The sequence below is a fragment of the Pinus tabuliformis genome, chromosome X (assembly GCF_031772625.1).
Source record: "Pinus tabuliformis cultivar Carrire ecotype Pingquan chromosome X, CPIR1, whole genome shotgun sequence".
Taxonomy (NCBI): Eukaryota; Viridiplantae; Streptophyta; class Pinopsida; order Pinales; family Pinaceae; genus Pinus; species Pinus tabuliformis.
In genome coordinates, this window is record NC_142308.1 from 1,291,978,421 (window position 1) to 1,292,044,524 (window position 66,104).

The 66,104-nt window shown below is 36.6% G+C and overlaps 1 protein-coding gene and 1 pseudogene across 2 annotated transcripts; both read left to right on the forward strand.

The window, feature by feature from the left end:
• Positions 1-38,303: 38,303 nt before the first annotated feature.
• LOC149144771 (uncharacterized) lies at positions 38,304-46,385 on the forward strand (annotated as a pseudogene). Its single transcript, XR_016265132.1, has 12 exons — positions 38,304-38,386; positions 38,468-38,539; positions 40,301-40,364; positions 40,567-40,661; positions 40,926-40,956; positions 41,268-41,532; positions 41,632-41,794; positions 43,451-43,643; positions 43,726-43,855; positions 44,040-44,125; positions 45,652-45,767; positions 45,900-46,385. The product of XR_016265132.1 is annotated as an uncharacterized LOC149144771 (transcript).
• A 525-nt stretch (positions 46,386-46,910) lies between these two features.
• On the forward strand, positions 46,911-47,914 carry LOC149144772 (protein IQ-DOMAIN 6-like). The gene has a single exon (XM_089448251.1). The coding sequence runs from the start codon at positions 46,918-46,920 to the stop codon at positions 47,479-47,481; it is 564 nt and encodes a 187-aa protein (XP_089304377.1). The 5' UTR covers positions 46,911-46,917; the 3' UTR covers positions 47,482-47,914.
• The last annotated feature ends 18,190 nt before the right edge of the window (positions 47,915-66,104 follow it).

The following is a 66,104-nucleotide window of genomic DNA, read 5'->3' on the forward strand; positions in this document are numbered from 1 at the left end:
CCATTTCCTAGATATCCATGGTGCTATGGGTTCATTTCTTTGTTTTCTAGTTGGTTCTCATGTTTCCTTTATGTTGGGTTGAGTTACTAGTTCCTGGAAACCCTGGTTGGACAAACGCTCTGGAAGCCTTGTAACAACTTGGGTTGAGTTACTAGTCCTAAAATCCTTGGTTAGAAAACACTCGAGAATCCATTGGTGGGTTGATTTACTAGTCCTAGAAGCCTTGGTTGGAAAATAATGGAAATTAGGGGAAAATGAAGGTGAAAGGTCACAAGTTGGATTTGAGGAGGAAATTGAAGGAAAATAATAGAAAATGAATAAATAGAGGGCACATTGATAAAAAGGCTTATGAGGATCAATTGGAAAGATTTTTGATAGGTTTTGGTGAAGCTCTCTTCTATTCTCTCTCTCTCTCTCATACTCTTAGACACTTATAGTTTTCTTGGAGCACTCTTGGAGGAGTGTGAGATACTTGGAATTTGGAGCAAGAAGGAAAGGTAAAAGTAGGAAAGCACAAGAGGACATTGGGATCCACATCTACAATGGGTTATTCTTTTAGGTACTGAGTTGCATGTATGGTTTCCTTGCTAGTTTTGGTATGCATGGCACATGCATGTGTTTTCTTGGTTATGATTTGTCATTAGCATGGATGATTTCTTGGATTGGTGGTCGATTCTCCTAGCCTTTCCATTTCCTAGATATCCATGGCGTTGTGGGTTCATTTCTTTATTTTCTAGTTGGTTCTCATGTTTCCTTTATCTTGGGTTGAGTTACTAGTTCCTGGAAACACTTGTTGGACAAACGCTCTCGAAGCCCTGTAACAACTTGGGTTGAGTAAGGTTAGACAAATGCTATAGAATGAACTTGTGGGTTGAGTTACTATTCCTAGATGCCTTGGTTGGAAAAACTATTTAGAATCTCGACGGCAAGTGTAGGTTGATTTACTAGTCTTGGAAGCCTTGGTGGGAACAAACAATCTAAAGCCCTTGAAGGCTTGAGTAGAGACCAATATGGTGATGGTTTGTGATTTCTGATCATGAGGTAGAGCATCTGGCCCCCTTGAACCTGTTTCCTAATGATCTGGCTCTCCTTCAATTGTATGGGTCTAGCCAATCCCAAGAAAAAATTGGCTCTCAAGCGTCTCTTAATCTGTACTCCCTGTGACATTATTTACCTTCAGGAAACCCTTGGGCCCTCTAGGCAGATCACTAAAATCCTACTTTCTTTACTACCCGGTTGGCACTTTCAAGGCCTAGATGCAGTGGGCAGATTTGGGGGACTTGCTTTGGGGATTAACCCTAAATTGATCAAGGTGCTATCCTCTTGGGGTGGTTTGGGTTTCTTAGGCATGGATATTTTTGCCATGTACATTGGAAAACATATTCGAATTATCAATGTCTATGCCCCCAACCATAACAGAGTTTCCTTTTGGCATTCCTTACAGGGATCCTCTTTGATCAACAACTGAACCATCATTGGAGGAGACCTTAATTTCTCCTTAGGAAATGAGGAATCTTGGGGTCATCATACTCAAATTGACACTCTCTCAGATCAGCTGAGCTCCCTCGTGGACCAACATGGGCTTATTGATGTCCCCATGTACAGCAAGATGCCTACTTGGCATAACAGGCGTATTGGTGTTGTTGCCCTTGGAAGAAGGCTTGATAGATATCCTATACATGAAGACCTGCTCTAATCCCTAGCCTTATACAGACAATGGGTTGGCTTGGGAGGCATCTCGAACCATTCCCCAATTTATTTGGAGCTGATTGGCACTTTCAGGAAACCTAAGGCCTCTTAACGGGAAAAGTGTCTATTCAGAACGACCCTATCCCACTAAGGTGTGACAGTGACCTTAGAAAGAAATAGAGAAAACTACTTTTGTATTCTTCTTTATGAACCATAAACGAAGAGGAATAGGATGAACCAACCTGTGTCTTGCGCTACTCCTTTGATCCAATCTCTCTCCTCTTTGACAACTTCCAGCTACCTGCTCCCTTACTTGCCCAGCTTCACCAAGTACCTGCAAGATCACAAAAGAAGGAAACTATACAAAGACATGTGTTTATATTCATAAAAATCTTAGGATCAGATTTAAGCTAAACATACAATTGTAAGAAACATCAATGGTACACAAGCATGTATGAGAAACTCAAATAGTTTTATTGATATAACAAGAAGATCCAGGAGGAGTTACAACCGATGATTCATGATCCAGCATCAACCTCCCAGCATAGAAGCCCCTCTTCACCTTCAACAAAGCATAAATCACCCAATACTCTGATATCTATCTCAAAACCAACAACAATTCTTTGCAATGTATAAAATTCCAGCCTTTGGATCTCTGGGATGAGGGATCCATATATAGATGTATGCAAGGAGGATGAGTCAGCTTATGATTTGACTAGTGGCTTCTCTCTGTCAGTTCTTGCTTCCACTTGGAGACTGAGAGCCTCTTACTCATCCTTGGTCGAACTCAGTGAGGCAAGTGTCATTGGAGAAGATTTTGGAAGCTTCCATTGTCTTTCCACCTCGCGGAATGGCACTGCCATTTGTCATTTCCCGCTCAACTCACTGTGATAGTGCATTTAGGTGCATTGAAACACACCTAGCTAGTGTATTTGGGTCCTATGCAACGCAGCTAGCCAGTGGAGTAGCTGAAATGATCCTGATTTGACTGATTTTGAGCAGTTTCTGGTGGAGAACCTCTGGGAGAAGCTGTAATTTGTTGACCTTGTTCCTTTAGGGGTCGGAACAACACTTTTAGGGACTTAGGATCCCTTGGTTTATGGACATTTCATACTTGGAGCTGTAAGGCACAAAAATGTCTATAACAGTTTCCCCCTAAAGTATGAGGTTGTTTATCGGGTGAAATGCTTTATTAGGAGGATCCGAAGTTCTTTCAATGATGGGAGGAGACCTGTAATAAGATACAATACAATACATTATCTTCATACTATTTTCATGATCTAGCTAAGGTAGGCATTCCAATGCTCAGCTTTATAAATTCATTTTCCTGTACATAGGACAGACAATCGTCTGATGGTAGACTGATGATTCTAATAGAGCCATCATCCTTTTGGTAGGATGATTATCTGTGCTGCAATGCTATACATTTCAATGTCTTTATTTTCCTGAATATATATTGCAGCCCGGATGGATGAAACTAGATCCGGGGTCTTCAATCTCATATGATCTTTACTCTAAGTACAAGTCGATCCATGTGAGAAATGTTCTGAAGTCGAACATGGAAAGACATCGCTTGATTACCAGTCAATGATGTAAACTGTTAACAAGCGCGAGAGGAATCACCGATAATGATAATGACCCTCAAGGTACTGTAGTACAATTCACGTGGTGTGAATAAAGGACTTGGCGTCGAAAACCACACAAAATCTTTCGGTCGAAGGTCATTGATGAATACCTGTCGCCGGAAGTGAGAAACTTGCCATTGAGGCATGCAAGCTTCAAAGTACTGAATGGGGTGTTCCTAGATCAACTTCTTGGATAATGAGCTGATGTCGACAAGAAGCGATCCGTCAAAGGAGGGCCTTAATGAATCCCACATCAATGACATGGAACGGAGCAAATGATTTTGATGGAGGTGAAAATAATCTGATGATATACGGTTCAGGATGGGGGCCATGAAAGAATGAAGTATAATATATGGTAGTGGATGGGACACAGGTGACTTCTCTGGATGACTTCTCTTGAACATGTCGGTGACACTTATTTGATGGATTGGTAGCATTTACCCCAAATGTGGATGGTATGGCGTGACCATGGTGATGTGACCGGTGAATGAAACAACCAAACCCGACTCGGACACGGAGTGGAAGTGTCATGAGTAAGAGCGACTTGCTACCAATAAAGATTCTTTGAGTTTTCTTCCCAATTTTTCCCCAGTCATTGCTGACCAGTACCTCTTTATTTTTGTCAAGCTTGAGGAGGATAACATATGCTTGTTCTATAATTTTCCCTTCGGGCAAACCCATCGCTATGTTTTAACGAGCCTAGCGATAGTGAAACTCGTTCTCGTCTAAAGACAAGTTTGTCGCTATTAATCTTTTTAACGAGTTAAACGACAAAGATAAATCGGTCTTTTTCATTTTTAGAGAGTATGAAAATGTACGTAAAGGTAACTCCGAAATTCCTTTTTCGTCATCTAATCCCTTAAGTCCGAAAAAGTATAAATTAAATACAGAAGGGATGAATTTTTGATAGTTTTAATGAGTCGAACAAAACAAGCGCTCGATCTTTTTGTGCAATAATCCCTCAGGTCCAAAAAGATTAAAATCTGGAGGAGGGATAGCACTTCCCGTCGCTTTAACGAGCTGGAAGGCCAAAACTCAGCAATCTTTTCATATTTTACGAGTCAGTTGAAAAGATCTTAAACAAGACTCGTCTTTTGAGGAACGAGTGATAAAATGGGTAGCAGTTGATTCCAGGGACGGTTTGGAATTTTCCAATCACGGCAGTGTCACAAGGATGGCTAGTGAAATCACTCTTCGTAGCTGTTCCTCAAAATGGGTAAACAATCAAATGGAGGTGAATGATCGGCCAAATGAAAAGTGGAGGTGATAGTGCAAACACGACCAAGGCTTTAATGGTTGAAGTACTACATTGACGGTGGTTATTTACCGGGGAATAGTTCATTTTTTAACGAGATGAAATGCGGGTGGAAACATTTTCTCATGTCTTATGTTTATTTTTTAACGAGCTTGAACTATGTGCTAAAATTGCTCGATTAATCCAGTCATATAATAAGAATGTCTCATATAAAAATGGCAATTTTTAGAGTTTTTCCCCACATCCTTTCTTTATGCAAGTTAGGAAACGACTAATCCAAAAAACAGATAAATAATCACTCTTTGCTTGAACTCCAAAAGCTTTTCATGCCCCCAGGTATAAAATATGGTTTCAAGGTTACCCCTCAATTTGCAGACAAAACATTTGTTCTATCAGGAGAAGCCTACCTCTTACAGGTTACCCAAAGGTTGTTCTATTTGCGGTGCAAACAAAACACTTCTTCGGCGATGTCTACCGAGATAAACAAAGGTGAGCGACGATGCCCGCCACTCACATAACTTTGACAAGAGAATCTTATTCTAGAATAACCCCTCTTCCACTGACGGACGGGGTACGGACTAGTCATATTCTCCTGCGGAAACCTACCCTATACCCGAAGTTTTCCTGCTGAAGCAGACCGGGATGCATGCCCGCTGGGTTTTAGTCATATCCCTCCGAATCACTCACGCTCATCGAGAGGACGGACTGGGGATTGAGACATTTCTTGCGTGCAGAGACCATTTAGGGATGGTATATGACTATTTGCTATGCGTGATCCAAGAAATGAAAGCTGGTCCACGAGCTTGACCACTCTTCCTTCGTGCAGAAAACACATTACTCTAAAGAGTGAGAAGATGATGACTCCCATGCAATAAATATAGTCTCGTCCAATGAGTAGGTTATAATCCAAGGGTCCTTGAACTACCATAACATTCATGCGAACTTTCTTCCTTCTCAATGTTATGGGCACATCGGGAAGGATCCCTAAAGGTCGACTGGTTCCTTTATCAAAGCCTGTCAGATTTCTCATTTCAGGTAAAAGCAATGGCCAACCAAGCGCTTTCCAAGCAGTAGAGGAAAGGATACTCATAGAAGCCCCCTCATCTATGATGGTACCAGCCATAACCATTCTATATATTTGAACGATAATTCGGAATGGTATGCTTGCTGGTAAACGGGGTCTGCCTAGTTCATTCCAATCGAAGGAGACAACTAGGTTTCAGGAGGTGGGACCGAGTAGACGGCAGGGTATGGCTCTGACGAACTTCCTTCCTACGGTAAAGGAATGGGTAGATTGCCCCCATGTTCGTCGGAGTCTGTGTTGATGAAGAGAATTTGGACGGTGTCATCTTTGTTCTCTTCAGTGACTGTACCATCTGAAGATAAAACCTCTGAAGGCAAGACCGGGTCAACTGCCGCCTCGACCTTTTGACTTTCGTCTGGTATGGATTCAGTTGGTTTATCTTCAATGATAGGCACTTCAGCCGACCACTTGAGCGGGCCAGCTGGATTCTCAACTAGCGAAAGACTCGGCAAGATTTTTTTATATCCAGGAGGAAGTCATAACGGTGGAACCAGACGATCATCCAGAACTCTTTTAGCTTCATCTAAGAAGGGACAACGGTGGATGGCATGACTACCTTCACACAGTTTACAAGGAAATTTAGCTTTCCCATTTTGTCCTGGGGCTTCACTTTCACTAGTTGACGATGTGCTTTCAACATGATCACCAGAGGTTGATGACACCAGATTGTGCAAACAAGGAGACTAGTCCCTTAGTATCCGGGGGATGCAAGGACAATTTCTGTGAATGTGGTCCCCTTTGCAAATGACACATGGCGATTTAGGCCTGGTCGGTGCAGTGTGTGTATTTTCGTTAGACGACACTCGTTTTCCTCCATTCGCCTGTGGCTCCTTCTTCTTCTTCTCTTTCTTCTTCTTCTCCTTAGGAACATGGCTTTTAGCTTTACCAGTTCCATCAAGCGAAGAGGAAGGAGGAGAGGAAGAATTAGAGGAAGTAGAAGGCTGGTGGGCAACTCTGGACTCGTCTAATTGCTGAATCGATTGTTTAGGAATAGTGGTGTTCTGAACGACATTGGTTGAGAAGAGCCATACCGGCAAGCCAATTGTCAGTCCTGGAAGCGACAATGTGGCCATATGGGGTGCACCAACATCTCCCCAAGAGGAGAAGGGACTAGGATTTCCACCAAGGGGAATTCCTTGGTTGGTAGACTCCATTTTCTCAACCTAAGATCAACGTAGGAAAAGGGTAATGAATATTCCGTTTAAAATAAATTTTTAGACGCTTTGACACAACTTGTTTTTTCAGTTTTTAAGAGTCGAGAAAAAACAAAAGATGACTCTAGTCTCCTTCGATTTTTAATGAGCCTGAAGTGACAAGTGCTCAGATGGACCTTTTCTGTTAAGGAGTCTGAAAAGGAACGAAAGGGACTGCTCTGGAGATCTAGGTAGAGGGAGTACCAAACCGATCGCAAAACTGCAGAATACTTTTTACGGTACGACAGTCAATCTTCCCGAATGCTGTGTTCGGTGCATTGCAATCAGTAGGGCGGCCGACACGGCTTCCTATGGATAAAAGGTTTTAAGCCTATAGGGGTCTCCCAATATATACTCGACGGTATGTGGGAGCACAAGTCCTTACTGGCACTTATCGTCTCAAAGAGGAGGAATCACCCAACCATCAGTGAGGACAACAGTTACCAGGCTTTACGACACCGGAATACGTCTCTAGCCTAGACCTCTAAATGTTGTGCGTTAAGTTTGAAAGCGTTGTTAAGTTCATTGAATTTATTTTAAGTTGATCTTTCTTATGAAGTTTTCCTTTTGGGTTCACCACGAGATGTATATGTAATTCCTAAAATGCAATCTAAAGATGATAAGCAAACTTTTATCTCTTTTCAGCAATGAAAATCCTAGCTACAAGGGGAAATGAAAGACACAATCTTTTCACAAAGAGAAAAGAGCACACTGTAAATGCACTTTCCTAAATCAAGCCAAACAGACTGTCAATATGCAAATGCACATGTGCATGTATTTGTTTTTCACTTTCTTAATATTCATGCCTAAAAGAAAGTTGATGTACAAATCTGAACTTGCTTTCAAGTGACCAACACAAACAAGCTTCTTTTTGAAATCAAAAGGTAGAGATGATTACGACACTCTATGATTTTGAAATAAATACTCGTTTTGACACTACAAAGTCTCAAATTCAAACCAATGGCAAAAGTAAAAGCATAATCGACTGTCAACAACAAATAAACTTTCTCCTAAGATCAAAATCGACACTTGCGACATATCTAAATCAAAGGAAGACAATATGACTATTCTACTTTTGCAATGGAAAACTGTAAATGACGCCACAAACACACAAAAACATCTACAGTCTTTTTGTACAAAGGAGGCGGAATTATGGCAAGGAAAAGGGGTTTTTAAACAGACACATACACTGATCACAGGCTGCAAAAATCAGAGACAAAACAGAAAAAACGAAGAAAAGAACTTGAGCTGCACAAGGCTAGGCTGATCAGCGCACCTGTTACACAGAGAAACTGAATTTCAGTTCAGGTAGCCCTCTCGGGAAGTGCGTTGAAATGCAGAACCTCTTCACAGAGCCTGCGCTGGGGTAGAAACGAGAATTCTATCCGGGTTCTGGGTCATGGTTTGCAGTTTAACCTATGGTTTTTGGCCGAGTAAAAGAAATCAGTAATGTATAATCAGAGGGTAGATTTAAGAAGGTCTAAGAGCTATCACAAAGGGCAATCAGATCATTTGTGAATCAACTGTTCAAATTATAAACAGATCCAGTGAATGGATTGAAGTAGGAGATGTCTACTTTGCATTTGTTAATTGCAAATGCAGTTCGATTCCTACTTCTAAGTTTATGAAATAAACAACAAGAGAAACACAAACAAACTAACTAGACACTATCCCCAACGGAGTCGCCATTCTGTTAATGGGAAAAGCGTCTATTCAGAATGACCCTATCCCACTAAGGTGTGACAGTAACCTTAGAAACAAGCAGAGAAAACTACTTTTGTATTCTTCTTTATGAACTATAAACGAAGAGGAATAAGATGAACCAACCTGTGTCTTGCGCTAGTCCTTTGATCCAATCTCTCTCCTCTTTGACAACTTCCAGCTACCTGCTCCCTTACTTGCCCAGCTTCACCAAGTACCTGCAAGATCATAGAAGAAGGAAACTATACAAAGACATGGATTTATATTCATAAAAATCTTAGGATCAGATTTAAGCTAAACATACAAATGTAACAAACATCAATGGTACACAAGCATGTAGGAGAAACTCAAATAGTTTTATTGATATAACAAGAAGATCCAGGAGGAGTTACAATTGATGATTCCTGATCCAGCATCAACCTCCCAGCATAGAAGCCCCTCTTCACCTCCAACAAAGCATAAATCACCCAATACTCTGATATCTATCTCAAAACCAATAGCAATTCTTTTCAATGTACAAAATTCCAGCCTTTGGATCTCTGGGATGAGGGATCCATATATAGATGTATGCAAGGAGGATGAGTCAGCTTATGATTTGACTAGTGGCTTCTCTCTGTCAGTTCTTGCTTCCACTTGGAGACTGAGAGCCTCTTACTCATCCTTGGTCGAACTCAGTGAGGCAAGTGTCGTTGGAGAAGATTTTGGAAGCTTCCATTGTCTTTCCACCTCATGTAATGGCACTGCCATTTGTCATTTCCCGCTCAACGCACCCTAATAGTGCATTTAGGTGCGTTGCAACGCACCTAGCTAGTGTATTTGGGTGCTATGCAACGCATCTAGCCAATGGAGCAGCTGAAATGATCATGACTTGACTGATTCTGAGCAGTTTCTGGTGGAGAACTTCTGGGAGAAGCTGTAATTTGTTGACCTTGTTCCTTTAAGGGTCGGAACAACACTTTTAGGGACTTAGGATCCCTTGGTTTATGGACATTTCATGCTTGGAGCTGTAAGTCACAAAAATGTCTATAAAAAGGCCCCTTTCAAATTTAATTTGACTTATTTAAAAGACCTAGACTATGTGAAGTTGGTCTTGAATTTCTGGCAAGCCCAACCTCCACTCAGAGATCAGAGAAAGGGTGGGGATTTCTGTAGAAACCTGAAACAACTCAAGAAGTTAACTATAGACTAGTCTAAGAGGAAAAAGGAAAGATTTGAACAATCACTTGTTGATATTAAAGATTAGTTGGCGTCCTTAACTGATGACAGTGGGCTTGGATATTTATCCAATGAATCTAGAATTCGACTGATGGAATTTGAATCTAGAGATCCAAGATCCTTCTGGAAAAGGAATAACTTTGGAGGCTTAGAAGCAGAGCAATTTGGCTGCAAGCCCTGGATGGCAATACAAAATTTTTCCACAACTTTGCTAATGGAAGGAAAGCCAACAATACAATTTGGCATATGCCCATGGATTAGGAGCGATTGGCTACCAATCACCCACAGCTAGCTCGGCTAGGGTCTTCACACTTCAAGCAGATTTTTCAAGCCCCTCCAGCCCCCTCTTTGCATGAAATCATTAACCTAGCCAGACATTTTCTTGGATACCTGGACTCAAATGGCATTGATGATCTTATTAAACCTGTTTCCATGGAGGATATTGAAAGCAATTTAAAATGGTTCAAGAGAGACAAAATTCCAGGCCCAGATGGTTGGCCTGTGGAATTGTATATTTCTTTTTTGGACATTATTGGTCTGGATCTGCTTGGAGTGATCGAATAAAGTTGGTCCCTGGGTCATTTTTTTCCCCCGCTCAACTTCACATACATAGCCCTCATCCCAAAGACAGAATCTTCATCCTCCTTTCATGACTTATGCCCCATTTCCCTTTGCAACTATCTATACAAAATAATTGCCAAGATTATAACCAATCATATAAAGCCTATCCTATTTGAGCACATCTCTCAAGAACAATTTGCTTTCCTCCACTACATGCATATTCATGAAGCCATTAGCTCTGCCTAGGAAGCCCTTCACTCCATTAAACTAAAAAATCTAAAAGGGATGGCCCTAAAAATTGACTTATCAAAATATTTCAACAAAGTAAGCTGGCTTTATCTTAGAATGATCCTCAGTCATCTAGGATTCCCTTTGGTATTCACAAATTGGATCATGGGTTGTATAACCTCTGTATCCTTTGCAGTTCTTATCAATGGGCTTGCCTCGCTCCCCTATCAAGCAGAAAGAGGCATTAGACAGGGATGCCCCTTATCGCCCTTGTTGTTTCTTCTTGTAATGGAAGGCCTGAGTAAACTTATAGATTCGGAGAAGCATGCTGGGAGACTTGGGGGCCTAAAAATTACTGATCACCTCCTTCTGTCCCATCTACTATTTGTGGACGACATTCTTGTCTTTCTAAATGGAAGCATCCAAGACATTACTACTTTGAAGGAGATTTTAAAAATTTTCAGTGCAGCTACAGGAATGGAAATCAACAAGGAAAAGTCCACTATATCTTTCTCTAAATGCTCTCAACAGGAAATTCAATTCTCTCTCCAGAATTTCCCCTATCAACTGTGGATCTTCAGGTTGGACTGAAGTACTTGGGTTTTAGAATAAAAGCGGATGGCATAAAATTGTAGATTAGACTTGGCTACTCTCTAAAGTGGAGAAAAGAATAAACATATAGTGTCATCATTTTCTATCTAGGGTATTAAGATTGATTCTCATCAAAGAAATTCTAGAGGTTACCCTGGTTTTCTATATGTCCTTGGCTTGGATCCCCCTGGGGATGCTACATAGGATTCAAAAAATTCGTTGTCTTTTTTTATGGAAGGGACAAAAGGAGGGGAAGTCATTTGCATGGGTCAGATGGAGCAGAATAGCCAATCCCAAAAAATGGGGAGGTTGGAGACTAAAGCACATTCCAGATTTTGCTCAAGCTCTAGCTGCAAAACAAGGCTGGTCACTCCTCACTCATAAGAGCCTCTGATCGGAGGTGGTCTCCCACAAATACATCCTGCCCAACACTTTAAGTGAATGGACTAGAAGACCCTCTTGGAGCAGGAAAGGTATTCGGTCATCTGTAGGGCCATCCTAAACACCTTGCCCATTATAAAAAGAGGCCTCATCTGGAAGGATGGAAATGGAGCTTCTGTGTGCATTGGCCTTGACCCCTGGACCAGTAGTGGGAATGCATATTGGCTCCCTTCGGATTTGATCACTTTTCTCAACAACATAGGTATCCTGTATATCTCTCAACTTTGTAATCATCGCAACTCATCTATATTTCATCAAGCCTGGCACATTGGTGAGGATTGGAACATTCCAATTCAATGGGAAAGACAGTGGGAAAATTACCACCAAGATCTGACAGAATCCCATGTCCAACTCAATGATGACGAGGATGAATTGCTTTGGGGTCTCTCCAAAGAGAGACACTACTCACCCAAGCATGGGTATGCCCTCATCCAAGCAGAGGCAAAACCGGACAGACAAATGAGTTGGTGGAATCAACTCGAGAAACTAAAAGCTCCCCCTGCGGGCTATCTTACTAATGTGGAATATCATTGAGGATAAAACTCCCGCAGGAGTAAACCTAAGGAAAAGGGCATTCATGGGACCTTCCTAGTGTGTACTCTGTAATCAGGAAGAGGAATCCAACTGTCACTTATTCCTTGATTGTCCTACTTCAAAGCAGTTATGGTCGCAAGGTCTACTCACTCTTAACATCAGTCTTAGCTGGCATGGAGCAGACATACCTACTGCTTGGGATAGTTGGTGGGGAGCTGCTACGGATCCTAAAAGCAGAAATCTATCCCTTTTGGTTTCGTGGCACATATGAATGTGTTGAAACAATATCATCTTCTGGGACTGGCTTATAAATTGGGCACTGATTCCTCCAAAGATATATTCAGCCTATGAGGAAATTCTAGCTGAAGATCATATAAAACGACCCATGATCATCGCCCAGGAACAGATTGACACAACAAAGCCCTGGGTATATTTTGATGGGGTAGCACAAGCACAAGGATGTGGGGGGGTGTCATTATCCACCTATCACACACACATTATTTCCACATTTGCATGGGTTTAGGTGAGGGCAGAAATAATTATGCTGAGCTGATCACCCTTCGACACCTGATATATTTTGCCATTCTCAAAAATTGTAGAAACATTCAAATTTTTGGGGACTCCAAAACAATCCTAAATTGGTTCAACAACACAGCTACATGCCATGCATACACTCTAAGAAATATTATGGATGAATTTTTTTTTTCTAAAAACACATTTTGATCATATTTCTTGCACTCATATCTACAGGGAACGCAATGAAGATGCGGGCAAGCTATCGAAAGAGGCATCACATCGTCCTCGAGGAGAATGGCTAATCATAGAACATTCACTGGAAGGGACCTTCCAATATTTTCACAGGCCATATATAGATCAAGAGCTTTGGTAGGGAAACAACCCCTAAAACAACAACATTTTTGTCTATATAACAGGTTTATACATAAGTATACAACACCTCTGGACTTCTGAACAGCGATCACTTCGGTGATTTTTTTCTTTGTAATTATTGATGTTCAACAACCCTGCTAGGTTTACACAATTCGTTTTGGAACTATCAGTTGACTATGGGCATCTACAGCATGTAATTTTCAACATTTAATGGAAATTACGAATTTTCTCCCCGGGAAAATATATATATATATATATATATATATATATATATATATATATATATATATATATATATATATATATATATATATATATATTTGTTTATTGTTTATCTTTTTTTTTTTATTGTTTTATTTATTTGTTTATTTATTTAAATTTTTCATTTTTACAAGTTCATTCTATTTTTATTTTTTTTACATTTTTTTGGTTTTTTTTTGTGTTTTTTTCTTTATATATATATATATATATATATATATATATATATATATATATATATATATATATCCTCCCCTTGCCACCATTGGCCGATTGGGCCTCAAGGTCGCCGAGGATTTTTTTTTAATGTTGTATTTTATTTTTGTAATTTTTATTTTTTATTTTATTTTACTCATTTTTTTTAATTTTACATGGTATTGTTAATTTGTTTTACATTTTATAGTTCTTTTTTTTATGTCATTAATATATATTTTTTATATTTGATTTTTTTTGTCATGTCTTTCTATGTTTTATTACTTGTTATTAACTTTTTTTTTCCAATATTTTAATTTTTGTTTTCTTATGTATCTTTCTCATATATATATATATATATATATATATATATATATATATATATATATATATATATATATATATATATATATATATCTTGTATGGTCCATGTCGATGTTTGTCTAGCAACTCGATCCCATTGTATGCAATTTGATAGTTGATTTTTAAATTTTTCCATAATGTCATGCTTGAAATATTTTGAAAATTTAAGATTGTTTTGTAGTCATAATCTTTGGTTTTAATTCCATGGTTGAAAAATTGTCAATATTTTAATGATTTTCTAAGTCATGATATCTTATCATTAATGATATGGTTGAAAACAATTATAAATATTTTTTCTTAGCACCATGCTTGAAAATTGTTGGAATTTTAAGGTTTTTCAAAGAAGTGATATTTTAAATTTAATGTCATGCTTAAAAATTGTTGGAATTTTAAGGGTTTTCAAAGACGTGATATTTTATCATTAATGTCACGTTTGAAAATCATTGGAAATTTAAATTTTTTCAGAGTCATGATATTTTGTTTTTAATGTCATTATTAAAAATGTTGAAAAAGTAACCTAAAAAAACATTATTCTCACAACAACATTTTTCAGTTTCAAGGTGTTTTTTTCATCAAACAAAATGACTTTCATTATTTTTTATTGTTATTCTTAAAATATATTTAAAATTTACCCTAGAAAAAAAATGGTGATACAGAATCAAGATTTTTTTATTTTTGGGTTGTTTTTTCATGTTTTTTTGGGATTTTTGGGCTTGAGTACCCGTTTTGAGGTAATAATTCCCATTTTATCGGTAACTATGTTTGGAACTTAAAACAAATTGAAAATATAAAAAATGAAATTAAAAAAAAAAAAAAAAAAAAATAAATAAATAAATAAATAAATTCTAAACAATTAAAAAAAAATTATAAAAATTCAAAACATATTAAAAAAAAATTCAAAAAAATAAAATAAAATAAAAAACAATTAAAAATAAAATAAACAATATAAAATAAAAACAAATAAAAAAAGATTAAAAGATTAAAAAAACAACTTAAAAAAACCAATTAAAATAAAATAAACAATTAAAACCATGCACCCTCCCAAACCTCCCTCACCCTTATCCTAACCCCTCCCCTCTCCCTTTCCTCACCCCCATCATCCCCCCTCCCTCTCCTGTCCCACCACCCGTCCTCCATCCTCCCTCCCCCCTCCCTCACCACTCGGTCCTCCCCTCTCCCTCTGCCACAATATTATCATGAAATATTAAAAATGAGGCCATTCCAGGTATTATGTGGGAGGAGATATAGAACACCTAGTGACTAGAATAGCCTAGAGGATAAGCTAATACTAGGGCCTTATATGCTTAAAGAGATGGGAGCTATGGTGAAAAAAGTACAACACAACTTGAAGGCAAGCATGCGAGGACCTACAAAACATTCATGTTGACCAATGAAGAACCTACAGAGAGTATCAAATCAGAGAAAATCTGTATGTGAGGTTAAAACCCAAATGAAGTACCTTAAGATGGAGTGGATGCTCTAAATTAGCCCCTCATTTTTGTGACCCATTCCAGATCATTGCTGGAATTGGCCTAGTGGCTTATCAACTAACCCTACCTACTCATATATGTGTGCATAATGTGTTTCATGTCTCTTTATTAAAAAAATACATACATGACCCTAGACACATTATTTAATGGCAGGATGTACATATAGTGGAAACAAATTTCCTTTTATAAAAAAAGGACTTTTTTAAAGTACTTTTCCTAAGAAATAAAATTAATAATGTTTGGTGGGATGTCAAATCAGATGGGGAATTCCTCGTCGAACCCTTGTGTATTCACGATCAGAGAGAAAGAACATTGTGAAAATGAGTTATCCCGCAGGTTAAGGCACAATGGGAGCACTTTAGTCTGGAGGAGGCTACCTAGGAGGATGAATAATTTATGCGGGAAGTATGTAACACCCCTCTGGTATTGGGATAATTTTCAAGAATTACATTAGTTTACCCTACTTTACTATAGGCAAACTAGCATAAAGACGTGATTTAATGATATATTTTCAATATGAAATTAATTATAATTTTTTATGAAAATAAGTGAGCCATGAGTCATGAGGATAGAATGAAAATAAAATATTTCATACATGGAAACAGTTAGAAAAAGTTTTAGGCCAACAATTAGCTACACAACATCTCTCCCAATAAAGATAACTCTTTGAAAAATGAGGAAATACAAAAGGGTAAGAAGAACCTGAGGCAAGGGAGACAAGGACTGAAGGAAAACCTAGACAAAACACTGTAAAGGTTGTTGGTATTGCACCAAGGTCTTAGTCCTTGAGTTGGTTGGCTAGTGGGACTCGCTAAAAGGCCTATGATTGGATCTAGTTGGGACCAGGTGGTCTAGGGAATCAAAAGAAACATGGTAAAACTATTTATGAGTATGAAATCAGCTTCGGGGGAGTACGAAGAGTGATTATGGTTCTCGTAGGTTGTGAGGAACGTTTGATTCACTGTGATTTTGCAGTTGGGGAATTAAGAGAGTACAAAAAAGTATATGTTACTCTTGCCTATTTTTCTAGCTAGTAAGGAATTAAATGGATTCTATTTTTAGTAATGAAATGTTTGTAGGATTCTTTTTGAAGTAGTGTTATACATAATCCTATAAACTCTATTAATATTTAACCAGATATTCAAACAATAAAAAATAATTTGAATATGCAAACTAGATGGGCAAATCCATTTCTGAGAGGATTGAATTTTTACAGAGTTAGAATAATTATTTCGTTGACTCAATGACAAACGGTTCAAGCAAAAATGAAATTTGTGTTGGCAAAGGAAAAGGAAGTTCCAGCCTAAATAAGTCGGGTTATCTATGAGGGAGCCAGGGTATGGCTACCTATAGGTAGTCTCACTCTTTTCTAGTGGGCTTATATATATATATATATATATATACTCGAAGCCTCGGTGCTGAGAGTAAATGTAAGAAATTATAAGAGTAAGAGAGTTGAGAAATTCTTTGAAAAAATATTTATTTATTGGGAAGACTAGAACCAAAACAAAGAAAATAAATAATAATGTGGGTACTCTCATGTTGTAACCACAACAAACGTAAAACATCTAACACTGCACATCAAATAATTGCAAGACAATGGTTCAAGTAAAGGAACAAACTCATAGTTCTTTATACACACTCTAAGCGGTAGCTCAATTTAGGAAATACCTAAGAAAATTCATCACAACTAAAACAATTACCCATGGCCATTGTTCACACAAATACAATGATAGAGTTAAACATGCTCGATTGAGCAATTCTAAATCCAAAGCCAACAGTAATAATTTCAAGGCATAAATGTAAAGTCGTAATCAGGAAAGGCACTAGTAATCAACATTTGTAGAAATTCGAACTAGAGGAAGACCTTTCCTTAAGAAAAAAACTATTGTACATTGGCATAGTACCATTACAGGAAGCTTAAAACTAAGAATGGAAACCACATTTGGAAGCCAGAGATATGGTGGAAAAACCCTCAGCGTGTTGAACGCTTTGAAAGGATAATTTGCATGCTCGAAACCTAACAAGGAAACATAGGAAAAAGTTAACAAGGGTTACAAACACACTAGTAAACCTTTCCAATTTAATTAAAGGTCACCTCGTTCAACAAAATTACCTCGAGGGATAATGGGAAACACAAGCACTCGAAGTATGAAGGCATTCCATCAACAAATGAGTCATATGTCTTGTTACCCTACATGCACAAACCCATGTATGTTCATTTGAAACATAGCTATCGATCAAATGAGAAAATGACCTAGTACCCGTTTTTTTGAGGTAGCAAAAAATCACTCGAATTTGAAAAATTGTGATTCAAAATACACCCTTTTTTTTAGCATATTTTTGCCACTTCAAATTTTTTGATGTATCAAGTGTGAACAATTTTTTTAAATGTTGGTGATTTTCATGCTGCATTTGAAACATCTTGATGCAGCATCAACATATTTTTTTTAGAGGGCTTATATTTTACACATTAAATTCTTTTATGTAACATGTGTGAACATTTTTTTTTTTGTGATTTTCATCTTGATTTTGAAAAGTGTTGATGAGCATCAACCCTTTTTGTTTAAAGGGCTTAGTTTTTACACTTTAAATTTTCTAATCAATTAAGTCTGGATATATTTTTTTTTTTAAATATTGATGATTTTCATGTTAGTAATAAAACATAAAAATAAAAATAAAAATAAAAGCATGACAAAAAAATCAAATAGAAAAAATATATAAAAAAAAAAAACAAAACAAAAAACCAAAAACCTATAAAAATGTGAAAAAAAAAACATTAAATATAAAACATGACAAAAAATAAATAATAAAAACATGTTAGTAAAAAAAAAAAAATTACAAAAAAAAAAAAAATTAAAATTAAAAATTAAAAAATATTTAAATAAACAAAATCAAATAAAATAAAAATTTAAGAATTATAATTTTTAATTGAAATTATAAAAACAAAGGAATAAGAAAAATTAAATTAAAAACAATAACTATATATATATATATATATAAAAAATATAAATATAAAAATTAAAAAGATAAATAATTAAAAATATATTAAAAAAAAATTCAAAAAAAAAAAAAAATCTAATCAAAACAAATTTAAAAAAAATAAAATTAAAAATTAAAATAAAATAACTAAAAAAAACAATTTATTTTTTTAATAAAAAAAATAATTAAAATAAAAAACAATTAAAACCATGCACCCTACACGCCCTTCCTCACCCGTCTCCCAACCCCTCCCCTCTCACCTCCCCCACCCCCTCCTGTTCCCACCCTCTCCCCTCCTCTACCCATCCAGTCCCCATCCCCCCTCTTCCCTTCACCACCTCTCGGGCCTCCACTCTCCCTCCCCCATAATATTATCATGAGTTGTTAAAAATGAGTCCATTATGATGGAGGAGATGTAGAATACCTAGCGACTAGAATAGACCAGAGAATAAGCTAATATTAGGACCTTAGATGCTCAAGGAGATGGAAGCTACACTAAAAAAAGAACAACACAACCTGAAGGCAAGTCAGGACCTACAAAACATTTATGTTGACCAATGAGAAACCTACAGAGAGTATCAAATCAGAAAAAATGTGTATGTGAGGGTAAGACCCAAATGAAGTACCTTAAGATGGAGTTGATGCTCTAAATTAGCCCCTCGGTTTTGTGGCCCATTCTAGATCATTGCTAGAATTGGCCTAATGGCTTATCAGCTAACCCTACCTACTCATATATGTGTGCATAATGTGTTTTATGTTTCTTTATTAAAAAGATACACACATGGCCCTAGACACATTATTCAATGGCATGATGTACATGTAGTGGAAATAAATTTCTTTCTATGAAAAATGACTTTCTTTTAAGTAATTTTGCTAAGAAATAACAATAACAATGTTTGGTGGGATGTCAAATCACATGGGAATTCCTCGATGAACCCTTGCGCATTCTCAATTAGAGAGAAAGAACATTGCGAAAATGAGTTATCTCCTAGGTTAAGGTGCAACGAGATCACTTTAGTCCAGAGGAGGATAGCTGGGAGAATGAAAAATTTATGCGGGAAGCATATCTGAGCCTGTTCTAGAGGCCTAAAAACAATAGGCATGGTGTTTCCCTAGGGGGGAGACAAATGTAACACCCCTCTTGTATTGAAATAATTTTCAAGAATTACTTTAGTTTACCCTACTTTACTACACGCAAAGAAGCATAAAGAATTTATTTAATGATGTATTGTCAATATGCAATTAATTATAATTTTTTATGAAAATAAGTCAACCATGAGTCACGAGGATAGAATGAAAAGAAAATATTTCATATACAGATACAGTTAGAAAAAATTTTTTGGCTCGAAGTTACCTTCCCAACATCTCTCCCACGAAAGAAAACTCTTGGAAAAAAGAGGAAATACAAAAGGGTAAGAGGAACTTGAGGCGAGGGAGAGACGGACTGAAGGAAAACCTCGACAAAACACTGTAAAAGTTGTTGGTATTGCACCAAGCTCTTAGTCCTTGAGCTGGTTGGCCAGTGAGAGTCACTGAAAAGCCTATGACTAAAGCTCATCCGGAACAAGTGGTCTAAGGAATCAGAAGAAACAAGGTAAAACTATTTATTAGTATGAAATCATCTTGGGGAGAGTACCAAGAGTGATTATGGTTCTTGTAGGTTGGGAGGAATGTTTGATTCCCCATAATTTTGTGGTTGGGGACTTAAGGGAGTACAAAAAAGTATATGTTATTATTGCCTATTTTTCTAGTTAGAAAGGAATTAAATGGATTCTGGTTTTAATAGTGAAATGTATGTAGGATTGTTGTTGAAGTAGTGTTATACATAATCCTAGAAAGGTTTTCTTTAAATGTGAAATGTATGGTAAATAGAACATGGTATTGTAAGGAAAAATAATTAAAGAGCCTTTCAGTAAACTATATTAATATTTAACCAGATATTCAAACACTAAAAAATAAGCTGATTATCCAAACTAGAGGGGCAAGTCCATTTCTGGGAGGATTTAATTTTTACAGAGTTGGAATAATTATTTCGTTAATGCAATGAGAAATGGTTCAAGAAAAAAGAAAATTTGTGTTGGCAAAGGAAAAGGAAGTTCCCACCTAAAGAAGTCGAGTTATCTATGAGGGAGCCAGGGTATGGCTACCTGTAAGTAGTCTCGCTCTTTTCTAGCATGGTTATATCTATATACTCAAATCGTCAGTCCTGAGAGTAAATGTAAAAAATTATAAGAGTAAGAGGGTTGAGAAATTCTCTGAACAAATTTTTATTTCCTAGGAAAACTAAAACCAAAACAAAGAGAATAAATAATCATGTGGGTACTCTCATGTTGTAACCACAACAAACATAAAACATCTAGCACTTCACATCAAATAATTGCAAGACAATGGTTCAAGTAAAGGAACAAATTCAAAGTTCTTTATACACACTTTGAGCAGTAGCTCAATTTAGGAAATATCCAAGAAAAATCATCACAACTGAAACAACTACGCAGAGCCATTTTTCACACAAATACACTGATAGAGTTAATCATGCTTGATTGAGCAATTATGAATCCAAAGCCAATAGTAATAATTTCAAGGCATAAATCTAAACCTGTAATCAGGCAAGGCACTACGAGTACGCCATTATACTCTAGTAATCAGCATTTGTAGAAATTCGAACTAGAGGAAGACCTTTCCTTAAGAAAAAAAATATTGTACGTTGGCATTGTACCATTGCAGGAAGCTTAAAACTGAGAAAGGAAACCACACATGGAAGACAAAGATATGGTGCAAAAACCATCATCATCTTGAACCCTTTGAAAGGATAATCTGCATGCTCGAACCCTAACAAGGAAACATAGGACAAAGTTAGCAAGGGTTACAAACACACTAGAAATATTTCAAATATAATTAAAGGTTGCCTCATTTGATAAACTTACCTGAAGAGGGAATGGGAAACATAAGAACTCGAAGTATGAAGGCATTCCATCAACAAAGGAGTCATATGTGTCATTACCCTCCATGCACAAACCCATGTATGTTCATTGGAAACATAGTTACCAACCAAACGAGAAACTGACATAGTCCCCATTATTTTGATGTAGCAAAAAATCACTCAATTTTTAAAAATGGTGATTTAGAATACACTTTTTTTTGGAGCATATTTTTGTCGCTTTAAATTTTTCTATGTATCAACTGTCAACATTTTTTTTAAATGTTAGTGATTTTCATGCTGATTTTGAAAAGTGTGATGCAACATCAACACATCTTTTTTAGAGGGCTTATTTTTGACACTTTATATGTTTTTATGTGTCAAGCGTGAACATAATTTTTTTATTTTTATTTTTTTTAGTGATTTTCATCTTGATTTTGAAAAGTGCTAATGAGCATCAACCCTTTTTGTTTGAAGGGCTTAGTTTTTACACTTTAAATTTTCTAATCAATTAAGTGTGGATATTTTTTTTTAACTATTTGTTATTTTCATGTTTGTAATAAAACATAAAAATAAAAACATGACAAAAAATAAAAATAAAAAAAAATAAACAAAACAAAACAAAAAACAAAAAAGCTATAAAAATGTAAAAAAACAACATAAAATATGAAAACTGACAAAAAAATAAAAATAAAAACATGTTAGTAATAAAACATAAAAATATAAGCCCCATGGGGGTAGGCGAGTTGGTAATCACAATGCGGTGAAGTTCGTTAGAAAGGTTGGCTTCGTAGTGAAGGTCACGAATTCAAATCCCCCGGACTTATCCTGGAGCTATATAGAGGGGGGCACAACTCCCAGTGGTTATAGAGGTAGCGGTCAGAATCGACCTCGTGTAGCACGAGTTGCGAGGCTACCCCTGTTTCCAATTCCACCGTAAAAAAAAATAGAAATAAATTAAAATAAAATAAAAAAATAAAACATAGAAATAGAAATAAAAAAGCATGACAAAACAAATCCAAATAAAATAAAATAAAAAATATATAAAAAAGGAGGAAAAAAAACCTATAAAAATGTAAAAAAAGGAAAAATTAATTCGTAAAAAAGGAAAATTGTTGAAAAAATCTAAAAACATTTTTTTAAGATGAGAAAACAAATAACAAAAACCTCATTAATATATATATATATACTTACCATAAAAAATTAAAATAAAAACATTAAGAAAATACAAATTAAATTAAAAAATAAAAATGATTAAAATAAAATAATCAAATTAAAAATAAAAATAAAATTTAAGAATTAAATTTTAAATTAAAATTATAAAAATAAAGAAATAACATAAAAAAATAACAAAAAAATATAAAAATATAAAAAATTAAATGATAAAATGTTAAAACCCAAATTGAAAAAAAAAAACATTCTAAAAAATAAAAAATAAAAAATAAAAATAAAAATTATAGAAATAAAAAAATAAAATAATTCAAAACATATTAAAAAAATCAAAACAAATTAAAAAAAAAAAATTAAAAAAAAAAAAATTAAAATAAATTAAAACCATGCAACACGCCCGCACTCCCTCAACCTCCTCCCTCTCTCCCTCTGCCCTCCCCCATCCATTCCCCTCCTCCCCTCTCTCCCTCCACCACCCATTCCGCCTCACCCCACCTGTGTGCGCACCACTCCCGTCCTTCCCCCCCCCCCCCTCTTTCTTCACCTCTTCCTCCCTGTGCCTCCCCCACACATCCCCTTTTTTCTGAGGTAGAAAAAAATAGCTCGATTTTGAAAAATGGTAATTCAAAATATATCGTTTTTTGGAGCATATTTTTGCCACTTTAAAAATTTTTATGTATCAAGTATGAACAATTTTTTAAAATTTTAGTAACTTTCATGCTAATTTTTAAAGTGTGATGTAGCATCAACACATTTTTTTTAAGAGGGCTTATTTTTGACAAATTTTTTAATGTATCAAGTGTGAACATTTTTTTGTTTTGTAGTGATTTTCATCTTGATTTTGAAAAGCGCTCATGAGCATCAACCCCTTTTGTTTAAAGGGCTTAGTTTTTACACTTTAAATTTTCTAATCAATTAAGTGTGGATAATTTTTTTTAAATATTGGTGATTTTCATTTTAGTAATAAACATAAAAATAAAAGTAAATACATGACAAAAAAAAATCAAATACAAAAAACATATAAAAACCAAAAAAACAAACAAAAAACCTATAAAAGTGTAAAAAAAAAAACATAAAATATAAAACATGACAAAAAAAGTGATAAAAACATGTTAGTAGCAAAACATAAAAATAAAAAACATCAAAGAGATTTAGAATAGTCGATGAAGGAGCGCGCTGTTAAGGCGCTCTGTAAGCAAAGGTCATCGGTTCTAGTCTCGCCAATATCAAAAATCCAGCATGGTTTCCACTGGTGTGGCTCATGCTCGGTGCGTTCCTAGGGTGACTTTGATAGCTTAGATGCACTTGAGTCGTGGCATCTCAGCCATAGGGTAAGAATGATTTTCATGATTCACCCACTTATCAACCACAAAAAAAAACCATAAAAATAAAAATAAAAAAAACATGACAAGAAAAATAGAAAAACATAAAACATAAAAGATGTTAGAAATAAAACATAAAAATAGAAATAAAAAAACATGACAAAGAAAATCAAATAAAAAATTATATAAAAGGGGAAAAAAACTAAAAAAATGTAAAAAAAACCAAAATTAACTTGTAAAAAAAAAAATTGAATAAAAAATTAATGAAAAAAACAAAAATAAATTAAAAAATGATTTTTTTTTCAAAAAAAAATATATAGTTTTAAGAAAAACAAATTGAAGCACAAATAAAATTCTAGAAACATTTTTTAAGTTAAAAAACAAATAAAAATAAACTTCATTAGAAAATGAAATTAAAATAATTACCAAAAAAAATTAAGAAAAAAAATAAAAATAAAAAACAAAAATTAAATAAAATTGAAAATTAGAAAGTATTTAAATTAAATAAGTTAAATAAACAAAATAAATAAAAATTTAAAAATTATAATTTTTATTTAAAAAAAAAAGCATTCTAAACAATTAAACAAAAAAATTATAAACATTAAAAAAATAAATAAAAATTCAAAACATATACAAAAAATAATAATAATAATAAATTAAAAGAAAATAAAATACAAAAACAATTAAAAAAATAATAATTTAGAAAGGAAAACAATAATAATAATAATAAAAATAAAAACAATTAAAACTGTGCACCCCGCTGCCCCTACCGACCCCTCCCCTCTCCACTCCCTCAACTCCCTCTTCTCCCCTCCCGCATCCATCTGTCCTCCCCCTCTCCCTTCACCCACTGCTCGACCCTCTCTTGTGCCTCCCCCACCCGTTCCACCCTACTCCACCCATGCCCTCCCCACCCACTCTCTCCCCCCCCTCCCTCACCTCTCCCTCCCCCTGCCTCCCCCACCGATCCCTATGCCCCCCACCACCCCACAACCTACTCCCTCACCCCTCGGCCATCACCTCTCCGCTCCCCTCCTCCCACGAGAGCCCCGCGCACCTTCCTCCCCTACCCAATCGGGCCCTCAGTAAGTGGCCAAGAGGCTGCAGACCAATTCTCTTGGCCGCTGGCTGGGGGCCCGGGTGGGTAAGGGAAGGCGGCACATGGGGGTCAAGGGGGAAGGGAGGAGAGAGGCGAGGGCGGAGGGGTGAGGAAGGGGGAGGGGCAGAGGGGTGATGGAGGGGGAGAGGAGAGGGGAGGGGAGGGAAAGGTAAGCAGAGGGGAGTGTCGAGGGTGGGGAGAGGAGAGGGGATGAGAGGGAGGAGTAGCGAGTGGGGACTGTCGAGGGTGGTCAGAGGAGGGAGTAAGGGAGGGGAGAAGAGAGGGGTCAGGAGGGGGGTGAGGGATGGCAAGGGTTAGGGTTTTATTTTTATCCTTTTTAAATTGTTTATTTTTTTATTTATGTATTTATTTATTTTTCTATTTTTTATTTATTTTTATTTATTTTTAAATAGTTTTTTATTAATTTTTTTCATTATTTTCTCTTTAATTTTTTTAAATTTTTTTTTTTTTTTATAACTATTTTCAATTTATTTTTTTAGATTTTTTTTTTTTAACTTTAATTGAAGCTTTTTATTTTATTTTTTTTAATTTTGACAAATTTTATTTTTTAATTTTTAATTTAAATATTTTTGTTTTCTTTTTTTATAATTTAAATTTTATAATATATTTAAAAAAATAAAAAATTAAATTAAATATGTTTAATTGTTTTGAATTATTTTTTATTTTATTTAATTTTTTGCTAATTATTTAACATTTATTTAAATGATGTTTTATTTTTTATTTTTAACTTAAAAAATGGTATATATATATATATATATATATATATATATATATATATATATATATAAAAGATTGTTTATTTATTTTTATTTTTTTTGCTTATTTTATTTTATTTTTATTTAAATTTTTCATTTTTACAAGTTCATTCTATTTATTTATTTATTTTTATATCTTTATGTTTTGTTTTCATGTTGTTGTTGTGTTTTTTTTTTATTATTGTTATGAATTGTCCCCTTGCCCATTGAGCCTCGATGTTGCCGAGGATTTTTTATTCTTTATTTTTTAAGTTTTTTTTTTGGTAATGTTGTATTTTATTTTTGTAATTTTTGTTTTATATTTTTTTATATGGTTTTTATTTTATTTTACTCTTTTTTTCCTTTTTTCTTTTCTATTTTTCTCTTTTTTCTTTTCTTTTCTTTTCTTTTCTTTTTTTTTTTTTTTTTTAATTAAATTTTACATGGTATTGTTAATTTGTTTTACGATTTTTAGAATTTTTGATAGGTGAGATTCATCTTTAGGTGGAGGTGGCTCTGGTTCTAGGGTTTAACTAAGCAAGTGATAGAGGGCAACAAGCATCCATGGAGACACAGGGAGGAGGGAGCTCCACTCCCTCGTACAGGAATATGGTAGCAAACAGAGGAAGAGGAGGGAAAAATAACAAACTTCCATAGCCCTTGGAGGTCAAGGAAAAAAAACAGAAACTCAGAAGGCAGAAGGCAACAAAACCAATGCAGATTAAGGGGCCCACGAAGAAGACTGTCAGGAGGAGAAAGAGGAAGACGGAGGTCAAGGATCAGAGAATAGAACTAAGATGGAGCCTTGTAAGCCCAAGACCATAACTAAACCTCGAGTTATTTTGAATGACCCAGCTCTGCAAGCGCAGAGGGATCACACGGCTAACTATGCCATCATATGCAAATTTATGGGAATCTGGCCATTAGAGAAAGCATTGTACACCTGGATAAAATACAACTAGAAAGCAAAGGGGGAGTTAAATATACGTCTTGGATCCAAAGGTTTTTTCACCATGGTGTTTACGAACATGGAAGACATAGACAAAATTTTTGAAGGAAGGCCATATTTCTTTGCAGCTGCTGGTCTCTATATGCAGCCATGGACAATGAACTTTGTGCCAGAACGAGAAACCTTCACTTCGGTACTGGTATGGATTCGACTATACTCCTTACCTTTAGATTACTAGATGCCAGAGTCTTCAAAAGCTATAGGCAATAAATTAGGTCATTTCTTAAAAATTTCAAAGGAAAATCTAAGGGTAAAATATACATCCTATGCCCGTATATGTGTGGAGATGGACCTATCAGGAGACCTTCTAGATGAGGTCATTCTAGAACTCTATGATGAGGAATGGGTTCAAGCAGTTGATTATGAACATATCTCATTCACATGTCACAACTGTCATGAGCATGGGCATCTATCCAGAGAATATCCTCTCAATAGAAGGGAGGAAAAGCTAAATACCAATAAAGGAAAAGACCAGACAGGTTTCACCAAAGTAGGAGGAAAAGGAAAAGGAGGAGGAAGGAAGACACAAAATAACCCTAGTGTGAATGATAAAACAAAAAGTTACAACAGTTTTGAGATCTTAGGAGAAAAAGAAGCTAATGGAGGGGATAAAGAGAGTACAGAGAATCAGACAGCAAGGGGGAAAGAAAAAGAGACCAGCATGGAGTACACTCAGGAACAAAATGAACACATGATGGACCCTTTGAGTACCATGGAAATAGAAAAAGACCAAGAAATGACTCAGAGTGAAAGTGGTACATAGGATCAAGATTTACAGGAGATCCTAGAAAGGGAGAACCTAGAGCTGGAAAAGTTTCTAGAACAGGGAGGCAACTTGGGAATAAACTCCATCCCTCAAGAGGACGTGGACAAGGTCCAATAGATATTCCTTAGTAAGGCACATCAAACAATGGTAGGAGTCAAAAGAGGACTTAACGACCAGGAAAACAAAGCGACTTCCTCAATAGGATTAATAACAGGAAAACTAACAAAGAATCCAGGCAAGAGGAGGGGAAGAAAGAGACATAAAGAACTGCTACTAGAGTGTGCAAAACTCATGATTAATTCAGGAAGGATGAAAGACCTTTCTAGTTACTCCTTTAAGACCCCACCTCAATGAAAATCAAAACTTGGAACATTAGAGGACTAGGGAGTAGAAGAAAATAGAAGAATCTAGGTAAAAGAATTAGAGAGGAAAAACCTGACATAGTATTCATACAGGAAACAAAATGATCAGTGGAGATGATCGACGAAAAACATAGGAAATGGGTAAATAGATATGAATACCTTGAAGTTAAGGGAAATAAATCTACTGGTGGTATTCTCACTCTATGGGATCCACAAAAATTTGGTGTGATTGATGCGGAGGCATCTAGACATCACCTTTCTCTGATTTTCCAGCCGGTGGTTGAAAGACAATGTTACGTGATCACCAATGTCTATGGTCCGCAACCAATGGAGGGAAAACTTTGACTCCTCACAACACTAGAGGATATGAGGAAGAGATACCCAGCTCTACCCTCGATTCTTGGAGGTGATTTTAACATAAAAAAATCACTCATGGAGAAGAAAGGAGGAACTAGAACACTTGGTAGAGACTCAATTTCCTTCCAGAACTTCATCACCAACATGAAATTAGTTGATATGGAAACAAGCAATTGAATCTTCACTTGGAATAACAAAAGAGGGGGCCCTACCCAAGTGGCCTCAAAATTGGACAGATTTATGGTTTCAGAGGAACTTCTTCTTAGGGGAAGCAACATTGTTGCACTCATACTACATTTTGGGGGTTCAGATCACTGGCCTATCCAATTGGAAGCTTACCTTTTTGACAAACCAAGGAACACCCCCATTAGGTTTAAAAATACTTGGCTCACACATTCATATTTCTTCACAAACATTGAAAAATGGTGGAACGAAGAGCTTCATCTTCAAGGTACAAAGATGTTCCTTCTTCATTGCAGGCTCAAACACATTAAAGGCAGACTCAAAGGGTGAATAAAAAGGAATTTGGTAACATCTTCAAAGCTAAAGGAGAGGTGGAAAAGAAACTAAAGGAAATAAACCAAATTCTTATCGCAGAAGGCTATACAGATGAAAGGAAAGAGATGGCAGAGCCACTCCAGAAGGAGTAGCATAACAGATGCCTTCAAGAGGAAATACTCTGGAGATAGAAATCCAGAGTACAATGGATTAAAGAAGGGGAGAGAAACACCAAATTCTTTCACAGATCCACCATAGCTCACCGAAACAACAATAGAATTGTGAAACTTACAGATCAGCATGGAATAGAGAGAAACACTCATGAAGAGATGGAAAAGGTTCTACTCCAGCATTTTCAGAAAATTGTTGAGGAAACCTCGGAAGATAGATACCAGTTTACAGAAAAATTCACTCAATACATCCCTAAATCGGTTACCAGAGAAGATAATTTCAATCTCAATAGACTAGCAACAGAGGAAGAAATTGAGGAAGGTATGAGAGAGATGCAAAATGGGAAAGCACGAGGCCCAGATGGCTTTAAATAGGACTTTTTCAAAGATTGTTTGAGGATAGTGAAACAGGACATCCTGGAGGTAGTGGAAGACTCTAGAAGATTTAAGAAAGTCTTAAAGGCGCTCAATGAATCTTTCATAGACTTAATCCCAAAACAGGAGAAGGCTACCTCTCCAGACAGATTTCGGCCTATAGCATTATGCAATGTGATATACAAAATTATATCCAAAGTCATTACCAACCATCTCAAACCTGTCCTCCCAACCCTAGTGTCAGAGGAACAAACATGCTATGTGGAAGGAAGACAAATTCTAGATAATATAATTCAAACACATGAAACGGTTCATTCACTCATTACCAACAAATAGGCAGGAATGATAATGCAGCTAGACATAGCAAAGGCCTATCAAAAACTTAGCTGGTCGTACATAAGAAAAATTTTAAAATCATATGGCTTTGATTACGATTGGATTAAATGGGTTATGGCGCTAGTTACCATAGCCAGCTGTTCAATTCTTCTCAATGGCTCTCCTTCCAAAACCTTCATGCCTTCTAGAGGTCTTAGTTAAGGATATCCTCTTTCTCCTTTCCTTTTCATTCTAATGATGAAAGGGTTAGGAAGAGCTATCAGAGCTGCTAAAGAAGAAGGGAGAATTCAGGGTCTGAGACTCACTTAGGGTGGGGAAACGGTGACATATCAGCAATTTGTGGATGACACAATGGTTCAAGGCACACCCACTGTCAAGGAAACCAAAGCATTCAAACAGATTCCGAGTGAGTTTTCTAGGGAAGCAGGCATAGAGGTAAGTCTCACTAAATCAAATATTTTCTTTTTCAATACAGATATTTTTGAAATCTTTCCAAAATTTTGGGTTTTCAAAGGGAATCACTGCCTGTGAAGTACCTAGGAGTTCCTCTCACTGACAAACCGCTTCACAAGGATACCTGGGAGCATGTTGTTAATAAGCTAAAAGATAAGATTAGTAAATGGAAAAATAGAGGACTAAATCTAGTAGGGAGACTGATTGTCACTAAGGGTGTCCTCCAAAGTATCCCTATCTATATGTTATCTTCCATTCCAGAACTAGCTGGTGTAGCTACCAATATAAGAAACATTCAGAGAGACTTTCTCTGGGGGGAAGGTGAAGAAAAGAAGAAATGGGCCCTTGTCGGATGGGACAGACTATGCGAACCTAAGTCGCATGGTGGCTTGGCTCTTCATGACCCAGGAATTTTGAATAGAGTTCTTGGTGCCAAAATTTGGTGGAGATGGCTGAAAGAAATACAAGCCCCCTGGGAAAAACTTTGGAAGTAGAAATATGCTAACGAATGGAAGGAGAACAATCTAATTAGAATGACAAGACAAGTAAAAGGTTCTGCAATTTGAAACAGGGCATGGGAGAACAGGACCCTAGTCCAAAACCATAGTTTCTGGGAAATAAGAAATGGTAACCTAGCTTGGTTCTGGGAGGACAATTGGCAGCAAGAGGACAATCTCCAAAGTCAAGAATTAGCAGACATTCACACCGATACCATCAACAAAGGACTAAGGTGGGTAAGTGACTATTGGGACCAATCAAGGAACAATGGGAAATGGAGAACTTGGAAACCTCTAGATTATAGTGGAATGGGCATGTTGTATACTCAAGCTATAGCCCTTCAAGGTATTTTAGACAACAGACAAATCTTGAACTCAAACTTGAACGATCAACTAAGATGGGGAAAGAACAAGACAAGTCTCTTCAACCTTATGAGCACTGATAGGACATGGAAAGAAATATGGGAAAATCCTCATTGGATGAAAGTAAAACTATTCAAGTGGCTGGTTCAACAGGGCAAGATTTTGACATGGGATAACCTAAGAAAAATAGGCTTTGCTGGCCCCTCAAGATTTCACTTATGTAGACAACAAGAAGAAACTACAAATCATCTACTGAATAGATGCACTTTCACTACAATACTTTGGAATTGGGTTGGAGAAGTCTTTGAGTAGAAAGACAGAGATGTCAATGACATCACTACTATGATGAAGAATTGGTGGAAATTTTTTTCGGACAATGAGATCATTAACTCTGCCTGGATGCTGACCTCGGGATTCATAATATGGAATGTCTAGAAGGAGTGAAACAACAGGATTTTCAAGGAGAAAGCGAGTCTGGTGAGCAACATCCTTAAGCTAATCCTTAAACAACTCAAAGAGACTGTTCATATCGTGGGAGGTGCAGGTTCATCCCCCTCAGGGTTCTATGCAGCTTAACAAGAAGACCTCAGCAGATAAGTCTTCTTGGCAACCCCCTTCTCATGGCTTTTTAAAATTCAACATAGACAAGGCTTCAAAAGGGAATTCGGGAGAAGCTGGTTATGGAGGGGTCTTGAGGGATGAGGAAGGAAACATACAAGTCATCTTCCACAGTTATCTAGGAAAAGCAACCAACAATATGGCTGAGCTCATGGTGATGGAATTTTTCCTGGAAATACTGATCAAGCACAACATTCACAATGTCATCATTGAGGCCGACTCGGAATTAGTCATTAACTTAGTGAAGAGGATAAATGCTGGCGCTACTCTTGAGAAAATCTCATAACACTGGAGGCTTCTGCAAGTCTACCAAAGAATCCAAGTGCACCTAAGAAGGCTGAGAACTCTTAGGTTGGTGCATGTTCGCAGGGAAGCCAACAAAGTTGCGGACTGGCTTGCAAATGAGGGGGTACGAAACAAGCATATCGACTTGTGCTGCTAGTGGGAGGAGATAACAGATGACAGGTTGAAGGAGGGATGCTCATCCAGGGCCATCAACGACCGACAATAGCATCAGGAAAAATCAAGAGACAGAATTTCCGAAACAGAGCCACATAGATGGGGTCTCGTTGATCTGGATTCATTATGAAATGTTATGACATATGTGAGGTCCTTTTTAGGATGCAGGTCTATGTCGACCTCCTTAACCTAGGTAACAACAAACTAGCAGTCTGAAAGGGATGAAAGGAAGGAGGGGATCTTCCTTTGGCCCTTGCACCGGAATCCAGATTTTCTCGGCAGGCGCAAAACCCCCGCTTGTATTCCTGTGATCGCTTTACTGTCCTCAGGGTGGTTTCCAGTTTATCGCATGCTCTTTAGGTCGGAAGTGGTTTTTCACAATCGGGAGCGATTCCACTCACCATGTGACACGTGGCCAAGGGTGGGGAGGAATTACTGCCCTCATCACGCGCTAACTATCGGTGCTATTAGTCTGCACGATATGATCCCTAACCATTGGATCAAGCGAGGACAATCCACATTTAGGATTGAGCGTGCTTGTTGGTGGGTCCGATACAACGGTTATGTTTCGAGCTGTTTACATGAATCACGTGCAAATGGTGGATTTCGGGTGGTAAAAGTGATCGCCGATTATGCCAAAAATGGAGCCGATATGATTATAAATTATCGTTTACAAGGTTCATCGAGTCTGATATGTTTGTTAAAAGGTGAGCTTGTTGGCCAGCCGATATGTTTTTCATCTGCTAGATCTTTAGCTTAGGATCCAACGGTCAGTTTTGGACTGCTGGTTTGTGTTGGTGGGCCGCATCCCTCGGTTCACTTTGTCGTCTTACAACCACGGATTGGGGTGGGCCTGTCATATTGGTGGGCCCCACTGCCGAGGTCGTCATTTGTACACTATTTCTCCTTTTTATTTGAATAGAAGGATCTGCTCTTGCCTTAGCAAAAATAAATAAAAATTGTTTTACATTTTATAGATATTTTATGTCATTACTATATATTTTTTATATTTGATTTTTTTTGTTATGTTTTTTTTATGTTTTATTACTTACTAATTTATTTATTTTTTGCAATATTTGAATTTTTGTTTTCTTATGTATCTTTCTATGCAATTTGATAGTTGATTTTAAATTTTTCGTTATAATGAATGGAGTGTGCGCTACAATGTGTTAATTGTGTGGTTGGTCTTTAAGTTTTCATTACAATGGGTTGAGATCACCTATATTGCATGTCAATTTCATAGTTGATTTTTATTTTTATTTTGCAATGTATGAAGTTGTCTTAGGCTAAGATTTCAAAATTGTTATACGTTTAACGTTTTAAAAAAATTACTCTTGGTATAATAACTCTTTCATTCAGGTGTTCATTTTTAAAGTTTTTTAGTCATAAATTTTTTCCATAATGTCATGCTTGAAATATTTTGAAAATTTAAGATTGTTTTGTACTCATAATATTTGGTTTGAATTCCATGGTTTAAAAATTATCAATATTTTAATATTTTTCTAAGTCGTGATATTTTATCTTTAATGATATGGTTGAAAACAATTATAAATATTTTTTCTTAGCACCACGCTTGAAAATTTTTGGAATTTTAAGGTTTTTCAAAGATGTAATATTTTAAATTTAATGTCATGCTTAAAAATCATTTAAATTTTAAAGGTTTTCAAAGACGTGATATTTTATCGTTAATTTCATATTTGAAAATCATTGGAAATTTAAAGTTTTTCAGATTCACGATATTTTGTTTTTAATGTCATTATTAAAAAATGTTGAAAATGTACCCTAAAAACAACTTTATTCTGACATCAACACTTTTTGATTTCAAGGTGTTTTTTTCACCAAACAAAATGACTTTTATTGTTTTTTAATGCTATTCTTAAAAATATTGAAAATTTACTCTGAAAAAAAATAGTGATGCAGAATAAACACTTTTTATTTTTGAGTTTTTTTTTCATGTTTTTTTGGGATTTTTGGGCTCAAGTACCTATTTTGAGGTAATAGTTCCCATTTGATTGGTAACTATGTTTGGAATACAAATCAACAATCAGAACTTAAAACAAATTGAAAATTAGAATAAAACCTCAAGTATCACTTCATACCATGGTATCTTTGGTTGCAAGAAGTGCTTCTATGCATCGCGTGTTGGGTAAAAGAGACTAGTGGATGATGAGGGCTACCATTAAGCAACAAAATGGATGGAAAACCACTGACCCTGTCTCACAGAGAGAGGTGGAGAAAACCCTGAATGAACAAAATGAGGGTCTGGGCAACGCGGGAGGAGAAGGTAGTTACTCTCTATCCTCTAGCTACTCTCCTTAGCCGTCAATGAAACCCGGAACATCCACTATCTTTGATGAGATGTTGATGTCATGGAGGGTCATTTTCATTGATCTACCGTGGATTCGACGAAGGTGAGTTCTCCAAATGAACAACATGCAAGTGATTCTAGAGTCTTCATAGGGTATGGCTTACATGAACCCAAGGGTTCATTGGTCGTGCATTATAAAAATCAAGTTGAAACCATATTTCCAAACCAACAACATAATAATATTTAAATACAACAAAACATAAGGTTAACAAAGTAAACATTAGTAAATATACAATACATTTTTTTATGTGGAGATGTTACAAAAATCTATATTTGTCACAGTTTTTGTTTTTGTTTTATTTTTGATTTGTTTTGTTTTATTTTGTTTTCTTATTTTTTTTTTCCATGAACACTATTTGTTTACATTCCATTTTCTTTGTTTTCCCATTCTTTAATTTTGCTTCTATAGATCTTTATAACACTATCTTTCTTCATTCATTTTATTGTTTATATATTTTCATGTTTTTTCCCTTTCTATTTTTAACTCATCTTATACAATATTCTTATTTTTTGTTTTTTCTATTTTCTTTTCTGTTATTTTTTATTTTTAACTTCATTCTTACAATTTATTATTCTATATTTTTATCATTTCACTTTATGATTTTTTCAATTTACACTTTACATTTACATTTACATTTTCATTTACTATTTTTAATTTTATTTTTATTTTGATTTTTATTTTTATATTTATATTATTTTATATTTTTCTTCTTTCTTTTCATATTAATTTTTATTTTTTTGGCTTCTTATTTTTCTTATTTTTATTCTTTGTATAGCGGTTTCAAATTCTCCATAACGAAAAACACAATAACATATCATGCCTCTACCACTTGAACTAAACTCCCTCAACTTTATTCTTTACACTACTATTTTGCCTTTTAATTTTATTCTTATATATTTAAATCAATAGACAATATAATTTACATTCACATTTTCAAATTCTCGAGGACAAGAAACATAATATGTATCATGGCTCTACCACTTAGAACTAAACTCCCTCAACTTTATTCTTTATTCTTTACACTTTACTATTCTTCCTTTTATTTTTATCCTTATATATTTAAATCAGTGGAGAATACAATGTACATTCAGATTAACTATGAAAGTTTATCTATTCATTTTAACTTAATTAGAAAAAAACGAACAATACAGTTAATTAAAAAAAAAAAATAACATTATCAACTTCATAATATCTTTTTTTTTACACTTTATTCCATCATTATTTAATATTTAAAATTTATATTCTTATTTTTATTTTTCCTATTTTAGTTTTTTAGGTAGTTAATATTTAAACATTAGTATATATTTTAAACATTATTATATACTTACGTAATATTTTAAATGGTAGATTTCATTAATACAGAAAGGTGTGTAAGATGTTTATATTGAATTTGGTTGTGCAAATTTATTCATTAACTTTAACTTCATTAATTTTATCTATTATAAAAGATGTTTAAGATATAAATTAATATATCAACTTAAAATAGGAAGAAATAGATAGAATGATAACCTTTTAGTACAAATTAATATATCAACCTAAAATATGAAGAAAAAGATGAAGCGAAGTTTTTATATTCGTATTTTTTCACTGATACAATGTTATCATCAAAATTATTCATACTCTTATAGATTCAGGAATGGAGAACACTCATCGAAACATTTTTTTGGTTTATTGGTTAATTTATACTTAAACAGCAGCTTATAATAATACAGCTGCTATCATGTTCATAAAGGTAAGAGTTTTCCTGATTAGACAAGCTTTCAGTAATTATAGTTGCATTTTAATTTATATATAATATTAAGTTAGATATATTTAATTTCGGATTTAAAAGGAGTCTGGGGATTAAATTTTTTTCAAATATTTTAATTAATAAAAACAAATTTTAATAGATTTATAAAATATATAAATAATTTTTTTATTAGCTTTATAAAATATATACATGATTTTTTTTAAAACAACATATAATATACATGGTTCTAATTAAAATATTTTGCATAATATATCCATCAAATATTTTAATATATTTCAAAATGGTTTTTAGTTAATATGGATTTTCACATAATTTAAAAATTTTCAAATTTAAATTTAGGTTGAAATGATTTTGAAAAATATAAACTTTAAATATTTTATGCATATATTTTGTAAACGCTCCAATAATTTTTTTCCCGTGGAAAAAGTCGTAATTTCTATTAAGTCAAAAGAAATTACATTCTGTAGATGCTGAGCATATGCATACTGAGGCAGGATGCCTCTCAAAACTTCTAAAGGAGACTGTTAATTGTTCCAAAAAAAACTGAAACAGATAAACGATCATAAAAAAAACAATCCTCTCTCCAAACTGTTTATCCACGCAGGGAGTTCGGAGAGGTATCTATCCAAGAGACCATCTGTGAAATAGAGAAAGAAACATATACAAACTGTGTTTGACTGTTGTTTGTTGTGCAGCTGTAGGTTGCTGCCCCAAAAAAACAAAAAATGAAAGATAACTATGATTGTCCGCCATAGTCGATACTGACCATTATAACAGTTATATATATAAAGCATGAAAATAAAACAACATTTTGTGCATGTTGGGACCCCTTTCAGTTATGAGTGTCCCTTTGAGCCTGATAGTCATCAAAGGGTCTGTGATAGTGCTGAAAGAAGGTTCCATCCAGATCTTCTTGTATTAGCCAGTCCGCTTCTTGCCTCTGCGCTGCTTGCTTGGATAGGTAGTCCGCCCGAGTGTTGCGCTCCCCGAGGAGAAGACAGCACCCTTTGCAGCTCTGGATCGCGTCAGAGGAGGAGATGGAGGCCGAGTCGAGTTTGAGACTTGCTTCTTGCGGCGAGGTGCACGAGGCGCTTCCATCGTGTCCGATGTGATGATGTGGTCCGTTCTTGGTGCCATTGCCACTGGGGGGTTTGGTTGTCCTTCTGTGGTAGGCAGGTCCTGGTCTAATGTTGTCTGTTGGGTCTTCTGGAGGAGCGGGAAGTCCTTATATAGATGACCCACCTGGTGGCATCTTCTGCATCTATAGGGGATGCCTTCATAATCGAGCTTCTGCTTTCTTGAACTGGATTTCGATTGTATGGTGATGTTTTCCGTCACCCCCCCTCTGGTATCCATATGCACTAGAATTCTTGCGTATGCCATCGCGCCCGACGATATGTATGTTTTATCTGATTCCATGAAGGTGCCAAGTGCATTTCCACTTCTCTTAAAGATATCTTCAGACCAGTACTGCAGAGGCAACCCTCGTAGTCTGACCCAGACTGGACCGATGCCTAATAGCTCCATCTCCGGGTCGAATAGTGGCGTCCATCGCTTGAGAAGGACCAGGGCTTTCTCAAAATGCCAGAACGATGAAAGGATCCAGCTCGTGTGGTCCGCCCGTGCAAATTCGAGTGCGAACCACCCTCGCACAAAAGTCTGGACCGATGGAATCTCCGCGAGGTATTGACCCCAAATCTCAGTCGCCCATTGCTTTAATTTTGCTTCCGATGCGTGTCTTCCTTTAATCCGACCCACAAGAATGCAGTCCGCTAGATCCATAGCTTCCCCCCAACGAATATCCTCTTCTAGTCTGATAAAAGCGTCCTCCGAAGTGGATTTAAAACAACGCTGCTTCTTGGCGGGGCGGGAGGACAGGTGGGGGAACAGGTGGGGGGAACAGGTGGGGGAACAGGTGGGGGGGGAGAGGGTTAGATCCGGGAGGGGGGATGGCTTTAGGGAGGGGAGGGACCGCATGATAGCTGCCACAGGGGGCGGAAGGGTTCAAGGGAGGGTTTGTTACCTAGATGGGAGGGTTTGCCACGGGGAGAGGGGATCTCTGATGGGATAACGGGGGGAGGGGTAAGGGAGGGTAAATCCACTTGTTGGGGGGTACGCCATTCGGGGAGGGTTGTAAACAGTCCGCTAGGAAACCCAGTGTAGCCAGAGAGGGGAACGAGAAGGAGTTCCAGGAGGAGGGCTCGCCAAGGAAGATGGGGGAGGGGAGAGATGGGTCAGTGCGGGGGAGAGGTTTTCAAAACTAACAGACAAATTCCCACTGTGAAGACCCCCAGATGAAGTAAACGTGGAACGCCAGATGGAGGTATCCGCCAGCGGAGACTCCGAATAATCCACATCCTCTGAGTCCATGTCGACAGCTGCAATATGCCCTCCTCGGAAAACAGGTAACCGCCCGTTAGTGCTCTCCTCGAAACCTGGTAATCGTTTAGGGTTTGTACCGACAGTAGAGGGAAACAGTTGAGCCTGAGCAGGTGAGAGATCGTAGCAACAGGTCACTTTCTCCGGTAGCAGTGAAAACGACGCCTTCGAAGAGCTGTCGGCCGATCCGGAGGGTGGGCGCCGTTCCGATGCAGGGAAGATCAGGTAGCCAGGAAAAGAAAATAACCAAGGTAAAAAGGAGTAAAAACTGAGGGCAAGGTTAATAAAGGTGAAGGGAGTCACGGGGCGCGAGGGAGAAAACAGAAGCCGGCACGGAAGCCAATGAATAAACGGGGTGGAGAGTACGGGTGTGGGTGGGGTTTACAGGGCCGTAGGACGGCCTGCAAACCCCTGTCAGTAGGGTTCCATAGCTGAGGTTGCAGAGCCCGTCATTCCATAATTGTACTAGTAATTCACCTCTTAAACGCTCCAACAATTAAAATTCAGTAAAAAAAAATTACATTTGTAAACATAGTATAATATATAAGAAAATTTCTATTATAGTTATGACTTTTAAAGTTTAACAACTAAATAGAAGCTGGAATAGGTATACGGTTCAAGCCATAGGTGTCAAACTTAATGAATGTTGTACTTTACCATGTGATACACGCAATCTCGGCGTGGATGATGCACAGGTGTCAACCTAGTCTTCATTCCCGCTATCCAACTAATCTAATCGATGATTTTTTAATGGGCATTGTCTTCCATGGCCTACTCTACCACGGTACGTGGCACGAGCACGGTCTGGGTCTTCGAGTAATGCAATTGAAGTAATTCTTTAGTAGATTCACCTCTATTCTCTCCTGTTTGTCTACCTCCCGTCCATGAGGTGGGCCTCCTCGACCCAACCTCCCCCCAAGCACTACAGCAAGACCACCGTCTTTGCAAGATTTTAGCTCTGTAAGCTTGGGCTATCTGGTCATCACCAGACTTAGTGTCTCCTGCTTGATTAGAGCGTTTCAAGCCTGCACTATCTGGTCATCATCAGACTTAGCGTCTGATGCAAAATTTTGGCACTCAAGCCTGTGCTATCTGGTCGTCACGAGACGTAGCGTTTTTCCGCAAGATGAAGGCACCTTCCAGCGCTATCTAGTCATCACCAGACTTGGCGCTCCCCCTCCCCCCAGCTTCCATTTCCTGTGGAAACCTCTACTGTTGGGGAAGGTAGTTAGGGTTTTTTTTTTTTGGCAACCGTCATACTTAATTTTTAATCCTCCTTTCATGAGGAGTCATTGCAGTGATTGACAATCTGTTTATTTTAATTAGCAATAATGAGCAACATAACAGTAATTACGTCGTAAGGCGTTCCCTCTAAAATAAAATTTGCTCTCTGCCTACGTGTCATTACTTTGCACCATTAGATGATATGTGAGACGATTGAGCCATGTTGAGTCATTCGATTATGCTGAGGTAGTTGCAACTCTCTAACTGCCTAAGCAGTGCAAATTTCTAGAGACACAGAAATAGCCTAGGGCTGTTACTAGCTAGAGCACATCAACCAGCAGGGTCGCAGAGCTCGAGGGTAGATATTCGGATACCGAATGTCTCTGTGGTACGAACATTTTCCGCATAAGAGGCTCCCGGGTGAATATCCACTGCTCCAAGCCCATTTATGATAAATGGCTCAAGATTTGTCCGACTACTTTTATGATCTCCATCCAAAATATATCGAGAAAATAATGCAAATCCATGATGAACTTTATGGTATTTTCTGGATCGTTCTCTATTTTCTTCTCGACCTCATGTACTAGGAGAGTAGTTGTTTTACATTCCTGCCAGCTTCCACGCTCTTTTTCATTATCTTTTCATGTTTCTTTCTTAAGTTTTTCATGTTTTATATCTTCTTGTACTTCTCTCATGTCTTACTTTGTGGGAGATGCTCTATGCATGGCCTTTGCATACTATGTTCATGTAAACTTTTTGCAGCACTACCTTTGCATACTCTATTCATGTAACATTTTACAGCATGGCCTTTGCATATTCTGCTCATGTAACGTTTTGCAGTCCTACTCATCATCTTAGGTTATCAATGGACCCTAATAGCAAATGCATTTCCTTACCTGGGAAATTGCATCTCACCCGTATTTTGTGCTGCTTCATTGTTTTTCTAGTCATTATTTATGTAGGAATCTTGTTCTAAGTTCATTCATTTAGCGGAAGCAAGCTTATTGACTTTGCTGTAACATGCACAGAAAAAGCTCACAAATGTAAAGTCTAGAAAATGGGGCGTGTGGAAAATTTCTGGTGACCATGAATCCGAGGGGAGAAATGAAGCTTCCATAAGAGGGTAAATTCAAATGGGGAGACATCTGAAGTTATATCTGCCGCTGCAGAGGCTTATAGCGCTGTAGTGGCCACTATTGTGAGGGCTCCTCCTAAAGACTTCAAGGTTGTCAGAGAAGAATGGGCCACTATTCGCATACAGACTGCTTTTTGAGGATTTTTGCCATTTGGTAACCATTCTTGATGCACGAGCCTCTATAGATTGTATGGTTGGTTGTTTTGAGAGATGATTGTTTTGAATCCATTGGCTTTGGTTTGGGTTTTACAGGCCAGAGGGGGGCACTGCGAGTGCTGAAAGGGTTTGTGATATTACAAGCATTATTTCGAGGTTGTCATTTTTGCAGCACTACCTTCGTACACTCTGTTCATGTAACTTTTTATAGCATGGCCTTTGCATACTCTGCTCATGTAACTTTTTGCAGTCCTGCTCATCATCTTAGGTTATCAGTGGACCCTAATAATAGATGCATTTCCTTACCCAGGAAATTGCATCTCACCCATCTTTTGTGCTACTTCATTGCTTTTCCAGTCATTAGTTATGTAGGGATCATGTTCTAAGTTCATTCATTTAGTGGAAGCAAGCTTATTGACTTTGTTGTAACATGCACAGAAAAAGCTCACGAATGTAAAGTACCGAAAATGGGGCCTGTGGAAAATTTCTGGTGACCATGAATCCGAGGGGAGAAATGAAGGAAGTTTCCATAAGAGAGTAAATTCAAACGGGGATACATCTAAAGTTATATCTGCTGCTGCAGAGGCTTATAATGCTGCAGTGGCCACTATTGTGAGGGCTCCTCCTAAAGACTTCAAGGTTGTTAGAGAAGAATGGGCTGCCATTCACATACAGACTGCTTTTCGTGGATTTTTGCCATTTGGTAACCATTCTTCATGCACGAGCCTCTATAGATTGTATGGTTGGTTGTTTTGAGAGATGATTGTTTTCAATCCATTGGCTTTGGTTTTGGGTTTACAAGCCAGGAGGGCACTGCGAGCGCTGGAAGGGTTTGTGAGATTACAAGCATTGTTGCGAGGTTGTCAAGTAAGGAAACAAGCAACAGTTACCTTGAGGTGCATGCAAGCACTTGTTAAAGTTCAGGCCCATGTAAGAGCTTGCTCGCTGTGTTCGGATGTCGACTGAAGGCTTAGTTGTGCAAAAAATGATTGATGAACATTGAATTCGCCAAAACAAACTGCGAGAATCTGAGGTATTTTAACACTCTGGCCACTATGGTTTAGTAGCTTACTCTACCCACACAATAGGTCGGAGTGCCGAATCCTGTGAGTGTCGGATTACCATATGTCAACTGTAGTTTAAGATATATATGAAACCACAAGCAAATCCTAATCATCATCATGTTTACTCTTATCATGAAAATTTCCTGCACAAACGCTTCAGGCCCCTGTTCTGATTTGTGCTCAGACACCAAACCAGGACTACTCATGAAGAAAAGCAGCTGCCCTTTCTGTAGACTTTTCCTGGCCATATTGCTTTTCACGACCCTTGTGCAGTGGACTAGATCATACCTCATATAGATACTTCTTTATCATAGGTCTAAAACGATCTCGGTTTTTCTTACCAGTTGCTTTCCCTTTGTTTCTAGATATGTTAAATTTCAGTTTCTGACAATCCCATCACTTATACTACAATAGTAATATCTGTGTGATGTGGAATTGCCAGAATAATTCTGATAACCTAAAAAGCTTTTATGTTTTAACTTGCAAAAAATTGGCTCTGTTATCCATTTTGTTTCAGAAGTGCATTGCTTGTTTCAGGAGGGGTGGTGTGATAGTCAAAACCAATAATATTTCTGCATACAGAAGGATATACATTAAATATTAGCACCATCAGCAGATGAGCCAAAATAATGAAATGATTTATGTTTTCATTGGAATGTGTATTTTTAAGAGACTAGCTGGAGTGAGTATACACTTGTGGTAGCAAGGTTCAAAGAGTTCAGCAGGCTTTCGATTTCCAATTTTAGATTGAATTTTAATCTTACTGATACTGGGGTCTGTTGTTGGGATTTTTACAGTCTCTTATTCAGCTGGAAAATGTAAAATGTGTGGCTCCTGCCACAATAGTGAACTCTATGCCAATATTAACTTTTGATGGAAATAAGTCTGAACAGGGATCGACAGATGAAATGGAGTAAGGGTTTATCTATTATCAGGTTCTCATGTCTTGTATTTAGGATACAATGTCTATCATTGTTCTTAACAACCTAAGGAGATGATTTATTTTCTATGATTTTGATAATCTATGTTTTGGGACGTTGTGTAGGAAATGTGCAATATGCCAGTTTGAATATGAATTTGGTGACCAGATCATCTCCTTACCATGCACCCACAATTTCCATAACCACTGTGGGGCAGAGTGGTTGCTAAATCACTCTAAGTTGTGCCCCATATTTAAGCACGACGTTATGGACCAGAAACCTGTGGAAATTGAATTTGGTCCCTAATCTTCTGCAACTAAAAATGGCAAAGAAAAGAAACACTGTACAGTTCCTTTTTTTTATAGAATTCAGTGGCTGATTTGTAAATATTACTGCAGTGGTATTTCTTCGTTAAAAACAAATTTATGGCCACAACTTTGTAAACAGATGTAATATTTAAGGAGAAATATTGTTGTAAAGTGTAGAATTGCCATCGTATTTATTCAGAATCAGCAAATCTATTCTCATCAGAATATGCCTCCTTCCTACCAAACAACAACTTAAAAATCTCAATATTTAAGAATCCGAGCATTGCCAGAAGATACCTTATTTCTGCATTTTTTGGGTAGATTTGAAGTACATGGTTTGTTGAACATGTTGTATGCTCAATGCCCCACCTATCTTTTTGGGCAATAAGTTGTATGCTCATGTTTCAGGAGGGGTGGTGTGATAGTCAAGGAACCCTTGAAGAAGTTCGTGCAAAACTGCAAATGAGACAAGAGGGTGCAATCAAACGTGAGAGAGAAATTGCTTATGCTCTCTCCCATCAGGTACATAACTATGTTCAATGTAGAAAAGTCACTTGAAAATTCATTTGTATAAGTCCTTGATTGAACACTCTATTTCTGGCAGATTTTAAATGCTGTGGTAGAATCCTCTGCACAAGACCTTAGATGCTTCCACGCTCTTTCTCATGATATTTTCCATTCAAATCAGCTGAGAAATGAAAACTGTGATGATTTTGACCTTGAAATGGCATTATGTAAGTTGCTTCCCTAGGGTTGAATTGTTGCAAGCAAGTTTCATAGAATAATGGATTCTCATGATTTAACTTTTCCATCCAGTTAGCATTCATTAACTGATGCATTTCTTAAAGTTTGTTTTCTTTTATTGAATACCAACTTATTAAGTAGAACTATGACCAATTTAATCATTGCATGTTTCAGCCCTTTCATTATCATTGGCAGATCCTCCTCCATACTCAGGGGGCATTGAATATAGTAACCAAGGCACTATTGACATGTCATATGAGGTATGCCTCTAATAACTAGATATTTGCCTGAAAGGAGATATATTAGTCTTCAGATTTTGTTATCATTTGTCTTCCCCTTATTCTTGTTTTGGTAATATTTACATATTTCTAAGATTCAAGTCTCTGCACTTTGCAGGAGGAAAAATGTATTATGTTGTACTATGCACGTTATTGTTAATAATTATTGGTGAAAATAAATTTTCATGGCATTAGTGGAGTAATCACTTGCCCTCTTAGGGGATTGAAGAGCTTTCCCCTTTGTGGAACAAGTATAAGCATGAAGATATCTTTGTGTGGACCTCCTAAGGTACGATGAGAATATGGGTTGCCTAATAAGCATGGAATTGCATATGAGGCTTGAGCCATGAGCTTTGCTAGCTCAAAATCAAAATCAAAATTTCTTTCAAATGGCAACAAATTCTGTTCCTTAGTAGTGTGTGTCCTAAGTCCTGAGGGGAGCAAGGGCAGCAAACGAACTTCTTTCTAAAGAACTAACAAAAGGTTTGATGCATCAGTGCTTCTACAAGGGATGTCCAAACATTCCTGTTAGCTTTGTCATGTTCAAGAGTTTCCTCACAGAGGTATAGGTAGGTCCATTTCGTGCTAGGCGCGTGCCATATTCTATTAGCTGATTCTGTATCCGTTGGATAGAAGATCCATGTGTCTTAATCACTTCAATGCGTTTCATACATCTTTCGAATGAGAGAGTGGAAGGCTTTGTTATGAGGGCTTGGTGTGCATTACGCGTATTTAATTCTTTTTCCAATTCAAGTACATAAGAAAGGAAGTCCACATTCCTAAGTGGATAGCCACAAAGTTAGAAAAAATTGTGCATGACTTTATAACGTTAAGTGGATTTGGCTTCATTGGGTTTTTAATTCTGAGAACCTTAGCGTTGATTCTTGAATTGAAAAGATTCCAGGTCTAATGTCAGGTTCAATCACGGTGATCCATATTAGGTAATGCTTGTTGAGGGACATAAGTTTATATTCTGTATTTGATATGAAATACTTCAAAATAATCCTTTTAATATTAATAAGGTTTTCTGTCCAGATGTCATGGATTTTTAGTAGATACAAGGTTCACCTCTTTCTATGCCTAACCTTTACTATAAGTGAAGTCTTGTACAGACATGATTAGGGTCTGTTCCTTGGTCTTTTACATACATGACAGAGTTGCCATTAGACTTGTGTATCTGATTCTGTTTGATAGCTAGTTTGCGTAGTTTGGAAATTTGTTGAATAGGGAAATAATTCAGGCCATCAAACCTGCGTGATATATGTTCAAAACCAATAATATTTCTGCATACAAAAGGATACACATTAAATATTGGCACCATCAGCAGATGAACCAATATAATGAAATGACTTATGCTTTCATTGGAATGTGTATTTTTAAGAGACTAGCTGGAGTGAGTGTACAATTGTGGTAGCAAGGTTCAGAGAGTTCAGCAGGGTTTCTGTTTCCAATTTGAGATTAAATTTTAATCTTACTGATATTGGGGTATGTTTTTTGGATTTTTACAGTTTCTTGTTCAGCTGAAAAATGTAAAATGTGTGGCTCCTGCCACAGTAGTGAACTCTATGCCAATATTAACTTTTGATGGAAATAAGTCTGAATAGGGATCGACAGATGAAATGGAGTAAGGGTTTATCTATTATCAGGTTCTCATGTCTTCTAATTAGGATACAATGTCTATCATTGTTCTTAACAACCTAAGGAGATGTTTTATTTTCTGTGATTTTGATAATCTATGTTTTGGGACGTTGTATAGGAAATGTGAAATATGCGAGTTTGAATATGAATTTGGTACCCAAATCATCTCCTTACCATGCACCCACAGTTTCCATAACCACTGTGGGGTAGAGTGGTTGCTAAATCACTCTAAGCTATGCCCCATATGTAAGCACAACGTTATGGACCAGAAACCTATGGATACTAAATTTTGTCCCTAAGCTTCTGCAACTAAAAATGGCAAAGAAAAGAAACACTGTAGAGTTCCCTTTTTGTAGAGAATTTAGTGGCTGATTTATAAATATTACTGCAGTGGTTTTTCTGAATTAAAAACAAATTTATGGCCACAACTTTGTAAACAGATGTAATATTTAAGGAGAAATATTGTTGTAAAGTGTAGAACTGCCATCGTATTTATTCAGAATCAGCAAATCTATTCTCATCAGAATATGCCTCCTTCCTGCCAAACAGAAACTTAAAAATCTCAATATTTAAGAATCTGAGCATTGCGAGAGGATACCTTATTTCTGTGTTTTTATGGTAGATTTGAAGTACATGGTTTGTTGAACATGTTGTATGCTCAATGCCCCACCTATCTTTTTGGGCAATAAGTTGTATGCTCATGTTTCAGGAGGGGTGGTGTGATAGTCAAGGAACCCTTGAAGAAGTTCGTGCAAAACTGCAAATGAGACAAGAGGGTGCAATCAAACATGAGAGAGCAATTGCTTATGCTCTCTCCCATCAGGTACATAACTATGTTCAATGCAGAAAAGTCACTTGAAAATTCATTTGTATAAGTCCTTGATTGAACACTCTATTTCTGGTAGATTTTAAATGCTGTGGTAGAATCCTCTGCACAAGACCTTAGATGTAGATGCCAGGTTGACATTTTGAAATTTATATACTAGTAACTTTTATGGGTGTTGAATCTGTTTTCAACAATGGAGAAGCAATTCGAAAACAAACATGAATTATGCTAGAATTGAGCTAGACAAAAATAGCTGGGGTTGGAGCTAGTTAGAACGTTGGATGGCTACAAAGCCTTGGAGAATAGACTCATGGAACAAGACCAAATGGATGCTTGTGAAATTCAGTCTCTCAAAAGCTATGATGATGCTGGAGAGAATCTGAGGAAATCTCATGAACCAGGCAAAGTTAAAGTTCGCAGAAACAATATTAGTGTTCGTGTTGCTGCAAAACCACCTTCAACGGTTTCCAGTCATCCTACTGGTAGATCATCTTCAAAGCCTAGCTCTGATATCCAATCTGATGAGAGCTCAACAATCTCAAGGGGATCATGTACTCCAAAATCTGGAAATACTCTGCAGACATCAGATGAGAGTGTGGGAAGGCCTAATTACATGAACTCTACAGAGTCTGCCAAGGCTAAAATACGCTTGTCCAGTGCTCCAAAGATAAGACCCTCATATGATGATCTTCAATTGCAGAAGAAAGTTTCTTCATATAATGCTGAAGTGAAGAGCACAGCCGGTTCAGATTCTTCTCTACATGCTTGCAAATTGATTCCACCTATGTTGGGATCTCACAAATCATCTACCAAGAGTGGAGAGATTTCTTCCTGTTCTTATGGAGAGTCCCGAAAACCCTTTTATCAATGCTAAGTTTCAGAGTTCTATCCTGTCACTACTAGTGGCTGAAGGTTGAAAACTCTGCTGTGAATGGTTTGAGCTACAGTGACCAGCATTTCATGGGCATTCTTCTGTATGTTTGAACAAAAGTTCAACTTAGCTGCAGAGATTAAGATTTCAGCTTCCAGCTGAACTGTGTCAGATGCTCTTTAGGAGTGGAGAGTAAAATTTTGAGTTCAATTTTAAGTAGTTTTTACTTAAGTACTCAAAAGAAGACATGAAATATTTTCATTTGTTTAGTTGGGCCAACATGAAACATCTGTTTGTGGTTGCACAAAGAGGGATCAAAATGTTGGTGCTAGAATCTAGGCCCCATTACTCACTGTATAGTGTTGTTTCTCAAGGTTTTCCTTTGCCACTTAAGATCCACTAGGGTAGTCTTACATGTGTTTAGTTCTTTTTATGATGGAGAGAAACCCATTTTGAAATCACACAACTTCTCTTCTATGCTATTATTTCTTATGCATTGTATAAAATTTTGACTTCTTTTTTCTGTACTATTATTTCTTATGCCATATTGCCTTAAGGCGTTTCCTTTGCAACATATGTTGCAAATGCTAGTTAACAACACACTTAAATTCAAACAGTAATGATGATAATTACTAGTTTACCCCAAAAGTAACAATAGTCAAACATTTGAATTTACTCTCCGTTTCCTTTGCAACATGTGTTGCAAATGCTAGTTAACAACATAGTTAAATTCAAACAGTAATGATGATAATTACTCAGTTTACCCCAAAAGTAACAATAGTCCAACAATTGAATTTACTGCTGTTAATAAAATATTATCGCTTTACTAGGGGCATTACATATCTTTTACTTCTAATTACTTCATATGAAATTATATTATTTGTACTTTTCATTACTTTATATAAAATTATATTATTTTATATAGACAATTTAGTGAACATGTATAGCATATTCATTTTTGTATTTTTATTATAACATTAAAATATTAGAGAGTAGTTTATTTTTATTTTAAGAAAGACAACATAAACTAAATTACACATTGCCCTCATATAAACCAATTACACATTACTCTCATACTAACTGTAAAATAAATCAATAGACTGACCTAACCTTTAAAAAACAATAAGCCATATATATTTTCTTTAAAAGACAATAAGCAATACATATTTTCTCCTGAAAATCGCAGGTTTAATATTAACTCTCAACTCTGCCTAAACTCAAGGATCTACCCATAGAAATTTTATATGCAATGCAATAATATTAACTCTCAACTCTGCCTAAACTCAAGGATCTACCCATAGAAATTTTATATGCAATGCAATACCTTTATTGACACTCTCTCTGTAATACAACGCAATACCTTTATTCACAGCCTCCTGTAATAGTACAAAACATCCAAACTAAGCCTCCTGTAATAGTAGGTTACAAAACATCCAAACTAGACCATTGAAGATGGCATACAATAAAGTGCAGTCACAATATTAAACAACAAAGGTGGCAGAATAAAAATAACACACTAAAAGTTTGTACCCAAAAAAGTTGTAGAGAGAGGAGTTATAAGACAATTTTAAGGGGTGGGAGAGACTCTTCAGGATACAATCCCTGCATCTTATATCATTGAAGATTCCTCAGATACTTGGGTGTTGTATACTGGGTGTTGTATAGAAAATTTAGTGAACATGTATAGTATATTTATTTTTTCAGTTACTTGGGTGTTGTATAGATAATTTAGTGAACATGTATAGCATATTCATTTTTGTTTTTTGATTATAACATTAAAATATTAGAGAGTAGTTTATTTTTATTTTAAGAAAGACCAACATAAACTAAATTACACATTGCCCTCATATAAACCAATTATACATTACTCTCATACTAACTGTAAAATACATCAATACTCTAACCTACCTTAATTTTACCTTTAAAAAACAATAAACAATATATATTTTCTTTAAAAAACAATAAGTAATACATATTTTCTCCTGAAAATCTCAGGTTTAAATATTAACTCTCAACTCTGCCTAAACTCAAGGATCTACCCATAGAAATTTTATATGCAATGCAATACCTTTATTGACAGTCTCTCTCTAATACAACGCAATACCTTTATTCACAGCGTCCCTGTAATAGTAGGTTACAGAACATCCAAACTAGACCATTGAAGAAGGCATACAATAAAGTGCAGTCACAATATTAAACAACAAAGGTGGGAGAATAAAAATAACACACTAAAAGTTTGTACCCAAAAAAGTTGTAGAGAGAGGAGTTATAAGACCATTTTAAGACGTCTGAGAGATCTTCAGGACACAATCGCTGCATCTTATACCATTGAAGGTTCTTTTTGGGCGTTGTATAGACAATTTAGTGAACATGTATAGTATATTCATTTTTGTTTTTTATTATAACATTAAAATATTAGAAAGTAGTTTATTTTTATTTTAAGAAGGACCAACATAAACTAAATTACACATTGCCTTCATATAAACCAATTACACATTACTCTCATACTAACTGTAAGATACATCAATACACTGACCTACCCTAATTTTACCTTTAAAAAACAATAAGCAATATATGTTTTCTTTAAAAAACAATAAGCAATACATATTTTCTCCGGAAAATCGCAGGTTTAAATAATAACTCTCAACTCTGCTTAAACTCAAGGATCTACCCATAAAAATTTTATATGCAATGCAATACCTTTATTGACAGTCTCTCTGTAATACAACGCAATACCTTTATTCAACGCAATACCTTTATTCACAGCCTCCTTGTATTAGTAGATTACAAAACATCCAAATACCTTTATTCACAGCCTCCCTGTAGTAGATTACAAAACATCCAAACTAAACCATTGAAGATGGCATACAATAAAGTGTAGTCACAATATTAAGCAACACAGGTGCAATAAAGCATCCCTGTAATAGTAAGTTACAAAACATCCAAACTAGACCATTGAAGATGGCATACAATAAAGTGCAGTCACAATATTAAACAACAAAGGTGGCAGAATAAAAATAACACACTAAAAGTTTGTACCTAAAAAAGTTGTAGAGAGAGGAGTTATAATACCATTTTAAGACGTCGGAGAGCCTCTTCAGGACACCATCGCTGCATCTTATACCATTGAAGATTCCTCAGTTACTTGGGCGTTGACCACGTTCTTACTACATCCATGGTGGGATACTTATGTACTTAAGCCGGCATCGGAACCCCATTCCAGCTTCTCCATCAGTCCCCTTGATTTCCCGTCTATGTACACTGCTTCTAGCAATTTGATTTTATCTAAATCATGTGCTCAATTTCTGGTGGTGTTCACTAATGCGGGCCCAACTTTCTTTATGCAAGAGCTAATAATAATTTTTAATGAGCTCTGTAATTCATCCAAAAGATCCTGAAAATTACCCGATGTGAAAACCATACCCTTACATAACTTGTATACAGCATTCCATGCCGCTAACTTCTCCCAATCTTCCATAGTGTCTTCCCCAACAACAATCTTCTGATGAATGGCGTTAGAATCCGTTTCACATTTTTTCGCAAGATTATTGATTGCTGCTTCTGCCTCTTCGATTGTTGTAGGAGCTACATTCTCACTTTGATCCCGTACTGACGTGAAGAGTCTATCTGCGGCTTTACTTAGCAAGCTATCTGTTGCCGGATCGGACTCGTCCACCAAATCTATCAGTTCCCATGCCTCATAGTACGCTTCTAACGAATCTCTCCCACGACGGGGAGACAGCTTGACAAATATGCTGATCAATGAGACCGCCGTTAGCTTCCATGACCGTTTTCTGTCATACTTAAAATACTTTTCCACTGCTAATGGGATAACACGAGCATAATCTTTCCACAAAAAATTTAAACCTGTTGCAGCCTGTTTGTCAGGATCCAGATCCAATAAACATACACATGTTTCTGATCTTGTGTTTTCCAGAAACCGGATTAGAGCATGGCAATTTTGTCCATCCTTGTTGCCCTTGTTCATAATTAACCTGGCTTGCTTGATGGACTTTCGATTTGTTACAAACAAGGTATGATCAGTCTGATCCCAGAGACCCTCCAAGGAATTCCAGATTGCATTATATTCTGCAAATTCTTTGTTCATTTTTTCTGAACGCTTTGACAATATTATTGAAACTATTTTGCGCATACACCTACTACCAAATATAAGGTTTGAGAGGAACCAACATACTTTGCTGAAGAAAACCACACCATACTGCAGCCAAAACGCAGATTTCAGCCATATCGATACAAAACTCATCCTTCGTTTTCTTTCCCTTACAATCATTTTACTTACTCTTTCATGAACATGTAATTTCCTCAGCTTCATGACAAACATTTTACTTATTCTTTCATCAACTTTTAGTTCCCTCAGCTTCAAGTTTTCAGCTTCCTGTAGGTCAACAATGTGCCTGGTCCAATAATCCTCCACCTCAAAATACTTACGATACTTCTGATTCTCTTGCCTTCTTCTTCCGTAGTAAGCTACGGAGGTAATCCATCTAAATCCTATGATTGCCCATCCTATTAGGATGAATATTCTAGAATTGTTATTATGAATTTCAACCAGAATGCAAGATTACGATGAAACGTTACATTTGGACCCTGGACAAGCCATCCTACAATTGAACTTAAAATGCAAAATGTTACTCCCAGTGCTGCTGACGAGGCTAATGCTGACCTGGCTACGATTGACTCGGGATAACATGAACGAGCAACGATCCATGATTTCAGTACTTGATCTTCTACTCCCTTCCAGCTGTTGTCTGCAGGTTCTGCAAGAATGATAGGAATTTTTTGAGTGATGATATTCCGGATGCTTTTACTGGCTATAGCTGTGCAGATGAGGAGGAGAATAAGCCATATGAACGTTAGTGATATTATCAGTCCGGATACGAAGAACGAAACCTGGCTAACTGCCATGCCTTCTGGCCAGGAATAGAAAAAATTGGATCTCTTGCTAGACCTAGATGAACGGCTACGTGCACTGTTAGGTAAATGGCTACGTGCACTATTCAGCTCGGAGAAAATGTCGATGAAGACAGTCATGTTGGAATTTTCTGATAAATCCCATAACAAACAGACAAAAATCGCACTCTGTTTTTACACAGAAAAACAGAAAAATTCGCTTGCTGGAAACGGTGTTTCAGCAACACAGTTTTTTTTTTCAGTTGCTGAAACAGGTGTTTCAGCAACGGTGTTTCAGCAACAGGAAATTTTGTCAGTTGCTGAAACAGGTGTTTCAGCAACGGTGTTTCAGCAACGTAATTTTGACGTCAGGTAATTTTTGAGTTACGACGTGTTTCAGCAACGCTGATCGTCGTGTTTCAGCAACGGTGACGGTATAACAGCAACAAGAAAAATTTAACTTGTATTTATCAAAATAAACTAACTGTTACAGATTTGTCTTCCTCATACAGAGGGAATTTCAAAACTTCTATTGCTGAACATCTACTTCAGAAATTCACTAAGGAACGATTCTGTTCCACACAGATGAACATAAAAAACAAATTACATTCAAATTTCTGCACTGCTGTGCATTTCACTCTTCTGAAATTATTCTTCTTCCTCTTCACCCTGCTGCGTGCTTTCCTCTGCTCTGCGTGATTCTTCAGCTGCTGCTGCTGCTTCTTCTAACATTCTAACATTAAAACAGAACTGCTGTGCGGTATTTATATGCTGAAAAATATCTGATTAAAACAATAAACTATTACAAAATATCTTCTAATGTTTATCACTGAATTTATTGCAGCAAGGCGGTGATGCCTTTATCAAAATCAAGTCGGCTGTCTGCAGGGGAAATCAGCTGAAGCTTTAATGCATATTTATGTGCAAAAATATCAAAGGCGACTTTGCTGCACCGAACAGGCTGAAACATTTACTGCAAATCAGATTCATGTACAGCTGTTCATTGTTGCAGTTGGAATTAAATTCCAACACTCCCCCTTAATTTCAACTGCTGCATACCCAAACATTTTCTGAAATGATCAAAACCTTTCTTTGCTAATGGTTTTGTCAAGATGTCTGCAAGCTGATCCTCTGTTCTGCAGTGCTGCAAAACAATCTCACCATTGTTAACCAATTCACGTATGAAGTGAAATTTGGTGTCTATATGCTTTGTTCTTTTATGAAAAACAGAATTTTTTAGACAATGCTATTGCTGAGCTATTGTCGCAGAAAATGGTTGTGCCATTTTCCTGTTCATGACACAAGTCTCTGAGAACTCTTCTCAGCCATACTGTTTGGCATGTTGCTGCTATTGCTGCCACATACTCTGCCTCTGCTGTTGACAAAGCCACAACTTGTTGCTTCTTGGAAGCCCATGAGATGGCTCCCGATCCCATATGAAACACATATCCCGATGTGCTTTTCCTATCATCAACACTTCCAGCCCAGTCACTGTCAGTGTAACCTGTCAACATGAAACTTTCAGAAGAGGAGTATAAAATACCAAACCCCTTCGTTCCATTCACATACCTTAGAATTCTCTTGGCTGCCTGCCAATGAGTCTCTTTCGGTCTTTCCATAAATCTGGAGATTAAACTCACAGCGTGCATAATGTCCGGCCTAGTTGCAGTCAAGTACATAAGGCTGCCAACTATGCTCTTGTACAATTTTGGATCAAAATATTTGCTGCTGTCTTCTTTGGTTAATTTCAGCCCCACTACTGTTGGAGTCACAGCAGCCTTGCTGTTCTGCATGTTAAATCTCTTCAAAACAGCTTCTACATATTTATCTTGAGAAATGAAAACACCATTTTCACTTTGGTCTACTTCAATTCCAAGAAAATATCTTAAGAAGCCTAAGTCAGTCATTTCAAATTCACTCTTCATGACTGCTTTAAAATCAGCAATGAGAGAAGCATCATTGCTAGTAAAAATCAGATCATCTACATATAAAACAACAATAATAATCTTACCGTCATTCTGCTTTATGTAGAGTGTGGGTTCACCATCACACTTAGCAAACCCATTCTCAATCAGATAAGCATCAATTCTGCTGTACCATGCTCTTGGAGCTTGCTTCAGCCCATAAAGAGCCTTCTTCAGTTTACAAACTTTATGCTCTTGTCCTTCAACTTCATAGCCCGGAGGTTGATCAACATAAACCTCTTCTTTAAACACTCCATTCAGGAATGCAGATTTAACATCCATCTGATAAATCTTCCATTTGTGTTGTGCTGCAATAGACAACACTGTTCTCACTGTTTCCATCCTTGCTACTGGTGCAAAGGTTTCATCATAGTCTCTGCCTTGTTGCTGCTTGTAGCCTTTCACAACAAGCCTTGCTTTGTGCCTGTCAATCTTACCTTCGGCATTACTCTTGGTCTTATAAACCCACTTAACTCCAATGGCATCTTTGCCTTTAGGGAGATCCACTAACTCCCATGTTTTACTCTTCTCTATTGCACCAATTTCTTCATTCATTGCTTCAATCCATTTATCTTCATTTACAGCATCTTCAAAATGGATTGGGTCATCAATATGACAATACAAAGCGAATAATGAATTCAGACCAGTATTGTTACTTACCTCTCCTTGTTCATAAATCTCACTCAGATTTCTGAATCTTGGTCTTCTTGGTGTGCTTGGAGTTCCATCCGAACTTGAGGGTGTATTTGATCCCTGTGCTGTTTCAGCAGTTGCTGTTTGTGGTGTAATAGCAACTATTCTTCCTTGACTTCTCAAGGCTGTTCGGATTCCAGCTTGTGGTGTGGTTTGTTGTACTTGCTGTGGTGTAGGAGGAGCCACCAAGGAAGGATTATTTGTTGCTGTCCCTTCCTCTTCTTCTTCATGAGACACTATTGTCTTCACATTCACTGTTTTATCCAAGCTTCCATCCCAAGCTTCATCTTCAATGAACTGCACATCTCTGCTTACTATTAACTTCTTGGTGGATGGATTATAGGTTTGTATGCTTTTGACTCATCACAATAGCCAATAAAGACACACTTCTCCCCCTTACTATCAAGCTTTTTCCTTAGCTGATCCGGTACATGTGCATATGCCACACAACCGAATACTCTCATGTGAGTGACAGTTTGCTTTTGACCACTCCATGCCTCTTCTGGTATTCTGTTCATAACAGCTTTAGTTGGGCATCTATTCAAGATGTAAACTGCGCAAGTAACAGCTTCTGCCCAATACTCATACGGCAAATGTTTTGCCTTCAGCATACTTCTGACCATGTCAAGAATGGTCCTATTCTTTCTTTCAGCAACACCGTTTTGCTGAGGTGTATACCTTGCTGTGAACTGCTTTTGTATGCCATTTTCTCTGCAAAAACGCAGAAATTCTTGGGAGATGTACTCTCCTCCTCTATCTGTTCTGAGCACTTTGATATAATGCCCACTCTGCTTTTCAACAAGAGTTTTGAAGTGGCGGAATTTCTCAAACACTTCACTCTTCTGTTTCAGCATATACACCATGTCTTTCTGGTGTAATCATCAATAAAAGTTAAAACATATCTATTTCCAGCAAATGATGGTATTTGCATCGGTCCACACACATCAGAGTGAACTATTTCCAAGGGTGCTTTTGCCCTTATACTCTTTCCTGCTGGAAAGCTTTCCTTATGTTGCTTGCCCAAGATGCAGCCTTCACAAAGGCTGTCCGGTTTCTCAATCAACGGCAATCCCTTTACCATGCCCTTTCTGTGCAACAGATTCAGGCCTCCGAAATTGAGATGTCCAAATCTCAAATGCCACAACCAATTCACATCTTTCACCTGTTCTTGAAAGACTTCTTGTGTTACAGCCACAATAGTTCTGCCTTCCTTCAAATCTGCCCTGAGTTTGAGAGGAAACATTCTATTGCTGGTCATCTGCACCTGTGCAATGATCTTCTTACTTGGAGGTATGTCTCTGATAGTACACAAATCATCTTTGAAGAACACGTTGTAACCTTTGTTCATGAGCTGTCCAATGCTCAAAAGATTACATTTCAGACCAGGTACATAGTATACAGCTTGCACAGTCATCTGTTCTCCATTTTTTTGCTCGAATATTGACACTGCCCTTACCCTTGACAGTTATCTTATCATCAGTCCCTGTTGTTACCTCAGATTTCACATTTTCATCCAGATTGGCAAACATTGCAATATTTCCAGTCATGTGATTACTACAACCTGAGTCTAAGAACCAAAAATCTTCTTGTTTGTCTTGTGCTATGTTACATGTTAACAGCACATTCTTTGGGTTCTTATCTTCTTCATTTGCAAAATTAGCATTCTGCCTATTATTCATGTCATTTTGTTTTTTCTTGCATTCATTGGCATAGTGCCCAAATTTTTTACAATAATGACATTGGACTTGGGATTTGTCATACCTTTGTCCATGAGCTTGCTGTTTGCTTGAACCTTCAGCTTGGTTTTGATTGCAGCTCCTTCCGCTTGTGCTAGCAGGGTATTTTCTGCCTCTGTTTTGGCTTCTTCCACGACCTCTGTAATTTGCTCTGCCTCTACCTCTTCTTTGGCCAAAAGACATCTGAGTCTTGAATGCTTGCTCAAAAGAGGAATCTGTTCCTCTACTCAGTCTGTGTTCATGAGACAACAGAGAAGCACTCAGCTCATCTACCGTGAACTGTGAGAGATCTTTTGTTTCTTCTATTGCCACCACAATAGATTCAAACCTTGAGGGTAAACATCTCAAGATTTTCTCTACAACCCTTCTATCTTCAAGAATCTCACCATGAGATCTTATCTGGGTTATCAATCCAATAACCTGAGTGAAGAATGAATCTATTGTATCAGATTCCTTCATGCTGAGATTTTCAAAGTCTCTCCTCAACATCTGCAACTTTGCAGTCTTCACCTTCTCCATGCCTTGATAGACAGTTTGGAGAATATCCCATGCCTCTTTGGACTTTTTTGCTGCTGCAATCCGCGGAAAAACACTTTCATGTACTGATTGGAAGAGGAAAAAGAGGGCTTTGGCATCCTTCTTTCTGTCACCCTTCAATTGGTCTCTTTCTGCTGCTGTCAAAGCAGCCAGTGCTGTTGCATCTGCAGGTTCAGCATAACCTGTTTCAACCAGCTCCCATATTCCTTGAGAAGCAAACAATGCTTTCATTGTTATGGACCAATAACTGTAATTTTTCCCACTAAACTGAGGCAGTTGGGGATTTGTCAAACCTGTTCCAGTATCTGCCATCTTAACCTGTACTGGTAAAGAAAAGATACTGACTGTATTTTTTTAAAAAAACAAGCAAAAACTTTCTCTGCTGAAAAATCTGCTCAACAAACTTCTTACAGCTCCTACAGTGAAAAACAATCTCTGTTTTTGACTCACTGAGTGCCTAGACTAGCTCTGATACCATGTTGGAATTTTCTGATAAATCCCATAACAAACAGACAAAAATCGCACTCTGTTTTTACACAGAAAAACAAAAAAATTCGCTTGCTGGAAACGGTGTTTCAGCAACACAGTTTTTTTTTCAGTTGCTGAAACAGGTGTTTCAGCAACGGTGTTTCAGCAACAGGAAATTTTGTCAGTTGCTGAAACAGGTGTTTCAGCAACGGTGTTTCAGCAACGTAATTTTGATGTCAGGTAATTTTTGAGTTACGACGTGTTTCAGCAACGCTGATCGTCGTGTTTCAGCAACGGTGACGGTATAACAGCAACAAGAAAAATTTAACTTGTATTTATCAAAATAAACTAACTGTTACAGATTTGTCTTCCTCATACAGAGGGAATTTCAAAACTTCTATTGCTGAACATCTACTTCAGAAATTCACTAAGGAACGATTATGTTCCACACAGATGAACATAAAAAACAAATTACATTCAAATTTCTGCACTGCTGTGCATTTCACTCTTCTGAAATTATTCTTCTTCCTCTTCACCCTGCTGCGTGCTTTCCTCTGCTCTGCGTGATTCTTCAGCTGCTGCTGCTGCTTCTTCTAACATTCTAACATTAAAACAGAACTGCTGTGCGGTATTTATATGCTGAAAAATATCTGATTAAAACAATAAACTATTACAAAATATCTTCTAATGTTTATCACTGAATTTATTGCAGCAAGGCGGTGATGCCTTTATCAAAATCAAGTCGGCTGTCTGCAGGGGAAATCAGCTGAAGCTTTAATGCATATTTATGTGCAAAAATATCAAAGGCGACTTTACTGCACCGAACAGGCTGAAACATTTACTGCAAATCAGATTCATGTACAGCTGTTCATTGTTGCAGTTGGAATTAAATTCCAACAAGTCAACCCTATAGCTGCTATTTTGGTCCATTTCTCCTCAGAGCCAGGACGGGCCATTCCAGGCAGGAAATATGCTATCATAACACATAGCATAACTCTGCTAGTGTGTATCATAAACAAGTTATTCTTAACTATTTCATTATTCCATGGCTCTGAACCTTCCCAGATCTCATTCAGTAACCCACTCTGGTTTTCCACAAAGTTCATAATCTGGATAGTCAGAGCACTTAGGACGAGGGCACGCCCCGGAACCCAGTGAGCTCCCTTTTGAATGGCATTTCGCAGGTCTAGCCCGATAAGGACGATGAATGCAAGTGGCCCTAATAAAAAGCCCACTAATTCGGCATAGTCCTGAACCGCCAGGGACGGCCGGTAAACTGCCATAGAAGGTGGAGCTTCCACGACACAGAAGAACAGAGGGGAAGGCAAGATGGACACAGAAAGAAGAAGAATGATCGTTGGGTTTCGTTACACAACATCAAAATGTCAATGTTGCTGCCAGACAGATATGGGGATCTGGGTAACACGTGTTATAGGAGGAAAATGGAGCATTCCGAGGACCAGTAACAGCCCCATCAGGGCCTGGAATTTGACGTCCCACAGGACGTATTTTGGATTTCAAAAGGTATTTGACCGTTGTTGAAATTTTTCCACCGTCAAGTGTGACCGTTATTGAAATTTTTCCACCGTCAAGTTTGACATGTGTTATAATAGACAATCTGTCAAATTGACTTCCAATTTGAAATGTAAAGGTCAAAATTTATAGTACCTGAAACAACAACAAATGTAGCTGCAATAGAACATTATGATATCTCATTCATTCATTTACGTCAAAATTTATGGTACTTGAAACAACAACAAATTTAGCTGCAATAGAACATTATGATACTTCATTTATTCATTTACCATGGTACGAATTATGGGACATTGTCCATAGATGGGTGAGAACACCAAATGCTCTGGCATTTTAATAGTGTATTTATACTCCTCTTTATTAGGAGTGTACTCCTATATAATCTTAATAAATAGGAGTGTACCCCTAATAAATAGCTCTTAATAAATAGGAGTGTACCCCTAATAAATAGGAGTATACTCTTATTTTAATAGTGTACACTCCTAATAAATATGAGTATAAATACATTGTTTAGATAATCTTCGGCAAAATCACATAACCAATCTTTTGTGACGCGTTTCGAACCAACCAGTGTGGTTCATCGTGAGGACAAGTTGAAGAACCAATCCGCATTATGCTTGATTAAATAGAGTGTGCACAGACTCCAATAGCTATAATGCTAACGGCTAATTTGACCTAATGATCCTGGTCAAACCACTAAAATAGTTAATTAATATTTCTAGAAATAGCTAAAATAGGTAAATAAATGAATTCATTCGTTAATTAAAATAGATATATTATTATTAATATCCCAAATATTAAGAGAATCCATATTTTAATTATAATGGTCATTATATCTCATAATATATAATAAATAATCTATATTTAATATTATTCCAATATTATTTAATTACAAGGAATGTAATTAAATAATATTGGAATAATATTAAATATAGATTATTTATTATATATTATGAGATATAATGACCATTATAATTAAAATAATAATATTATGGATTCTCTTAATATTTGGGATATTAATAATAATATATCTATTTTAATTAACGAATGAATTCCTTTATTTACCTATTTTAGCTATTTCTATAAATATTAATTAACTATTTTAGTGGTTTGACCAGGATCATTAGGTCAAATTAGCCGTTAGCATTATAGCTGTTGGAGTCTCTGCACACTCTATTTAATCAAGCATAAACCGGATTGGTTCTTCAACTTGTCCTGACGATGAACACACTGGTTGGTTCGAAACGCGTCACAAAAGATTGGTTATGTGATTTTGCCGAAGATTATCTAAACAATGTTATGGATCACACAAGTCTAAATTCCTTTATAAATACATTATTAAAATGTCAGAGCATTTGATGTTCTCACCCATCTATGGATAGAAAGTTAATGTAATGTCCCATAATTCGTACGAGTGTTATAATGGTAAATGAATGAATGAGGTATCATAATGTTCTATTGCAGCTAAATTTGTTGTTGTTTCAAGTACCATAAATTTTGAGGTAAATGAATGAATGAGGTATCATAATGTTCTATTGCAGCTACATTTGTTGTTGTTTAAGGTACTATAAATTTTGACGTTTACATTTCAAATTGGAAGTCAATTTGACAGGTTGTCTATTATAACATAGGTCAAACTTGACGGTGAAAAATTTCAACGTTGGTCAAATACCTTTTGAAATCCAAAATACGTCCGGTGGGAAGTCAAATTTCAAGCCTAACCCCATCAATAACGAAACGTTTACTTTAATTTTTAATGTACGATGCTGGAAATTTCCATAAAAATTTCGTTCTGAATCTTCAAAAAATTACACTAAAAACAACTCCCTTATGTAAATAATATTATTCCGAGAGTCCAATAAAAACTTGAAAAACGCTTCTCACCTCACCTCTAAACGCTTTTGTGACCGAGATATTTGCTAGAGGGGCATAATGGCTTTTTCTTTTTTGGGGGAACCAAAGTAGAGAAACTCCTTACCTACCTTTAAGAACTATATTTCCAATTTCCATAATATCGGATTGAAAGGGCAGACAGTAGGTGGAATTCCGAAAGGTAACCCTAAGGCGTACTGGGGTCCCGACGGAAATAATCTAAACACTATTCGGAACATCAAAATATTCGCAGACGGGAAGGAGAAGAACAGAACACTGCACAAATCATAGTTCGAGGATGGGTGACCTCCGCTTTATTGGGCTTGACGGGAAGGAGAAGAACAGAACAGCTGAACAAATATAGTTCGAGGATGGTTGGCCCCACTTTATTGAAAAATCTGCACGTACGGGGCTAGATTCGTTGAAAATCAAGCTATAATTAAAGAGCCCATGGCAAATTAAATTTCATAAATGCGTGAATATTAAATCTTTTTTCCATCTACGTAAAATAGATTGGACATGGTTAAAGGTATCTTTTGCACTCCACTGAAATGACACTAACTGGAATTAACCAATTAACAGAGCAGAGACACGGAGCATTATCATTGAACTCGAATCATTGTGAATGATATGGGCCATATGGGGTTTTTTACAATTATAGGTCAATATGATGACTTATTAATATTACATGATTGATTTAATTTTTTTTATAAATATTTTATTTTCATTTAATTTTATATATTTTTAAAATTAAAATTTAATAGTTATAACAAATATTTTATCATGAATATATTAATTTGTAAAGATAAAGGAAGTGGAAAGACCGTAGAGAAAAAAAAAAGAAAGCTACAACACCAATCTCGCCAAGAAAGACGAGGAGCCAGACAAAGTAAAAATTAAGAAAATTGTAGGTCCGATAGACCAATTTGGTCTCAGTGGACGTTAACCACCATATCATCAATACAATGGCCAATACTATAGCTTATCAATACTACTTGGGGAAGAACCAAAACTTATTTTAAGTCAAAATATTTATAAATATTATATTATTATATTATTTTATAGCATTTTATAAAAATATTAATAATGGTAATTATTAATAATTAATTAAATATATACTTAATAATAAAACTAGTCCAAAGCCAACAGTGATAAATCCTTGATGCAAATCACTTTTAGAGTGAAAAGAAGATTTGATCTGTAATGTTGTCAGAAAACTGTAAATATTTCATTTTACCCCAGTAAAAGCAAAATTGGATATTATGATTATTATTTGAATTAAGTATTTAATGTGTGTTAATTATTAAAGAGAGAAAATTGTTTGAGTATTAAGGAATGTTGTAACTTTTCATAACAAGGAAGTTAGCTAAGGCACTTGCCAAGAAAAACCCCTAACTAGCTCCCTAATTATGAGTGCTCCAAAGAAAGCCTGGGGGGCATGGAGAAAGGGAGGAGGACCATGCACACTGTGTGCAGAAACTTGCAGAAAGACATTGGTCTTGTGAGCAAGCTCGAGGGGGAGACTTGGGACTGACTGAGAGAGAGACTCATGGTTGGGAGGATTTGAAATTTGTAAATAAGGTCTTGTGAGCAAGCTCGAGGGGAGACTTGGACCTGAGAGAGAGACTCATGGTTGGGAGGATTGAAATCTGTAAATAATAACAGAGGTGACTTCAACAGTTGAAATTTCTTCTTTATTATAATAGTTCAGGTAGGTAAATATCCTAGAAATCTATTTGATGTAAGTTTTTTATTGAATGTTTAGATTTGGTAGAGGTTAATACTTGAAATGAGTGTTGTATAGGAATATCTAAAAATTAGAGGCAAATATTCTTACATAAATAGAGTTTGGGCATTTAGGTTTAGGAAGATAGTTTTTATTTTGTTCTTTGTAGAGAGGAAACATAGAACTAAACATGCATAACATAAATGCAGTTAAATTAAACATGCACAACATAACTATAAATAGAACTAAACATGCATAGCATATACTCATAAATGCAAATAGAATTGAACCTACACAACATAACGATAAATTGAACTATGTCTAGCTAGTTATGAGCAGGAAGAGTGTATAAATAATTCTTTGCAAACAAAAAGTAAGATAATAGAGAAAATTGAATGATGGTATTGGTAGAAACAATACGAAAAGTATGTTTAACTTCCAAATTAAAAGGATCACTGTAAGCTCTCTTTTTTTTTATCATTTCCTAAAATTCGCAAATAAAACCCAAGAAAAGGAATAATGTACATAGAATGGTGGAAAATTGAAATCTTTAGAAAGAAGCTACAATGCAAACATGTTACCAATGAGCATAATATATTCATATAAGAAGTGCAGCGTAGAAACCATATTAAAAACAAGAAAAAACATATATCGCAAGTTGATATAACTTCTCGGTACGAGATTGATGCATATACGAAATGGAGTGCCTCCAACATTGTATATTTGGAAATGACAAAGCTTAACATGAACCCAATACTTCAAATATTATACATTTGGAAATTAACTGAGCTTAAATATAACCTAGAGTCTCAATATATATATATTTTATATAACAGAACACAGAAATAACCCAGCTTTTCATATGCACCACTTCCAGAACTGGGAAGGTTTAAAACAGAGAATACCCAATTAGATTGAAGTTTAAAAACAAAAAGAAAGTACTGGGATAGTCTTAGCTACAAGCTTCACATGCCATACAACAGAACACTTGGAAGTGCCGCAGAGAAGGGACTCTCGCCTTCTATCGAGTCTCTAGAAATTGGCAGCGTAAAGCCCTGAAACAATTTAAAAGGAAATTGAATGATAAAATACAAGACGAAACAAGGCTTCCATCGAAAAGACTTCTAAATAACTGAATTCTATGTAAACATCTCAAACAAAGGCATTTACCCTGTTATCATAACGATTCAAACCCTTGGTCTAGAATTCAACAGGCCATTTACACCATTATGGATATCAAAACCGTCGGCAGCATACTCAACTATCCGAGGACATTAAGCACTAATTCAACCTTCAATCCCTTACTCTATTAATATTGTAAAGCGAAGCTAGATATGACATACATGTAATCCATTAGACGACTGGAAGCAGGAGGTCGGAAGTAGGTACCGCAAAACCCTCTATGGTAAACTTTGAGCACCTCATGTTTGCTTCCGCATGACATGCAACTAGAATTGGAAATATGTCAATGAAAGCTAGCACTTGATGAACTAAATGTAATGTCAAAGGAAATAAACCATTTAACTTGCCTGGTTCTTGTAGCACCTAGGAAGCAAAGCCATCTACCTTGGGGGTCTTTACTAGAGCCATGATAACCTTAGCATTATACAAACCCTCATGAAGCGAAACCCTGGTTGAGAGCTGAACTCACATGAAGCGAAACCCTGGTAGTAGAGCCGAGAGCCAAAGAGTAGAGGTGAACAATGAATCACATCACTAGAAACAAAGTATTGAAGATTTCCAGGATGAACCAAAACCATCCAATCGGAGCACGAGCTTCCACATAGTCAATGAAGCGAGAGGAACGAGGTAAGGAGTATAGATAGTGGGCAGTTGTGTGAATGGACGAAGCTTGCTCTTGCCATGAATCCATGTCAAAGCATACCATTAATACATATAAAATTTGCAAACCAAACCTGCATATAACTAAAGCCTAGTATTATTTGAATATATAATGAAAATCAGTTGTGCAATTATAATCCTGTCAGATCTCAATTATTCGAGGGATTATTGCATATGGAAGTCAGCCTAAGTCTACTATATAAGTACAATACATATAAGCGCATACATTGTAAATAATCTATAACCATGCCTTAATCGCAATTACAATTAATGATTTTTTCTTTTTTTTATTTTGATATTTATGTGATTATGGAGGTCTGAAAAGTGGTATTAGAGCCAAGGTTAACAAACTGAGGCCTCTGGAGCCAAACAGATAAGAAATATACAATTATTGTTAACTGATAGTCTTGTGCATGTATAGCAAAAGAAGAACATGAGAATGATAGACAAGTTCCTCAAAGAAACATGAAAGGCCTAGGACCTGCAACTTTTCCTGAAACCAATCGTGAAGTATGGGTACAGTTAGGTGAAGAACTTCACAAAATCAATCCTACAATATTGGACACTATGCATGGAGTAAAGAACGAAATTGCCCGACTGGGAGAAGACAATGAAAGGTTAATGCTAGAACATGAAAAGATTATGAAAAGCCTATCAGATAAGCAAAAACAGCCGTCAACCGATTCCCAACCAGAAAATGGACATATGTCAGGAGAACAAGAGTATCGAACTGAGTATGTGGAAACAGAAGGAGGGGAAGAAAATCAAGAGGAAAAGTCGAATAATGCCTTCGAGCATAAAACACAGAAGAGGCAAAGGATAAAACTACAAGGGGAGTTTTGGAAAATAAGGCCACCACTCTTTGATGGGGAACTAGAGGAGGTAGTGAAGCATGGCTTATAAACATGAATAAATATTTTCAGCGATATGAATATGACCACAACTTAAAGGCTTGTTTGGCCATTTTCCAACTGCAAGGGAAGGCCACCCTATCGGGGGAAGAGGTAAAAACTGTACGAGGGGTAAATGAACAAAATATAACCTAAGAAAATTTTCAGATTACTTTAAAGAAAGATATTTAACTGAGCGATTCTAGGACGAGAAGGCAAAGAGTTCCATGACCGGTGCTTGGACAACAAACAATGGACGAGTTTATTACTAGATTTACCTTCTTACTTCAGTATGTACCTTACATACGAGAAGAGAAGGCAAAAGTACAATGATTTGTCAGTAGTTTAACATTGTTCATGAAGGAGTGAATTGAGTTCTATAACCCTAAAATGATGGATGAGGTGATATGAAAGGCCAGGATATGCTATCAACAAAGAAAATAGAAAGGAGAAG

Bases quoted from the DNA above. Each gene is read 5' to 3' on its own strand.
- LOC149144772 (XM_089448251.1), top strand. From the start codon at position 46,918: ATGGAACAAGACCAAATGGATGCTTGTGAAATTCAGTCTCTCAAAAGC.